The following is a 72,089-nucleotide window of genomic DNA, read 5'->3' on the forward strand; positions in this document are numbered from 1 at the left end:
GAAGGCAACATGCTTTATTGGATGGTACATCACAGGGGACAGCAACGCGGGCCGGGACCCGCTTTATATACACTTTATCCTGGAACAGCCCACTAACTGGCCAGTCCAATCCTGGCCAGTCAAACTTCCCGCCACAGATTGTGATTGGCAGGGTCCTTTCGCACACTGCGCTGGGCGATCTGGGACTTCCCCTGGTCGCCTCTGCTGCATGGCCACGCAGTGCTTTATTTCAGCACAAGACGCTACACCTGTTTTAGCCTATCTTTTCTTTTCATCCTTTTCAAGTTGTGAGCACCCTTTAACTATGGCATCCAAAAATAACAAATGAAGTCTTATCTGTGCCAAGTAATAGGGTTGCCAAGTCCAAGAAATTTCTGGGGATTTTGGGGTGGAGCCAGGACCAAAGGCATGACAAGCACAACTGAACTCCAAAGGGAGTTCTGACCATCACATTTAAAGGAACCATTGCCTCTTCCTATATGCCTGGTCCCAAAATGATTTGGCTGTCCTTGACCAGGGCCAGGACCTTTCTGGCCCTGGCCCCAGCCTGATAGAACTCTCTTCCCAAGGAGATCTTGGCCCTGCAGTACTTAGCTCAGTTTCGCAGGGCCTATAAGACTGAGATGTTCCACCAGACATATAGTTGCGGACAGCAATGGTTAGAGAGATCAATGGCCTCTTGGATTTCTCTCCCCGCCCCCCCCCCCCCCCGAATTCTCCACTCTCTCCTGGTTCTGATCTTCCCTGTGGGTGGGACATAAATTGTATGTCAATCACCTCAGCTATCTCTGGGATGGATGTGTGACAACATCCAACAGTAGATCTGAGAGCCAGTTTGGTGTAGTGGTTAAGAGTGACAGACTCTAATCTGGAGAACCAGGTTGATTCTTCACATGCAGCCAGTTGGGTGACCTTGGGTCAGTCTTTTTTTAAAAAAATAATTTTATTGTTATATATTCCAACACCACTCCACCTCTGTGAGAGTCCCAGGCCATAGATACATTATAATAATCCATATATTTATAACTATTAACATTTCATCCAAATACAACTCCATCACTCTATTTAAACTTCTTATCCATTCATTTTCTTATTAACCAACCAAGTGCTCTTGGAGCTGTTCTCTCAAGATTAGCTGTCTCAGAGCTCTCTCAGCCCCACCTACCTCACAGGCAATGTTCCCTCTAAGCTACAGAGTCTTGTGAGCAAAAATTCTACTTTGTGAGCTACTGACATTAAAGCTGAGAGCTACTGCATAAATTATTGTGCTCTAGAGTCAATTTTCCTGAGCTAAAACAAAAATGTGTGAGCTGGAGGCTAAAAATCTGTAGCTAGTTCATGCTAACTCAGCTTAGAGGGAACACTGCTCACAGGGTGTCTGTTGTGGGGAGAGGAAGGGAAAGAGATTGTAAACTGTTCTGAGACTCTGAGTGGAGTATAAATCCAAACCTTCTTCCTTCTTAGATCAAATTGCTGAATAGTACTGGAGCTTAATTGTATTGTATGTATTTTGTTATGTACTGTTATATGTTTTTATGTATTGATGTATGTGCATGCTGTATGCCACCCTGAGTCCTGCTTATGGGAAATGTAGTGAGATATAAATTAAATAAATAATAATAAAAGGACAGTCATTCTATGCTATGTTTTTCAGTGTTACTGATTCAAGTTAAGCTTCTATCTACTGTAAGTCCTAAATCTTTTTTTTTACATGCTGCTGCCAAAACACCAAATCATTTCATATTCCCATATGTTTGTGCATTTGATTACTGCCTGTAATTGTCTTGGAGAAGTTCACCTCTTCTGTTATCATTCCAGCTGTCCAGTATAGACTTGCATTTGAAGTTGTTCCTGCATATGCTTCATAAGTATCAAAGATCTAAACTAAAATAAAAAAGGGATTTCAGCTTCTTTTAGCCATAAAAGAATAAAACTCTTATGCCAAATATGGTTCAGGAGTTTACATTCCTAGCCAATGCTGAGGTGAGATTTAGTCTGGTAAAACATATTCTTATGCATGCCTCACTTCTTTAAGCAGTGAAAGTCTGGAGTCTACTTGGGTTAGTTCCCACTGGAGAGAGCGCACTGGAGACTTAAGCTGTCTTTAAAATGTTGGTTTTATTTACAAATTCAAAAGAAGAGCACAGGTGGGAGAACAAAGGATTTCCTCCAGGGCAAAAAATTCTCCACATCAGAACCCCCCCCCCCCGCCCACAAAAAAATGCTTCAGTCAACTACAGTAGTGGCTGTCTGCTTCTCTTTCTGTCTGTTCCAGCATCTAAACCCATGTTTTATGTTCAAATACACACCTGCCCACTCCCTGCAGCCCAGAAGGGAGTCATCACCAGTTCCTGATAGTTCCTTGATCAGAGGCATTGTGGTCCACTAAAGGGGATTTCTACAATCAGTAAGAAATATTACTGTTTCTTTTGGTCTGAGCCACAGTGATCTGAATCCAAACTCATTATAGTATACTGAAATCATGCCAAACAACAGAAAAATTCTGAGATCATGACCTTCCTTCCTTCCTTCCTTCCTTCCTTCCTTCCTTCCTTCCTTCCTTCCTTCCTTCCTTCCTTCCTTCCTTCCTTCCTTCCTTCCTTCCTTCCTTCCTTCCTTCCTTCCTCAGGAGAAGCACTGACCACATGAGCCTCTGTATACAAAGCCTGCTTTATGCATGTCTAGGTCAGACCTTTGTAGTCACATGTCTACTGGTCCCAATTTCCACTTCCTATAGAATTACAGTGTTGGAATCAAGCACAGGTAATCTGTTCTTTGCTGCCCAAAGACATATCTATTGATCAGGGTTGCCAAATCCAATTCAAGAAATATCTAGGGACTTTGGGGGTGGAGCCAGGATACATCGGGGCTGGGGCCAGGAGACATCAGGGGTGAAGCCAGGAGCAAGGTTGTGACAAGTATAATTGGACTACAAAGGGAGTTCTGGCCATCATATTTAAAGGGACAACACACCTTTTAAATGCCTTTCCACAACTGGAAATAATGAAGAAGAGGGGCACATTCTTTTGGGACTCATAGAATTGGTCCCCCTGGTCCAATTATTTTGAATCTTGGAGGGTGTTTTGAGGAGAGGCACCAGATGCTATGCTGAAAATTTGGCGCCTCTACCTAAAAAATTTGGCGCCTCTACCCCAAGCCCGATACCCATGGATCAAATCTCCATTATTCCCCATGGGAATCGTTTTCCATAGGGAATAATGGAGTGCCTGGCAGATATCCCCCCCCACTTTATGATGACCCTGAACCGGGGGGGGAGGGTCTACAAACCAGGGGATCTCCTGCCCCCACCTGGGGATTGGCAACCCTACTATTGATATGTCTCCCTAGCCCTCCATTCTTCATGCAGTTTAGCTGGAATACAGAGTGCCACTGCACATAGTTAAAGTACTATTTGTCTAATATTTAAGTTCTGTGCAATCTATTTACATTTTTATACTAATTATAAATATCACACTGCAGTGGCATGAGAAGCTGAGAAGCATTGACCTCATATCAATTTGAGTAAAGGTAGTTTATTTTTCATTATAGGTTATCATCTGATCATTTTTATTAAAATGAAGCAAGTCAGAGAGACTACTGTTTGCCATTAATTCTCTCTCCAGAGAACTATTCTTTCCAGCTCTACTGAGTTGGACTTAAAAGGCAAATGGTATGATAAGTGTTAATTTGAAAGTGAATTATTCAAGAAGTGCTCTGTGTCAGCAAGCTTCTTTTGTGGAACTGTATTTATGTCTTCCTTAAATACAGTTCCCCATTCCACAAGCTTTTTTATAGATCAGGAAGTACGTCTGCTATCTAGAAGTGCTTATCGTAAAGGAAGTTTTAGCAGTTAGATTCAATTAATGTGAAAGACAGAGGATGTAACTTATTAGGAGGAATAGCTTACTAACAATAATATATGAAAGTCTGGATTCCTCAAAGTGAAGTCCAATACATAAGGAGGTGTGAGTAGTACAAAGGTCAAATTAAGTTTCTCCCTTCCTTCACCGAAGAGCTGGCTATAATTTGTCTACCCTGTTAGTGGAAATGGAAGAAGAAAAGCCTTTCCTCTTGGCTTCCATTGAGCAACACCAGGTTTCTCTTGGTCCTGATACAAAGCTGAGAGTAAGGCAGCCATTGTGCAGAAGACCCTCTTCTACTACTGGTATCTGAGGAGCAAGTTTCTTGTTTCTACTTAGGAAATGACAGTTTGTATATAGACACTGTAAATGATAAAACCCACTCAATTCAATGGCCACTTTGAAATAAATTAATTATTTTTATTTATTTTATTTTTATTTTTGCAAATTGATAGTCTGCCCGTTTCCATAACGAGCTCAGGGCAGATTACAACACAATAAACCAATTAAAAATCCAACAATAAAACAATGAATCAATTAAAACAAGTTAAAACAATTAGATAGAACAGCATGGATGGTGTAAGCACATTTTACAAATTAAGACATAGATGTCATAGGTGTTCTAAATGTCAAAGATATCAAGAATATCAGTTCGATTTCCAGCAATCAAGATGGTAAGTCAGTGTAGGGAGGCCAGTGAGATGGTCAATAAAGTAAAGATGTCTGCCTGCCTCAGCTAAAGGCCTGGTGGAACAGCTCCATTTTACAGGCACTATGGAATGATAGTTAATCTGGTAGGACCTGAATCTCAATGGGGAGCTGATTCCACCAGGTTGGGACAGGGCTGAAAAGGCTCTGGCCCTAGTCGAGGCAAGCAGGATGTACTTTGGGCCAGAGATAGTCAGCAGATGTTGATTGGCCAATCGTAGAACTCTCCAGGGCTCATATGGGGAGAGACGGTCCTGCAGGTATGTTGGTCACAGGTCGCTTAAGGCTTTAAATGTCAGTACTAGAACCTTGAAGCAGCTTTGGCACTTGATTGGTAGCCAGGGCAAACTGCATAGCATCGGTCAACTGCCTGCCCATAAAGGCAGTTCAGTCAGCAATCGCACTGCAGCATTTTGCACCAGCTGGAGTTTCTGGATCAGCCTAAAGGGCAAGCCTGTGTACAGCGAGTTACAGTAGTCCAGCCTGGAAGTGACAGTTGCATGGATTGCTGTAGCTAAGTCCTGTGGAGCCAGATAGGGTGCTAGCTGTTTGACCTGCTGCGTTAGTATTTAGTATTAAAGGACTGTGTGTTTGTTTCTCCACTCAGAAGAAGCAGTGTCACTAGGGTTACCAGTTCCCAGGTGGGGGCAGGGGATATTCCCTCCCCCCACTTCAGGGTCATCAGAAAGTGTGTGGGGGGAGGAGGGAAATGTCTGCTGGGCACTCCATTATTCCCTATGGAGACCAATTCCCATAGGATATAAAGGTGAATTGATCTGTGGGTATCTGGGGCTCTGGGAGGGTTGTTTATTGAGGAAGGGACACTAAATTTTCAGCATAGTATCTGGTGCCTCTTTTCAAAACACTCTCCAAGTTTTAAAAAGTTTGGACCAGGGGGTCCAATTCTATGAGCCCCCAAAAAGATGTCCCTATCCTTCATTATTTCCAGTGGTGGGAAGGCTTTTAAAAAGCGTGCACTCCCTTTAAATGTGATGGCCAGAACTCCCTTTGGAGTTCAATTATGCTTGTCACAACCTTGCTCATAGTCTCCTGGCTACACTCCCAAAGTCCCCAGATATTTCTTGCATTGGACTTGGCAACCCTAAGTGTCACTATATCACTGTTTTTTCTGTATAAGCACTACTAAATAACCACTGAGACTTAAACAATTATCATTTAAACATTAAAAGTTCACAATCTATCTAGACCACTTATATATCCTTACATATCATCAGTAGATATAGTGTGAATTTCTGCATGGATATGTTTGACAGTTGACCTTACTGTCTTTGAGACTGTCAGTCAAACATGAGACATTTGTCCAGTTGGTTTGGTTTGTGGAACAGTGAGTGAAGCACTGACTGTACAGGTTTGCATTAGGTTTTCATGCAACTGCCCATGCTCTAAGACTGCTAATTCAAACCAATTGGCAGCCTCTACTATCACTAGGGACTACTTAGACAAATATTGAAGGTAGGATTTTATTAAAACACAAAATTTAGTTATGACTGATTGATGTGATTTGTGACTGATTTGTCTACTGAAACAATTGCCTGCTGAGTGGTGCAGTTATGCAGTGGGGCGGGGGGCACAGTAGATCTCAGACAGGTTGTATGAGAATATACATGTACGAAAAGCCAATTTTGCTGTAGTGTATGGTTAGGAAGGAGTACAGTGAAACAATGTGCCAAAGAGCCACAAATGGGCTGAACTGATAATCAGAAAACCAGTTCTTTCTTTGGGACAGGCAAACAGAACATGAAACAAATGAGTCTGCTACTGATTTTTGTAAAGAAAAATTTACATGTTAATATGTTCCTCCATTGTCATGTGCTTCATTGGAGACCTTACTGTTCTGCAGGTGAAGATGAGCCTGGAATACACAGGTTTCAACTTGTCAGTTTTCCAAGCCTTGGAAAACATTTATATGTTTACAGCAATATGTAACTGGTGAGCAAATCCTTATTGCGTAATCATTTAAACCCTATCCAAAGAGTGAATCTCCCTCTTCAAGGATGCCTGCATTCTGTCCTTCAGAGTAGGTAATAGCATGTAGAGTTCAGGGATCAGCAAAATTATGTGGGAGTGGAAAGGTTAAACACCTCTTTCCCCAAGTTGATTGTTGAAAACTCCATGGCCCGGATCAAAATGCTGATCCATGGTCCTGATCCTATGCTGCAGCAATTTCCCTTTAATAATAACTCTCACAGTTCTCCCAGCATCTAGTCATTTATCTAGCTGAGAACATTTTGATTGTTACTGGGGGGAGCCAATGACAACTTCTGATGGAGTTTTTAATAGATGGCACTGGGGAGAATCTGGCCTTTTTCTATTTTGGTACAGATGTATGAGTATGGAGTTCTTTCAAGGGAGCCTGGCATCCCTGAGCATAAGAAGTGAGTTAGTGCAGAAAAGTCAGACACCAACTCCTAAAAGCAATCTGTGTTTTAACAAGTAGTAAGCTAAATCCCAAAGCAGCATTTTCAGCTCTAAGTACCAAGAGCAGCATTGTACACTTCAAAGTCAACTTCTATCCAGAGGGCATGAAGATTTATAGAGAAGGATAAGCCTCCTTAGATTTCTCCTCTTCTGATAACACATTGGGCTCTGCTCAATAGAGAAATAAATGCTAGCTGTTTTTCAATGGGAAGTATGTGCTTTGGAGCTGTAGCGTTGCTGTGGTGTTCAGCAGATGACAAAGGAAGGTGGCACTAAATCATGGAGAAGTGAAAGTATAAATATCAATATAGCATGGACATCAAATTATGTTCATAGCTCTATGAGCATAATTCAGCAAACTCTATGAACATAAGCCAGCAAAAGCTGATCTTATCTATGACCTATCTAAACAAATGCAATAGAAATAGACTCAGGAGGGTAGCCCTGTTGGTCTGAAGCAGCTGAACAAAGTTCAAGTCCAGTGGTACCTTTAAGACCAATGCAGAATTCCCAGAATAAATCTTTGTTGGTCTTAAAGGTACCACTGGCCTCAAACTTTGTTCAAATGCAATGGAAATTAGTCATAACTATAACTGCAATCCATTGGTAGGGAACACCATTTAATGCCTCCTAACTTAATAGAACTCACTTCTGGGTAATCATGAACAGATTCAACTGTAAGTCTTGTTCCATTGGACTTATTTCCAAGGAAATATAGGTATACAATTGCAGCCTTAAATTTCCAGATATGAGTTCCATCTGTTTTATCTTGCTCATGTTAAGTTGTGTTTTTTGTATGCAGATAATACAGCTCTTCCCTCAAGATCATGGTTGGTTTATATAAATGTATAGTCTCCTTTTCAGAGTATTGTTCCAAAGAGGGTCTATGTATTAATGTTTCTAAGTTGAAGGACCTTCTCTTTAGTTAAAAAAAAAGACAAGGAAATATAAATTGGCAGTAGCAGAAAATTATGGAGCAAGTAGAGCAATTTCAATATTTATAATTTACATAGGATTTACATTTCAAACAAAACTGTCTTTGAAGGTATATCTGATCTAGGGGTGTGCAAAAAAAAAATCAATTGAGCAGCAACAACAATAAAATCTGTATTTTCTGATATTCCAAAATCCCCATACTGGCATGGTATTTGGATTCAGGAATTTTTGGAAATCCCAGGGTATTTTTTTTTGGGGGGAGAGGGTTCCCTGATGCCCCATGGGGGCTATTATAGTCAGTGGTCCACAGAGGATATAATAGGGAATCAATCTGGGGGTGTCTGAGTGTCTAGGGGTCTGTTTTTTGAGGTAAAGGCACCAAAGTTTCAGCATAGCTGCTAGCACCTCTCCTCAAAAAACTTCCCAAGTTTAAAAAAGATTGGACCAGAGGCGCAAACTATTCAATTTTCCCAGGGGGGGCGGGGCCCTGCCAGAGACATTTGATCCAGTGACATCATAGGGAGGAACCAGTGACATCACAGGGAGGGGCCTCCATTATCACTATCTATGAATTTATGGAGAAGCTCCCTCCCCATAAATTTAGGGAGCACCCCCCCCCCCAACAATGCCCATGAACTGGGCCAAACCCAGGAAAAGGTGGGAGTTTGCCAGTGGTTATAGTGGTATCTCAGAGGTCTCTTGCTGTGTCCTGTTTTTGAAATTCACTTTTAGAATAGTCACTTTAAGATCTGCAAATATACATATCATGTGCATAGGACAAACTAATAGTCCCAAATTTGACAGTAAAGGGCAATACAGAAAAGCTTTAGGGGAACATTTTATAAGGTTCCCTGGACATTTACTTACAGCAGACATTTCCCTTCACCCCACTGTTTTCTGATGACCCTGAAGCATGGGGAGAGCCTCCAAACTGCGGGATCCCCTGCCCTCAACTGGGGATTGGCAACTCTATGCCTAGGTGGTGAACAATTGTCAATACACACCTACTTGACCAAGTCTTTAAGAGTGCAGTCATTTTGAAAAAAAAATAGGCTTGCTGGGGCCATTAATTTTCAAAAGGATCTGGTTCAGCATCCACTTAAATGAATGTAAACAATCACAGGCTTGAAGAAGACACAAAGTATCTATCTGTCAAAAGAACCCCCAAATACTATAGCAATATGTATGCAACATAGCAATACAGTGTTAGTCTTCTCCCAATTTCTTCTCCAATCATTAACTAGTTGAACAAAGTTTGAGTCCAGTAACACCTTTAAGACTTAATAAGTTTTTTTCTGGGTTAGGGTTAGGTATAAGCTATAAATTTTATTCTGGGTTAGGGTTAGGATCTGGTATAAGCTATCCTGTGCTAGCACACTTCGTCAGATACATTGAAAACAGTTTCTTCAACCCTTACTTACAGGGGTTGGGTGGTTGTCAGAAAAGCCAAGATGCATAAAATACTGGGTGATTATAGCTGATTACAGCTGAGACTGGATGTGAGAAAGATCTGTGAATTGCATAAAATTAGCATGCAAACACAAGAGTTAAACAAATATGGGAATAAGATTTGAGGTTTCAGTTTTTACCTACAAGTCAAACAACATTCCATTATGGGTACAACTGAGAAGCTTAATATGTCCACTCCTTAAGATTCGCTGAAACAGATTTCCTCAAGTATTACATATAGGTAAGAAAGGAGGGGTAAGTAACTGAACAATAAATCCAGCTAAGATTGGAATAACACATTGGGTAAGATGTGTAAATCACAGTAAATTGTTATACAGATAATAAGGTAAAGGTAGTCCCCTGTGCAAGCACTAGTCGTTTCCAAGTCTGGGGTGATGTTGCTTTTACGTTTTCACAGCAGACTTTTTATGGGGTGGTTTGCCATTGCCTTCCCCAGTTATCTACACGTTCCCCCCAGCAAGCTGGGTACTCATTTTACTGACCTCAGAAGGATGGAAGGCTGAGTCAACCTGGAGCTGGCTACCTGAACATAGCTTCCGCCGGGATCGAACTCAGGTCGTGAGCAGGGAGCTCTGGGTTTATAGCAGCTTTACCACTCTGCGCCATGGGGCTCTTACAGATAATAAAGCAGTCAACAAATGTGAGAACAGAGTTGGAACCCAGTGGCACCTTTAACACCAACAAAGTGGTGTCTACAGCCCCCTTCACAGTGCCTTCTTACTTTTTGATATTTTTTCAGACACTAGAATTTCTGGGGTTACACACACACAAATATTTATCTGACATGAGGCATGGGGGTTTTTTTGCTAGGGGGTAGGATGGGGTATAAATTGAGATGAGGAGGAAGAATGAGGAGGAGAAGTTGGATATTATTATTGGATTTATATCCCTCTCTATACTCTGAATCAGAATGGCTCACAATCTCCTTTACCTTCCCGCCCCCCCACAACAGACACCCTGTGAGGTAGGTTGGGCTAAGAGAGCTCTTACAGCAGCTGCCCTTTCAAGGACAACTCCTATAAAAGCGATGATTGACCCAAAGCCATTCCAGCAGCTGCAAGTGGAGGAGTGGGGAATCAAACCCAGTTCTCTCAGATAAAAGTCCACGCACTTAACTACAGCAGCAAACTGGCTGTCACCAACTACATGTTGGGTTCAGTATATGCTACAGTTTACAGCTGCTGTTGATACCTAAATCATTCCATTTTCACTTATACTCAGAAATCAAACTTTCATTTCATTTCATGTATTCAACATATCCTTTCCTACCCACAAAATGGGCTCAGGATGGCTCACATTATGAAACCAACAGCAGCATAATAATAAATACGATCAATTATTAATAGCAAAAAAAAAGGCTCATGTCAGATAAAATAAGTGTTTGCCCCCCAAGTCAGAATGAAGAGTCGGACACAATGCATTGGTATAAATAATGGGCCACTTTATTAATCATCATAATCAATGGCAAGGGCACCCAAACTGAAGCCTGGTCAGGGCTAGTGGTCTCAACAGACCGCTCCCCTGCCATTAATAGGTGAGAGACCCAGCCCCCAGCCGGAGCTGTGTGACACAGCTCCCACCAGGCTGGCCCAGCAGGGAGGCATGCCCCAGAGGGCCCAACCACCAGACGCACATCTCAATGGAAGGCACCCTCTAATCGAGCCTTCAGGATGGTCTGCATTCTCCCCACCCCAGGTCACCAAACCCCAAGGTTGATCATGTCAGACCCCTAATTTCCCAAAACGGGGATGCTTCATGGTCCTCCCCTAGCCACATAGTACCCTAAACCCAGAAAAACATGCCAACTAAAGTGACCACCTATTTAACAGCACCTCCCGATAGCCAAATCTACAATCCACTGCTCTGCTATGCAGGGTAGGCAAAAAACACACCCCAGCAACTACCAATCAGCTGGGGGGTAAAACATTCCTACCCAGCCCCTCAAAAATGAGATGACCAGCAACCGCTTACGTAACAAACAGGGTGGGCGGGATGGCCAATCTTGTCTGGGACTGAAACAGGGAGCGGAGGTCTGGCCGTTACAACAGCCTGGTCCCACCCCCTGAAATACGTGCCCAAATGGGCTGCCAATCCTCCCTTCCCTCCAGGGAGGCAAATCATGAAAATGTAGCCTAGCAGCGTTGCTGCAGGCTGCAAACATCCAATTGTTCCCCAAGTTGGAATGAAGAGTCGGACACAATGCATTGGTATAAATAATGGACCACTTTATTAATCATCATAATCAATGGCAAGGACACCCAAACTGTGGCCTGGTCAGGGCTAGTGGCCTCAACAGACCACTTCCCTGCCATTCGCGGGCGAGAGACCCAGTCCTCAGCCAGAGCCCTCATCCTAAACTCCTCGTCATACTGCATCCAGGCAGGCCCGCTAAACGCTGTGTACCCCTTGTATATTATATCCATGTATTGGATAGTGGTCCCAGGCCATCTCTCCCTAATGTACTGAAAATCCTCACGGGCCTGCCAGACTAGCGCCTTGCCTTTTACTAGCCCGAGATCATTCCCTCCCTGTAGAATAATTAAAACCTGAGGAGGAAGGACCATACTCCGGTGGAATAACAAAGGTAGCAGGCCCAACCACTGAAGTCCCCGGCGCCCCTGCCACTCGATACAAACATATTGGCTGAGTCCCAGCTGAGAGCTGACCAAAGTGCTCCACACCTGAAGAGCAGCCCAAAACATGTCTATGGCCACAGACAAGAACTCAGCTCCTCTGGCCAGGAGCAACAGCATCTAAAAAGAAAAAAACAGTCAAACGTGAACATAACCAGTAACATATTAGCCAAACAGGCCAAACTAGGGGCTGAGCAACGGTCAAACATAAGATTTGTAAGCAGATGAGCGCCAACGGCCCAAGCGCTGAATGGAGGAAGAAGGATACCCCACGGCAGCAGCTGTCGAAGCTGCCACAATTCTAAAGGAATGGGTCCCAAACCACATTCCAGACAATCCCAGCTCACCTAAAGCCCGTGACATCACAGCCCAAAACTGATGTTTCATCAGTGGGTTTCCATTAACGTGACAGAATAAAAAACCCTCCTTGTGCCCCCGAACTACCAAATAAGCAGCCAACGCAGAAACTGGGCATAGCTCAAGCTCTGAACAAATGCCAAGCTCAAGCATGGTACCCTTTTGATACTGATCCATCTTAGAGCAACAGACAGTAATCACAGCCTTACCCTCAGATAACCTCAAATCCCTTAGCAACAAAGCATTACCAGAAACATCGTTTCTGGACCGTGCCACTAGCTCACTGACTCTAAAAGCCCCCCAAAAAGCTACTAAGGATGCAGCATGAAACAAAGCTGCCTCAAAATATGAAGCACAAACCGTGCCCCAAACCCCCTTCAGGCCCATGAGAATCAGGGGGGACATAGGTTTCCGAGTATCCAGCCTAAGTTCAGCCTCTCTGGCCCATCCCTCCAGCATTTTCTGAAGACGAAAATCAGCTGTTTCCTCCTTATAACCCAGCGCCTTACTAGCAAAAGCCAGTGCAGACAGGCACCTCCTAATGGATCGCACGGCCAATCCCTTACCTCGAAGTGAAACACAGTAGTGGAGCAACTTCTCCACCGGGAGGAGCCAAATGCTGCAATACCCTCCTCAGACCTAAAGTCCTCAAACTGCCGCACAGCCCATTCGTAAGACTTCCTAGTGCTAGGTGCAATGGCTAGGCCTATTGCTCTGAAGGCCTCAGCTCTCCAATCAGCCATAGCTCCTGAGGCATTGGCACCGCCTCTTGGTTGGCATCTTGGGCCAGCTGATGAAACCTCTCCGTCTGTTTACAAGAGAGAGCATCAGCCACTCCGTTACTCACCACAGGGACATGCTTGGCTAAAAACAATATGTTAAGCTGCAGACAATGCAGAGTAAAGGCCCTCACCTACCTCATAACCCACCGTGATTTGGATGAAAGGGAATTAATGACATGGACTACCACCATATTATCGTACCAAAAATGAACCATGCGATTGACCATATCCTTCCCCCACAGCCAAACCACGACTAGAATGGGAAAGAACTCGAGAAACATTAGATCTCAATTCACTCCTACCAGACATGACCTGGAGCTCAACTTCAAGCCTCATATCCTCTCTCCAAAAGGAGACCCCATTAAAGGATTCCAAAAATTCTTGCCAAACCCTCAAATCTTCCCTCATGCTGCTGGTAACCCGCGTTCTATGCTGAGGCAAGCATAATTCTACCATAGCATCACAGAGCCTTCGAAGAAAGGCTCGCCCCGGGGCAAGCACTTTGCAAGCAAAGTTAAGATGCTGCAACTCAATCAAGGTGACCTTCCGTTTAAGAAGAAAGGAATGAATCCTGCTCCTTAACTCTACTATTTTTTGGAAAGGTATCCTGGACAACTGTGCTACAGTATCAATTTCAATCCTCAAAAAGGTCAGCTTTTGGGCCAGACCCTCTGTTTTCTCCAGAGCCAAGGGAACCCTGAGTTCTGCGGCCAGCTCTATAAAGCCAGACAGCAGCTGCGAACAATGGCCAGTTCCTTTGGGACCCCCCAAAAGGTAGTCATCCAAATAATGAATGACGTCCTGTAAGCCCACTTTCTCTCGAGCAGTCCATTCCAAGAATGTGCTGAAACACTCAAAAGCTGAGCATTACAGAGCAGCCCATTGGCAATGCCCTATCCATGTAAAATTGACCCTCGAAAGAAAATCCCAAGAGCTCGAAATCAGACGGATGCACTGGTAGAAGGCGAAATGCAGATTTAATATCACATTTCGCCAATTCTGCACCCTCCCTGCAGTGTCTCACCACGGCTATGGCCTGATCGAAGCTGGTATACCTAACAGAGCATAAATACTTGGGAATCCCATCATTAACAGACTTCCCTCTGGGGAAGGAAAGATGGTGAATCAAACGAAATTCCCCAGGCGCCTTCTTAGGCACCACGCCCAATGGGGAAACTCTAAGGATGGGGAAAAGGGCCCAAAATCCTGCCCTCAGCCAACTGCTTGGCCATCTTATCTTTGACAACCTGCTCCAAACCTGCTCTAAATCCTTAACAGAACTCAGATTCCCAGACATAAATGGGACCCGGGGCCCCTGAAAAGCAATCCTAAAACTGAATTTAAAACCCTCTAGGAAATAAACTCTGTCTGCCCTAGACAGCTATCGCTCAAGAGGACCTGCCTTTATTGGACTGGGCCCCTTTTCCAGCCTGATAAGAACCTCCTCCCCCTCCAGGCTTCTTTTGATTCTTGCAAAAACGGGCTTTTGGGCAGTTATTGAAAGAGTGAGACCCACTACACATGGGACATTCATGCTTGAACTGGCAAGCCTTCCTGCTACACACTCCCTAGGAACCGAATTTCCAACAAAGCAGGCGGGGTTGAACCGCCTGCCCCACAAAACTGCGGGAAGAACCTGATGCCGCTGAGGAGGTTGAGGCTGACCTGGTCACCAAATGACCACTATCAGAGCTGTCGCTTAAATTTGGCCGCGCCGAAGACATGACCTGCAGCCACAGCTGCTGATGAATGTGGTCCCACTGAAGGGAAGGATACAAGGCTACCCTCATCCTAAACTCCTCGTCATACTGCATCCAGGTGGGCCCGCTAAATGCCGTGTACCCCTTGTATATTATGTCCATGTATTGGATAAGGGCCACCACCCTCCAAGGCTGTGCCTGTGCAATCACCCCAGCGTAAATAAAAAACCCAGGAAGCCAATTAGCCCAGGTCTGCTCCACTTTACGCTTCTTCAGCTTTTCTTTTTCTTTTTCATCTAACTCCACTTTATCTTTTTTTTCCAACTCCCGAAAAAGGAGGGGAAAAAATATCCACGTACTCACCCTTTAAGATTTTCTCCTTAGTTGCGGGTAGCAAATGGTCCCCCAAAGGCAAGGCTACATCCCCAAAGGGCAATGCAGTAAAAGGAACCATCCCATAAGGAGAAAGGGCGCCCCAATTTCCCATAAAAAAGCCTGCAATACCCTGCTGCCCGATATCCGGCCAAGCTCCACAAGGGCCGCATTGCCCAATTAGCCAATCCCAATTTGAGAACGAGCCCGTTACTGAGGGGGAAGCAAACCCTGTGCTCACAGCAGGAATGTCCTGCCCAAGGTCCCCACAGCCAAGCCTGCCCAGCATATGCCTGCAAATTGTCCCTAGCCTTACCCACAGATCCAGCAGGAGCCAGCGTTGACCTAACTCCAGCAGTTCCTGAAGATGGTGCCGCTCCCACATCTGGACCACCGAGACCCATGGCACTGCCAGCAATGAATGCACCAGATCTGCCCTCGAGGATAGACAACCTGGTTAACACATTAGCTTGGAGCCCCATTTTAGAAGTCCTTCCCCCCTCCACACTTTCTGAAGGAGGAATACTCGTTGCCTGTTCCAGAGCCTGCAGCCTTTGCATAATATTAGCATTAACAGCCACATCACTCTCTTCAGACGACGATAACTGGGGTGGAAGCCTCTTGGCAGGAGCCTTAGTGACATTAGGCATTGGCTTTTTTTTTTAGACCTTCCAGACCCCTTTCCACCAGACATCTTTATAAGCTAAGCGCACCTCAAAATGGCTTCCAACAAGAGCCTTGTAAAATGGCCACCCTCCCTCAAAGAAGAAAGGGGACCCAATATGGCCAACACCCCACCCAATTACAGGGAAGCGAAAAAAGGCTGACCCAGTTAAGGTGACAATTACCCTAACTCCCCCAGGGAGTCGCAACCCCCAACAAAAATCCCTTCCTTGCCAAAAATGAGGACGAGGGCAGGCCACCCCAAGCAAAGAGAAGAGTAAATAACAAAACCACAGCCTTAAGAAAGCTCCTTCCAGCAACCACAATGACCCTAGGAGCTCGCTCAGCTGGACCACAGACGAGCCAGGGAGACCCTGGCTCCCATGCACGAACACCCCCAGCCGCTGAACTGTCCACTGCCGCACCCGAGGACATGCTGATGCAGACAGAAGGAAACAGAGCCTCCTCTCTGGCGTGAAAGAACGCGCCACTCAAATCACGCTTCTCGCCCAGGCTGATCTTGTCCAAGACTGAAACAGGGAGCAGAGGTCTGGCTGTTACAACGGCCTGGCCCCACCACCTGAAATATGCGCCCAAACGGGCTGCCAATCCTCCCTTCCCTCCCAGGGAGGCAAATCATGCAAATGCAGCCTAGCGGCGTTGCTGCAGGCTGCAAGCCTCCAAGTGTGCAATCTAAATGAAACAGTGTACATGCACACAAAAGCTGATGCCCAGAATAAAACTTGGCTGGTTCTTAAAGGTGCCACTGGCCTCAAATTTTGTTCTGCTGTTTCAGACTAATATAGCAACTCCACCTGAATCTATTAGGAAATTTTTAAAGGCCTCTGATCTTCATGTCCACCCACACTCAATCTCACTTCCCCCCAAAATGTAAATTGGAAACAAGCAAGTATGTTGAATCCACCAAAGAGAGCCTGCAGTCTGTCTGTTGGTATATTGAAAGTGGGTGTAGCCAGCCAGGCTTTATTTTCCAACAGACACCAAACTTATAAGAATTGATATGTGCTGGATATCAATACTTTAGTCATTAATCTAGAGAATCCAAAGATACAACTGAAAACTTTTGTAGATCTCAATTACCTTACAATATCAAAGGTCCTTCAACAATCTAGATTGGATGAATGGATGAAAAATATAGCCACCTTTCCAAGATTTCAGAGAGATCTGTATCTCCTGTGTGCTGCAAAAGCTATTGCCTGGAAAGATCTCCCCACCCGTGTATTGATTTACCCAATTGGAGCTTACAAACACTGGTTAATATGCATATTGACACCTAGCCTCTGGCGGGAGACGCTCAATTAGCGTTTCTAAGAAGGTTGTAAAGTCATTACATCACTTTGCAGCCCAGAGGGAAAATCACACATAGACTCTACCATCCCATTCATGCCTTTGAAGAAAAATTGGAAGCCCCCAAGTCCTGTGTTGGTTTCCCGGAGGGGGCTCAGCCCCCGTTGGGAAAATCCAGGGGGGACTTGAGCCCCGGAGCCCCCACATAGTTTACGCCTATGGATTGGACCAGGAGATCCAATTCTATGGGCCCCCAAAGAAGGTGCCCCTGTCCTCCATTGGTTTCAATGGAAGGGGGAAGCTTGCAAGCTGTTGCAAGCTGTGTAATGCAACTGTGTGATTGCAGTCCTTTTAAACACCGTTTAACTTCAACTATCTGGCTATCCTGAAAAATCCCAAATATTTTTGAGATATCTGGGACTCATCTATTTTGGATAGCTCAAAAAAAATATACTGAAATCTGTATCTGGCTGATCAATATTTGACTTAATTTTTTTTTTTGCTTGGATATACGAAATGCATACCCCTAATCTGAACTCTGTTATAAGAACAAGTACTTGGAAGGCTATTTTGAGATTTTATTATTACTCTGGTGGCCTATATGTTCTTGCAACAGTTAAAACGTCTAATGCTAGAGTTTCTGGGTATTGTATGTTGCAGTGGATTGGATTAGTGTGGTAAAAGATAATATTGATGGATCATTACTAAGATTTTTTCATAACACTGGGAACTCTGAGATGTGTGGCAGGTATAGCTTTGAAAGTCAAGATTGGGGAGATGTCTTTTGAAGCAATGGTATGATGGAGAACATTTAATCTGAACATTAAGGTATTGAAATTAAATCTAGAATCAGATTTAAATCTAGAACAATTTAAAACATTTGAGGAATATTGATTATAAAAGTATGCTGGTCAGAGCATGCAGAATATGTTCATCCTTTCAGTTGCATCCTTCCCCCAGTAAAAATGCCAAATGACATGTTTGAATTATCTTTTCTAAAGTACAGGGCAAACCAGATTTGGAACACGGTAGATTTGTAGGGATAGGAATCAACATACTTGGAGTTAAGACTTTAGTCCTGAGACTGTATGCACCAAATGAAGACAAAGGAACTATTTACAAACATCTTATGGAGAGATCACCTGGTTCAAAATGTTGCAGCCAAGCCTTTGCCAGGAGCTAGATTATAATGACCTGAAGATCTTTCTGTTTTTAACTTCTGGAATAATGCTATTTTCATGCTCAACAATTATCAACGATTTTATGCCTTGTGTTTCTGATTTCATGTTTTATGCATGTATTGTTGGTTTCCACTTTGTTAGGGCTCCCTAGACGGGAGCACATTCAGCCGGGGCTTCGGGAACTGCACTGGCTGCTGATAACATACCGAGTTCGGTACAAGGTGCTGGTTATGACCTTTAAAGCCCTTTATGGTCTGGGACCTGCCTACCTTAGGGACCGTCTCTCCCCACATGTTCCCCAGAGAGTGCTGAGGTCGGGGTCTCAGAACCTCCTTGTAATCCCTGGGCCAAAGGAGGCCCGTCTGAAAGCGACCAGGGACAGGGCCTTCTCGATTGCAGCTCCCTGTTGGTGGAATCAGCTCCCGGAGGAGGTGAGGGCCCTGCGGAACCTGGAACAGTTTCACGGGGCCTGTAAAACAACCCTCTTCCGGTTGGCATATAATTAATTGTGATCAGAATGCCGAATATTAAATCTCAAACATCAGATTACTGAATATTGGAAATTGAAGGACTGATTTAAGGAAAATGTAGCATAGTGTATATCGATGTGAGTTTTAGGTATTTTTAGGTTTTTATGTATTTTATTGTATAATTTTAATCATATTTAAACCGATCTCTGTTAGCTTTTACTGTTGTAAGCCGCCCTGAGCCCACCTTGGTGGGGTAGGGCGGGATATAAATCGAATAAAATAAAATAAAAAATAAATAAATTAGCAGCAGGGGTCATTTTGTAGAAAAATAGGTGGTGGAGCTCATCCAGGGATTGTTATGCAGCTGCACATACTATTCAATGGACAAGGAGGTGGAACTCTCAGAAAGGTTCGGGAGCTGTGCTCCTGTGAGCTCCCACTGAATCTGAGGCCTTGTTAGCAGCATCAAGTAGGTCCCTGGAGAGATAGACTATGAATCTCCACAATTAAATAATGTTTTTATTTCTCATATTTTTATGCTGTTCTCCCATCAAGGAGTTCATATTCCTCTTCCTATTGTTGGTGGAACATCTGTGCTGCACAGAGAAAGTCCTTGGTATCCTAGCACCTCGGGTCAAAAGGATTAGATTGTCGGTGATATGAAAGAACTCTGCCTGAGACCCTGGAGAGCATCAGCCTCTCAAAGTAGAAAATACCAGTTTTCAAATTAAAAAAAAATCTTTTAATGCATAGAAAAGCAGATGTTTACAAGCACCAAAGATTTTCACAATGAAGAGAGATAATTTGACTACAAAAAAACAAGTTTTCACCTTAGATCAAATGGCTCATACTCAGGGCTTTTCTTTCTTTCTTTCTTTCTTTTTTTGAGCAGGAACGCACAGGAATGCAGTTCTGGCTGGCTTGGTATTAGGGGTGTAGCCTAATATGCAAATAAGTTCCTGCTGGGCTTTTTCTACAAAAAAGCCCTGCTCATACTAAATGGAAACTATTTTTAAAAGAATATTGACAACTGTTAACTAAGTACAAATCAATCCAAACTCTCACTCATACTTGAACTGTTATAACTCAGAGTTCCTTATACAAATATATCTTAAAATTGACTCTTCCCTGCTCATTAGATTTATTTCTGTTCAAATATAGAACAAAGCTACCGGGTCTCAATTTATTTCTTCTGAGCTACATTCTCACATTTTATTATACAGAGAGTTCAGGACAATATACCATATTAAGCAAGACTGTGACATCTGCCCATCAGAGCAGACAATACTGACCATGATGGATCAGTTATCTTATCCTGTAAAAAGCAATTTCATGTGTTCCTGTGCTCTCCCAACAACGCTATAAGTAAGTACACTGACTAACTGGCCTAAGTTCCATGGCAGAGTGGGGATCTGAACCCAAGCTTCCAAGATCTAGCCCAATATTCTGATTCACTAATACTAAAAAGAAAACAGAAGTGAAGCAGTTTAAGGAAACAAGCATTCTGACTAATTTTGCTTTATATGTGCTTTGCATATTAATTAAAGAAAGAGCTGATTTAATACATGTACATTCAGATTGTGGTAGAGTACCCTTCAGCCAGACCAACAGTTTGATACTCTAGACTGGTCTGGGATACCTGTGCAGCTCCTGAAACATTCATGTTGATACATCATGGCAGTTTTGTAATGAGAAGTATGCTGCTTTCCATGTTCATTTTCCTACTGCATTAAAAAAATCAGAATGTGTAATTCTTCCTTCACAGTAAATTAAGAACATGCCTGGCATTATCAATCAGTGTCAGGGGTTGTAATCAGTAACTCAGTTGGATTAGAACTGGCTAAAAGCAACACACAGAAGAAAAAACACGTGTTGTCATCTTTTTTCTGCCATGTGATCTTCCCCTCAGTCCAATAAAGCATATCAACTGCCATGTGGTGTTTTCTCCAGATGGTTCTGATAGCTGTGGAGAAGATCCTACACAAAACAAGGTCTGGGCTTGGGCTTGTTAGGTAGCCATGTGGGTTCACCAACTGTTGCCCTGAGAATGCTAAAGCTGGCAAGAATGCAAGTGCTTGCCAAAACAGCCGGAACACTTCTGTCAGAACCATTTTTGAAACTTTCAGTAATCCACTAGCACTCTCCTCATTTACCAGGTATGTTTAAAGGCACTTGCTGCAAGTGCACCTGTCCGCAACTTTGCTTCCAGTAGCTTTTAAAACCTGGGATGACTTTCAGCATCAGAAAACAGTCTCACATGTCAAAACTGTCTGTCATCTGTTGTTTACTAGGTTCAAGTTTCACACCCCCAGATAATCTTCAAAGCAAGATAAAACCCTTTTTCTTTCCCTCCATAATAATGTCTGATGAACTGGACATTCTTGTTCTTTGATTCATGCTTGCCCAACTGCATTGCAATTAATGCTTTGAAGTGGCATTAAGCATAGATTGCACAGTATATATTTATGACTGTTTCACACTGGGGAATGGATGGAGAAGGTAATACCCTATCATACCTAACTCACGAGATTTCCATCTCAAATGATCTTAGTTGATACTTCCTGAGCATATAACTTCTAAGGGTATTCAGGGAAACATATTTAAAATTTATTCCAGATTCAACCCAAATCCATTCAGCAAAGTTCATTTAAAAAGAATAATTACCATCTAAAGTTTCATTGACCGAAAAATGTTATTGGTTTCTTTAAATGACTCTGTATTTACCACATAATTTGCAGTTACTGGATTTTAGTATCACGTTCATATTAAATTAAAAAACAAAGATGCAGGGTTTCAGAGTTCTTAATGGATAGAAAGGCAACCCAAAGTCTGCAAATGTGTGTTGTCATTGGACTAGTCCAAAAAATTATTGTGCTGTTCAGTATTATGAGTAAGGTTTTTTTCCTGACATAATTTGATCCCTAATGATGTCTAGCTCAGAAGGAACTGTGCACAAAATAACATTGAATAAGTTAAAAGTTAGAGGTGAACTGAAAATGTTTCAGCACCTAAAATTACCAATAGGTGGCAGAAAGTCAATTTTTTTTTTTGAAAGCTTCAGGTTTTAATAACAGTCAAATGCACAGGAACCCCTTCAATATCCCTTCCACATCTGCATGATATTAGAACTAAGGAGAAAAATATTTGTGAAACAGAAGTATTACTTACTAGGATTTAACCATAGTTTGGGAACAGACGTAATAATAAAAGAAGGTGGCAGAGATATGGAGAAGCTCGGCCTCCTTTTAGTCTGTGTCCCATCCCAATAGTAATGGGTAGAGGGGCCAGGCTGAATTACTCACCTCTGTCATTGGTGTTATGTAATGCCAGGTCCATAAACAATAAAACCTCAGTCCTTCATGACTTCCTGCTTGAGCAGGATATGGACCTGGCTTGCGTGATTGAGACCTGGGTGCGTGATGGGGAGACAGTAACTTTCTCCCAGGTCACCCCCCCAGGATACTCAGTCTTTCACCAATCACGGGCTAAAGGGCGGGGGGAGGGGTGGCTCTATTCATACGGGAGGTTTACTCCTTTTGGCAACTTCCAATGCCAAAGATTGATGGCATTGAATGTGTCGGCTTGGCGTGGAATGTTGGGGAGGGATTGGCGGTTTGGCTGGTGTACCATCCACCTAATGCACAAGTCACCTTCTTACCATCCCTGATGGAGGCCTTAACAGGCTGGACATTGGAACACTCAAGGCTTTTGATCCTGGGTGATTTCAGTGTTCATGCCAATGACCCAACCTCTGTTCAGGCGGAAGACCAAGTGTCGTCCATGGTGACACTGGGACTCTCCCAAGTTGTTACAACACTCACTCACCAGGCAGGGCACATGCTGGACTTGATCTTTGCAATGGAGGTTGTAGTGGATTGGGTTGCTGTGGATACAGTGTCATGGTCGGACCACTATGCCCTAAAGGCCCATGTGGATGTCCTACCTCAAGTCCATTTAGGCGGCGAGCATATTTTGGCTTGCCTGCAGAGCCTGATGGATCCTGTGCGGTTCCAAATAGTTCTTCAGGGCTTCTGGCCCCCTGGCAATTCTCTAGATGACTTAGTAGAGTCGTGGCATGATTGGCTTTCCAGGACCATTGATGAGATTGCACCACGGCGCCCTCTGCACCCCCATTCTAATCTTGCACCATGGTATACCCCAGAGTTACGACTGATGAAACAGGGGCTCAGATGGCCAGAGGGGCAGTGGTGGTGGACTCGAGATGAAGCAACCAGAACATCTTATAGAGCGTATATGAGATTCTATGAGATGGCAGTCAAAGCCACAAAGAAAGCTTTTCTTTGCAGCTAGGATTGCATCTGAGACATCATGCCCAGCACAATTGTTTAGTGTAATTCGGTCGCTTTCAGTACTGCCACAAGACAGGCCAAATTGTAGAGAATTAGATATTGGCTGTGAGGCTTTTGCAAATTTTTTCACAGACAAGATCTTGTCACTCCATCATGACCTTCCCACTACAGTTGAAACAGTATGTGAACTCAAGGCTCCATGCCTGCCTTCTGGATCAGTTTTGGATTGTTTTAAAATGCTCAGTTTGGAGGAAGTTGACAGAGTACTCTCCACTGTACACTCAACAACATGTGATCTGGACCCATGCCCATCCTGGCTGATTAAGGCATGCCTGGGAGAACTCCAATATCCTATACGAGATATCATAAATAGATCTCTCTAGGAAGGGCTTTTTCTAACATCTCTTAAAGAGGCAGTGTTCTGCCCTCTCCTGAAAAAGTCCACTCTAGACCTGGCCAAATTGACACACTATCGACCAGTCTCAAATTTACTCTTTTTGGGAAAAATATTGAGAGGGCATGTAGTGTATCAGTAACAACATGTGCCCCGCGCAGAGGCAACTGGGCTGTCCCAGAAGCCTCCAGCGCAGGGCGCGGAATCACCCGCCAATCAACAGTCACGGCGGGTAGTTCAACAGGTCAGGATTGGCCTGACCGACCCAGTAGGCTGTACCGGGAATTGTATATAAGCGGGGCCCGGCCCGCGTGCTCTCTCTCTCTTGCAACGTGCTCCTAATAAACTATGTTGCCCTACTCTCGTCTCCGCTTCGAGTACGTTACACTGGCGACGAAGGTGGGATCTTAGCCTCAGCGGCTACCACGGAGATCTAGGGCAACCACGAGTCCTGACCGCCGCCGCCATGGCCACACAGAACGGAACCACCGGCTACATCGAGACATTCGACCCCGCCAATCCCGAGGGCTGGGAGTCCTACGCGGAGCGGGTCGAGTTCTACCTCAGGGCCAACAAGGTCACCGACGCCGGCACGAAGAGGGACGCTCTCCTGAGCGTCTGCGGGCCAGCCACGTTCGAGATCGCCAAGGGTCTCTCGGCTCCCGTCCGCCTCACGGAGAAGTCCTACGAGGAGATCATCAGACTCCTCACCGGCCATTTCTCGCCACAGCCTTCGCGGGTGGCCCGTCGGTTCCTGTTCCACAGAAGGGACCAGGCAGTGGGGGAATCGGCCGCCGACTAGCTGGCGGCCCTCCGCATGATCGCCGGGAACTGCAACTTCCCCCAGCTGGAAGACACCCTGGCCGACCGATTTACGTGGGGCCTCCGCGACGAGAGGCTCCAGCAGGAGCTCTTCGCCAAAGAAGAGCTCACCCTCCAGAGCGCCTTCAGCGAGGCGGTGGCGTTCGAGAGGACCTCCAGGACCTTCCCCAAGGCCCGGACAGAAGCCGCCCACCACGAGGAGCTGGACCACGACTGCCCAGAGGAGGAAGAAGCCCACCAGCTGCGCTGCCCAGCCGGGCCACCCAGCAGAGCCGCCCAACGCCCCCGAGCGGCCGAACGACCCCCAGCGACGGAGAGGGTTCCGGCCACCAAGTGCGCCAGCTGCGGCGACCTCCACGACAGGCGGGACTGCCGGTACCGGACCTGGGACTGCTGGAGCTGTGGAAAAACGGGCCACATTGCGAGGGCTTGCCGAGCCAAGCCCAACCGCCGGAGGCCAACCACGCATCACGAGTCGGCGGAGTTCCACTCCACGGACTCCACGTCCCTGCAGGTACTGAACTTGCCCCTCTCCACCCCCGATAAAATCAAAATGGCGGTCCTCATCGAAGGGAACCCCTGCCAAATGGAAGTGGACTCTGGTTCCTCCATCTCCATTATAGCGGAGGAAACCCTGAGGAAGCTGTGTCCCCCCCAGCGGCTGCAACTAAGGCCGGCGAACTTCATACTCCGGGACTTTCAGAAGAATCCGGTGCAAATCGCGGGGTGGGCGCAGGTGCAAGTCGAGCGGGGGTCCTTCTACGGCCCGCTGGACATCCTGGTGGTAAAGCGCCAGCTTACCACCCTGCTAGGACTGGCGTGGTTCAAACCCTTGGGGATCCGGTTGGAAGGGATGGGGCAAACCCTAACACCCAGGGGGTTCGGGGAGATATGCCAAGAGTTCCCGGACGTGTTCGATGGTTCTCTAGGGAGCTACAAAGGGCCGGCCATCTCCCTACCGCTAGACCCCACGGTCAGGCCGATTCGGCTCAAGGCGAGGAGGGTCCCGTTCGCTTTAAAGCCAAAAATAGAGGCCGAACTAGACCGCCTCACAGCCCAGGGAGTCCTGGAGCCCGTGGACTACGCCACCTGGGAGACCCCCATCGTAACCCCTATCAAGCCAAACGGGGAGGTGCGGATCTGTGCAGACTATAAATGCACGATAAACAAGGCACTGCAGGATAACCCCTACCCAGTGCCGGTGGTGAGCCACGTTCTGGCTGCCCTAGCGGGGTCCAAGATCTTCGGGAAGCTGGACCTGGCACAGGCCTACCAACAGCTCCCGGTAGATGCTAAGACGGCGGAAGCCCAAACTATAGTGACACACAGGGGGGCCTTCCGGGTGAAGAGGCTTCAATTCGGGGTTAGCGTCGCTCCCGGGATCTTCCAGAGTATAATGGATGCTCTCCTGAAAGGGATCCCCGGAGTCCAGCCGTTTTTTGATGACATGCTAGTCGCCGCCCCGGACCCCGAAGAATTCGGCAACTGCCTAAGAGAGGTACTCCGCCGGTTCCAGGCAGCGGGGCTCAAAGTCAAGAGGGAGAAATGCCTGCTGGGGGTCCCACGGGTGGAGTTCCTGGGGTTCGCCGTAGACGCAGCGGGTATCCACCCAACGGAAGAAAAGACCCGAGCCATTGTGAAAGCGCCAGCCCCCACCTGCAAAGCGGAGCTACAAAGCTTCTTGGGGGTGCTTAACTTTTACCATTCATTTCTCCCCCACAAGGCGGCCCTAGCAGAGCCCCTGCACCGCCTGCTGGACAAAAAAGCCCCTTGGGTTTGGGGCAAACGCCAAGCAGCCGCGTTTCAGGCAGTCAAGGATGTTTTGGTGTCTAATGCGGTGCTCCACCATTTTGACGAGGGCCTTCCCGTCATCCTGGCTTGCGATGCATTGCCATACGGGGTGGGAGCAGTCCTGGGGCACCAACTCCCCGACGGGAGGGAGGTACCGGTCGCATACTACTCCCGCACACTGACACCAGCCGAGCGCAACTACGCGCAAATAGACAAGGAGGCTCTGGCAATCGTGGCGGGGGTCCGCAAGTTCCATGAATACCTGTATGGGCGGAGGTTCACCATAGCTACGGACCACAAGCCCCTCTTAGGTCTGCTGGCCCCCGACCGTCAAACCCCCCAAATACTGTCGCAGCGCGTGTTGAGGTGGAACCAATTCCTCAACTCCTACACTTACACACTGGTACACAGGGCCGGCAAGGCTATGGGTCACGCGGACGCACTCAGCCGCTTGCCGCTTCCGGAAACGGGTCCAGACCCCGCCCCCGCACACCAGGTCATGCTAATGGAGAGCCTCCCGGAGCCGCCCCTACACGCAGCGGAGGTCGCCAAAGCCACCCAGAAACACAAGACACTAGCACGGGTGCTCGACTGGGTGGTGAGGGGCTGGCCGGAGGGGAACATGGGGGAAGAATTCAAGCCATATAAGACCAGGAGGGAGGAACTAGCAGCCCACAAGGGGTGCCTGTTATGGGGAAGTAGGGTGGTGATTCCGCCCCCGCTGCAAAAGCGTGTCCTAGAATCCTTACATGAGACCCATCCCGGCATAGTCCGAATGAAGGCCTTGGCCAGAAGCTACGTCTGGTGGCCGGGGATGGATGGGGAGATAGAGAGCTGGGTCCGACGGTGCCAAACGTGTCAAGAGTTGTGGCCCGAGCCTTCCAGCGCCCCCGCCACTAGGTGGGAGTCAACCCGGAAACCATGGTCGAGACTCCACATCGATTTAGCGGGGCCATTCCAGGGGCAGATCTTCATGATAATAGTGGACGCCTACACCAAGTGGTTGGAGGTCATCCCCGTAGGGTCCACCTCATCCGCCGCCGCAATCCGAGCGCTGCGCAGGGTCTTATGCACACACGGTATCCCGGACACCATAGTCTCAGACAACGGGACCGCGTTCACGTCTGCAGACTTCCAGGCGTTCCTCCACAGATACCTGATTAGGCACATAAGATCTGCCCCCTTCCACCCAGCCACCAACGGCCAGGCAGAGCGGATGGTCCGCACCACGAAAGAAGCCCTGGGCCGAATTGTGCAGGGTGACTGGGACCACCGATTAGCGGCATTCCTTTTCGACAATAGGGTCACCCCCAACCCGGTCACAGGGGTGAGCCCGGCAGAGCTCCTAATGGGACGGAAGCTGACAACCCGACTGGACAGACTACACCCCGACCGGGCATCAGACACCCGCGAGAGCCCCGAGGTTCGGGACGCAGTCAGGGGGTTCTTTGCGGGCGACCCAGTTTACTCCCGGAACTATGCAAGGGGGCCTGATTGGGTGGCGGGCCGAGTGCTACGAGTGACGGGGTCCCGCCACTATGATATATCAACCGAGGGGGGCCGGGTATTACGGCGGCACATAGACCAGTTGCGCCGCCGCACGCTACCGGAGGAGCCGGCAGACACAGAAGAGGCGTGGTCCGGGGAGGGGCCAACCGAGAGCCGACCTGAGGACGAGGCCCCAACGCCCATCACGCCGACGCAGGGAACACCAGAACAGTCCGAGTCCGAAAGACCCGCTGAGCCAGCCCCGCCGCCTCCGGCCACACCACGGGCCGCCGAAGCACCAACCGCGGAAGCAGCGCCTCCCCCACCGGACCTCCCTAGACGGTCCACCCGGGAGCGCCGACCTCCTGCGTATCTCAAGGACTATGTTCCTTAACTAGGGGGGGAGGGGTGTAGTGTATCAGTAACAACATGCGCCCCGCGCAGAGGCAACTGGGCTGTCCCAGAAGCCTCCAGCGCAGGGCGCGGAATCACCCGCCAATCAACAGTCGCGGCGGGTAGTTCAACAGGTCAGGATTGGCCTGACCGACCCAGTAGGCTGTACCGGGAATTGTATATAAGCGGGGCCCGGCCCGCGTGCTCTCTCTCTTGCAACGTGCTCCTAATAAACTATGTTGCCCTACTCTCGTCTCCGCTTCGAGTACGTTACAGGGCAGTAGCGTTACAGTTACAGAGTTTTCTGGAGGACGCTTCCGTCCTAGACTCCCACCAGTCCAGCTTCTGGCCTGATCATGGGATAGAGACAGTTCTGGTCACCCTAATGGATGACCTCCAGCGGCATCTGGATCAAGGCGATTTGCGGTACTGATGTTGTTAGACCTATTGGCTGCATTCGATACGGTCGACCATCAGTTGCTAGCCCACTTTCTCACTGACACAGGGATTCAGGGTCTAGCCCTACAGTGGCTTTCCTCTTTCCTATACGGTCAGGGACAAAGGGTGTCAATTGGGGGAGAGTCATCCCAGAAACATCCGCTTACTTGTGGTGTGCCTCGGGGTGGTTCTATCCTCAATGCTGTTTAACATTCACATGTGACCCCTTGCCCAGATTGCCCAGAGGTATGGGCTGGGTTGCCATCAGTACTCTGATGACACCCAGCTCTATCTACTGATGGACGGCCAACCTGGCGCTGTCCCAGAAAACCTGGATCAGGTGTTGAGAGTTGTGGCTGGTTGGCTTAAGCTGAGCCTGAGTCGCAGTGGCCTGGGCAGTGAAATCCTGCTACCAGCTTTTGACAGGGCACCACTGTCAATGGTGCCCAAGGTCAGAAGCTTGAGAGTGCTGCTGGAAGCCACCCTGATGATGGAGGCCCAGATAGCAGCAACTGCAAAATCTGCCTTTTTCATCTGAGGTGGGCAAAACAGTTGGTTCCCTTCCTCGACCGTTGTGACCTGGCAACTGTGATCCATGCAACGGTCACCTCGAGATTGGACTACTGTAATGCCCTCTACTTGGGGCTGCCTTTGTCGTGAACCTGGAAACTTCAGCTAGTGCAGAATGCGACTGCTAGACTGCTATTGGGGCTGCTCAAGTGGGAGCACATGCAGCCAGTGCTGCAGGAACTTCACTGGCTACCAATAGTGTACCGGATTCGTTACAAGGTGCTAGTTAATACTATTAAAGCCCTGTATGGCCGAGGACCCATTTACCTGAGGGACCATCTGTCCCCACACGTTCCCCAGAAGGTACTAAGATCTGGATCCTAACATCTCCTAGTGATCCCCGGCCTGAAGGAGGTGAGATTAGTATCCACCAGGGATCAGGCCTTTTCAGTGGCAGTGCCTTGTGGGACCTCGCTCAGTTCCACAAGGCCTGTAAAACCGTTCTCTTCCGGCGAGCCTTCAACCAATCATAGGAGAATACTGGAATAACCATCATCTTGAGACTATGAGTAACATCTAATTGTTAGCACCAACTGTATATTGTTTTAACTTATATGTTTAAATGGTTTTATTGATTTTATGACTGTGATCATAGCATACTATGATTCTGATGTAAGCCACCTGAGCCCACCTTGGTGGGGAGGGCGGGGTATAAATCGAATTAAACATAAACATATTTAAAAATAATTTCCCTAGAGCATGTGAAAAACTCTGTTGTGCAAATGAACTAAGCCCCCATCATACACACACACACGTATTTATTTTATTTATTTATTATTTATTTCTGTCAATTTGTAGTCCGTCCTTTCCCATGGTGGGCTCAGAGCAGATTCCAACATGGTAAACCATTAAAACTAACAGTAGGCAATCTAACAGATAAATAGTAAAACAATCAAACAGTTAAAACAGCTTAAAAGATTAAAAGTAAAACAGTTAAGCCGCAGCTCATAATTAGTTTAAGGCAGCATGGATGGCGATTCAGTCATGGAAGGTGTGGACACATCAATTGAGGCATACTTGTCCCAGCCTAGGTGTCCAAAAATGTCAACTGTATTGACTTGATTTTGAGCAATCAGTGCAGGGAGGCCAATTTAGGTGGTATTATAGGATAAGGACGTCCACTTGCCTCAGCCATAGGCCTGGCAGAACAGCTTTGTTTTACAGGCCCTCCGGAATGGCAACAAATCTGGTAGGACCCGCACCTCCACAGGGAGATGATTCTCTCAGGTCAGGGTCAGGGCTGAAAAAGCCCTGGCCCTGTTTGAGGCAAGCTGGACATCCCTTGGGCCAGGGATGGTCAGGAGATGTTGACTGGTCGATTGTAATTACCTCCGGGGCTCATATGCTATGCAAAGATGACATGATTTCCCATAGATTTAGTTGCTTTTATCATTCATCTTATCAGCAATCAAGAACAATTAGCTTTTACTTCATAATGGGATGACCAGATAGCCAAGAAGTATTTGCCCAAGGCAGAAAATGCCATCTGTTAGAAACCCTTACAGTTTGAAATTATTTAACTGCATCATTGCAAAGCACAAATTCTACAACTGGAGAGTGACCACAGTTAGCAGAGTCTGCCAGTTCACATGTAAAGAAAGCAGGAGATGGGGAGGGGTCATAGGGGTGTGCATTCGGTTCGGCCAAACCGTATATACAGCCGAATCAACACTGAATTGGCCGTAGCCGATTCCCATTGCCGCCTATTATGCGGCAGCCGAATACGGCTCGCCGTATACTGCCGAATAGCTATTCGGAAGTATACGGCTGTCAATGGAAAAGGTGGGAAAGTAGCTTCTGCAGCCTCAGTGGAGCTGCTTGCCTACTTTCCCGCCTTTAGTGGCCTCTTCCCGCCTCTCCCATAGCCTCCCTGGGATCAGGGAGGGGGGGAGGGGGAAGAGGAGTCCCAGCAGCCAATCCAAAGCATGCATTTGCAAAATGCTTTGCAAATGCATGCTTTGCAGGGCTGTTGTGTAGCTGATGGCCCAGCCATCAGCTACATTGTTATTTTGATCTTTTGCTTACTTGGGTATCCAAGTAAGCACTGTTGTATGGCCAATCAGAGAGCAGTGCTATTTTTTGAAACTGCTCTCTCTCTAGGGCCAGAGAACCTTTTTAAGGAGTCTTCCTGGCTGGACTCCTCCATTGCTGCTGTGTTGCTGTGTGTTGGTTGGTGTGAGAGATTGTGCTGCTGCTGGCTGGCCCTTGGCTTCAGCTGCTGCCTGCTGCTCTCTCACTCAGCCTTACCAGACTTCCCTGGAGTAGAGAAGACAAGGTAAGACAGTCTTGGGGTTCTTGTTTTTATTTTAGTTGGTAAAAGGACTTTTTAAGACTCAGAGTCCCTTTACTTGTCCAGATTTGGGTGGTGGTGGGGTAGCTTATTTGGGGTTAGGGGGTTAGGGGTTTCTGCTTGGGGAGGGGGTCTGGGGTGGTCGTGGGGTTTTGCCAATTTGCCCATATCTTAATTTAGTGAGAGGACTTTTAAAAGTGCAGTGTCCTTTTACTTCTGATTTGGATGGCTTGGATTTCTTGGGGTTAGGGTGAAGGGTTTTTTTTTGGGGGGGGGGAGTTCCTGTATTGTTAAAAGTTGAGTTTTTTACTGTTCCAGTGTTTGATTTGTTGCTGCTGTGTTATGTTGCTGCTGTGTTACTTTTCTCTTCAGGTTATTGGGGGGGGGTGCTGTTTGGCCTAATTTTCATTGTTTAAAAGGCCAGTTTGGCCTCCTTTTCCTGGTTCTGGTTTTAGGGGTGGGGGTGTTGTTGTTGACTGATTTGGCCTGAGTTTTCTTATTGGTGAAAGGCCACTTTTTAAAATCTTGAGTTGCTTGGCCTTTTTTCCTGTTGTCACTTTTCCTGGTTTGGGGGTGGGGGACTGGGTGTGGGGGTGTTGTTGACTGATTTGGCCTGAGTTTTCTTATTGGTGAAAGGCCACTTTTTAAAAACTTGCTTGGCCTTTTTTTCCTGTTGTCACTTTTCCTGGTTTGGGGGTGGGGGACTGGGGGTGGGGGTGTTGTTGACTGATTTGGCCTGAGTTTTCTTATTGGTGAAAGGCCACTTTTTAAACACTTGAGTTGCTTGGCCTTTTGTGATTCTGCTGGTTTTGTTTTGGTTTTTTTTAATTACCTCTGGTTGGTGTGGGGGTTGGCGAGGGTGTGTGTGGGCTGGGTCACTTTCTTATTGTTATAGAGTGATTTTTGGAATCTGAGTGTGCTCTCGGTTTGGCTAGGGCCACTAAATAGGCTGCCCCACTAATAAGGGTGTTTTTAGGGATTGTGTTTTTTTGAAATTTAAAACAAAATTAATCCAGTTTAGGGCTTTATCTCCTTTCACAATTCAAGTAGGCCAGATAGGGGTGCTTTAAAAAGATTTTAGGTTTCTCATAAAAGGCAGCGTGACTACTAGGCCACATCAGGCTCCCTTTTAAAGAGACTAGGGTTGCAGCAGCGGTGCATCTGGCTTTCAGCCACTGAAAGCCAGTGCATCCTTAGATTTCCATAGGGTAAACCACAGCTTCTCTCATGTTATAGGGGACACCTGATTTCTAGTTTGCAAGGAAATCAGGTTTGTCCCAGGATCTAGTTAGGAGAAGTTTAACTAGGAGGATATAACAAGGATTGCCTTCATCTCAAGGTAGCCTTTTAAAAACTGCAGCCAGGTAGAGGCAGGATCACCTAGTCTCCTAAACTTTACCAGACTACTACCCCAACCCAAAGAAGGACAGGTTAGGGACCAAAAAAACAAATAAACAAGCTTTGGTGGGAGGTTTTTTAAAAAGAAGTCAGGGCACCTGTTGGTTCAGGGTACAGTGCAGTGAGTTAGGTTTGTAAAAAAACCCACTCTCAGTTCAGGTTCTGTGAGACTGGCCAAGGGTGACATGAGTGACAGGCAGCAGAAGAGGGGCCCTGGGGGCGAGGCCAAGGAGAAGACTAGAGGGGTGGAGGAGAGGGGGAGGACCCAGGTCTCCCCCCCACCTGTGCGTGGGGCCAATCCGCAGCCACTTTCCAGCACTCCGACCTCTGGCCGGAGTGTGATGAAGAAGAAGGCCCGCCTTGGGCCCTTCATCAAGGCTGCTGCTGGGGCGCTCCCAGCAAAGGTGCCATTAGGTGCTGGCACTGCGCAGGGGTCTGCTGCTCGGGCAGTCTCTCCTCCAGCTGATGTCGCTAGGCCTCAGCAGCTGGAGGAGGGGCAGCAAGAGCAGCCCTCCTTGGAGATGAGCTTTGGGGACAGTTTTCTGTCCAAAACGATCACCCCAAGGAGGGTGCAGAGTGTCGCGCAAGAGCTGGAGGAGAAGCTGGTTGAGGAGGACCAGCCCCCTTCTTCAGTTCCTTCAGGCACCAGCAGTCCTTTAGGGGATGGCCAGAAGTGGAGGCCGCATGGGGTGGAGGGGGAAGAGATGGAGACACATGAGGTGCCTCCATCTCCTCTCACTTCCCCCCAGCGGCCAGCCCCTCCTGCCAACCCGAGGCATGATGTGTCTCCCCCGAGCACCTCAAAGGAGGTGGCTCCGGACACCCAACCTGCCAGTCAGTTTGGGCATCCGTTCACCTCTGAAGTATGGAAGCATTTCCAACTTATGGAGGATCCACGTTATGTGCAGTGCAAGCTGTGCAGGGCCCGGATCAGTCGTGGGCGGGACCCTGCCCACCTGACTCCGGGGGGGGGATGCAGAAGCACCTGCGGAAGCACCACCCGGGGGTGCTTCTTAAGGGGGAGAAGCAGGCTGGTGCTGTGTTGTCCAAGCGGACAATAACACCACCCAGCCAGGAGGTCCGTCCCATCGCGACTACCTCCGCTCTCCAGGAGCGTTCCGTGGGAGAACAGGGACGCCAGGCATCTCTGCCTGAGATGTTTGGTAGGGGCACCTCTGTGCCAAGAGGGGGAATCAGGCACGACAGGAGGGTGATCGCCTGGAACCTTGCCAGGTCGGTCGCCCATGGGCTTCCATTTTCAGTGGTCGAGAATCCTGGGGTGCGGGGGTTGCTGGAGTACCTGGCGCCCTGGTACAAAATTCCTGCTAGAACCACCCTTAGCAGGATCATTGTGCCAGCTGTTTTCAGGGCGACCAGATCTGTGGTGAAGGAGCATTTTTCCGGTGCTGCCGGGGGGACTGTTCATTTCACCTCAGATATCTGGACCGCCAAACATGTATTCGAGGGGTATCTCTCCCTGACTGCGCATGGGTGGCAACCCAGAGAGGTGGTTGGGGGTGGCAGTAGTGACAGGCAGGGTCGGGGCCGCCGGGTCGGCTATCGCTGGGCACACGGCGGACACTCTCAGAGCCATCCTCTCACAGCAGTTAGAGGGCTGGGTAGGCAGCGGGGATGTCGCCATGGGCTTCGTGGTGACTGATGGTGGCTCCAACATCAAGGCGGCTGTCCAACGTCAGGGCCTAAAACGCCTTCCTTGCGTGGCCCATCTTCTCCACCTCGTGGTTAAGGACGCATTGGGACAGACGAAAAGCCAGGATCGTCTGTATCTAGCCACGACCCATGAGTACCGACTTCTGCTCCAGAAGTGTCAGTACATCACGGGTCACTTCTCACGCAGCAATACGGACTCGTATCGGCTACGTGAGAAACAGACATTGACAGGCGTGCCAGGGCACTGCCTGATCGGTGACGTCAGCACACGCTGGAACTCCACCTGCGCCATGCTGGAGTGCATGGTGGAGCAGAGAGCAGCCCTGGATGCCTTTGTCTCTGAGACGAGGGTCTTTCGGGATGAGAACCGTCTCACCCAAGAGGATTGGGTGGTCATTTTTCAGACTGTGGAGGTTATTGGGCCCTTCAAGACCTACACAGAAATGCTCTCGTCTGACACGGCGAGCATCGCACTGGTTGTCCCCATAGTCCAGATGGCCCGTGAGGACCTGGCCTCATTTCTAGTGCCAGCTCAAGGCCATGCAGACGTTCTTCCAGTGGTATGCACCCTGGTTGTTAGGCTGCAGGAAGGGCTTGAGGCCCGCTTTCAAACTTTCACCCAGGATAAGGTCTACAAGATGGCGACCATGTTAGACCCGCGCCTTACGGGCACAGTCGCCAAGCGGGCCAACAAGCTCGATCGCTGGCGAGACGAGCTCTCCCAGAAGGTCGAGCGTACCAGAGTCAGGGGGGGGGCCAGTGCCGGTAGTTGAGGAGGAGGGGGTGGAAGCAGCTCATCTGCGACTTCCGCTGCTGTTGTTCATCTCCAGCCTCCCCAGCTACGCAGTGTTTCCCACCAGACTCACGCCATGAGGAGTGCTGAGGTGACATTCATCGGGCGGGTCATTGGCCCCTCTAGGAGTGGTAGGGCACTGAGAGCGGAGACGGGTGCTGCGATGGTGAGGGACTATCTTTTTGAGCCCCTCGAGCCACAGGAAGTGTCTCCTTTGGACTACTGGGTCACAAAGGAGGGGGTCTGGCCGGCCCTCTCCTCCGTGGCCAAAGCGTTCCTCTCCTGCCCACCGACGAGCGTGCAGAGCGGGTGCGTCTTTTCACATATGGGCGACATTGTCTGCCCACATCGCAATCACCTGCAACCCTGGACAATTGAGCAGTTGGTCTTCCTGAAGGTTAACTTGCCAATGTTCGGCTCCCCGGACATGGACTTTGAGAGTGAATGAAGTGAGCACCTACTTGTGCCTGCATCCTCTCTTGGCCCGTGCTTGGAAGGTGGTTGTAAAACGCTCCTCCAATAAAAATTGTCTAGAGTCCAAAGACAGCCCAAAAACTCACTCACAAATTGATTGGCAGTGCATCCCCCCCCCCATCCCTCCCCAAACCAAAAGTGAATGCTGGTTTAAAAAATGCAAAGCGATCCAAATTTCTCCAGTCCTCCATCCACACATGCCTAATAATACTGAAAGGGCCATTGCAGTCCCCAACTGTAACCGACAGCACCCACAGGCCCAGCCAGGATAACCCACCCAGTTTTTTTTCAGGGGCAGGAGGAAGAAAGAGGGAGGTGCCAGTGATGATGACAGGCAGCCAGCAGCCATACCAATGCTGAGGTCCCTCTAATGAGACAGTGATGCTGGTGTGTTTCTGCTGAGCTGAGAGAGAAGGAATGGTTGCCTTCCTCTCACATAATCTGAGGCCCTCCCAGTGACCTTCCTCATTTGGGGGGCAATTCTGGCTCGCCTCCTCATGGTGCACCCTGGGTAACGCGAAAGAGCCGGGACCAGCCAACCATCCATCACTCAAAATGCTTCTTGCTTTGTGTTACAGAATGATGTGGAGCTAGGTGTGGTGGTCCACCACTTCTCTTGTTTGAGACTAGAGTTGTGTTGTTTGGGGCAGGGAAGCTGGCACCTGGGTGAGAGACCTAGAGCCAGCAGGCTTGTTGTGGTTGGCCAGCTCTCCCTGTGTTGTTTGGGGCAGGGCTGGAGAGCTGGCATCTGTAGATTGTGTGTTCTGTGGCAGGGAAGCTGGCACCTGGGTGAGAGACCCAGAACCAGCAGGCTTGTTGTGGTTGGCCAGCTCTCCTCGTATTATTTGGGGCAGGGCTGGAGAGCTGGCATCTGTAGATTGTGTGTTCTATGGCAGGGAAGCTGGCACCTGGGTGAGAGACCCAGAACCAGCAGGCTTGTTGTGGTTGGCCAGCTCTCCCCGTGTTGTTTGGGGCAGGGCTGGAGAGCTGGCATCTGTAGATCGTGTGTTCTGTGGCAGGGAAGCTGGCACCTGGGTGAGAGACCCAGAACCAGCAGGCTTGTTGTGGTTGGCCAGCTCTCCCCATGTTGTTTGGGGCAGGGCTGGAGAGCTGGCATCTGGGTTTGCTGTAGCCAGGTCTGCCTCAAACCCCCTGCCCCCACCCCCCAGTAGCCTCTAATTATGCCCTATGTTGCCATTGATGTCAATGGCCCATAGGGTATAATGATGGAATAGGGGCACCCTCTTTGGGTGCCCCTAGAATGGGATCCCCTGGCCCAATCTTTTGGGGACTTGGGGGGGGGGGTTGGAGGAGAGAGTCCCCTGCAGGTCCCCTGCAAATTTGGGGGCTCTCCCTCAAACCCCCTCCCCTCCAGGCGGCTTCAAATATACCCTATTTGCCATTGATTTCAATGGCCCATAGGGTATAATAGGGCCATATATTCTGAAATAGCCGCGCATCTACCGTATATGCGGCTATTCTGAATGCAGTATTCGGCAGTATACGGGGATTCCGAATTTTTTTTCCCCGTATGCTTCCGAATCCGTGTAATGCCGAATTATTTTTTTGTTACACACCCCTAGGAGGGGAGTCCATTTTTAAATAAATATGGAGTGTATACATTAGGGGAGATTTGCAGCTTGGTGGAAAGGGCATTGGAAAGGGTTTCTGGGTTGGAGTGGCCCCTGCAGGGGAAACAGCCTCGACAAGCCATTGGCCCACTGGAGTTTCTCCAGGTAGCGTATAACCTGTCCATGATCTCCAGCCATGCTACTGCTGCTGTTTCCTCACACCTTGCCAGGGCAGCATGGGAGCATGCCTGCTTTGGGTGGCTGAATGAGTCAACCCTGTACATGGGGCAGTCATGCTCTACATTCTGTCTGCATAAACTGCTTAATGAACTACTGTGATGAGTGGCACCATTTCAACTGTGCCCCCAGCATTACCAAACAACCTCCCAGACTGCATAAATGCTTCCCTTGAATTTTTAAAAAAGCACAAGAATTTTATGTTTAATGGGGCATTTAGTTTAGAAGCAGTCTGTTGCTACACCCATGGCTTTAACCTTCTGCAAGCAAGTATAGTGTAAGCATGTTTGAATCTCTTTGTTCTGCCTTGAAAACTTGCTGGGTAACCTTAGCTTAGTTGAACATCCTCAACCTAACCTACCTCAAAGGGTTATTGTAAGGGTAAAATGGAGCAGGGGCTAACAATGTAAGTCATTTTAGGTCCTCACTGCATAAAAAGGTGGGGTATAAATTAAGGGAAAGTGGTGAGCCCACCTCAAAATGACTGCCATAGGAGGTGGAGTCAAATTCCTTCATTACCACATCACAGGCATGAAAAACTCTTTCATTTGAATGAAGGAAGCCAACCACTAGGCCTGCCTTCTAATGGATTTGTCTATTTTCATAGAATCATAGAGTTGGAAGGGGCCTCCAGGGTCATCTAGTCCAACCCCCTGCACAATGCAAGAAATTCACAAATACCTTCCCCTAAATTCACAGGATCCACATTGCTGTCAGATGACCGTCTAGCCTCTGTTTAAAAAGTTCCATGGAAGGAGAGCCCATCACCTCCTGAGGAAGCCTGTTCCACTGAGGAACCGCTGTCAGGAAGTTCTTCCTAATGTTGAGCCACAAGCTCTTTTGATTTAATTTCAACCCATTGGTACTGGTCCAGACTGGGGCCACAGAAAACAGTTATGCACCATTATGGCAGCCTTTCAAGTACTTGAAGTACATATCACCTCTCAGCCACCTCATCTCTTTCTGAAAAGCTTATTGGGTTTTAACGAAAGTATACGAGCGCCATAAGAAACCTGGCATAGAGAGACAAGTGCATAAACAATAATTTATATACATAGCACATGATAATATGAGGAAAAGAGGGATGAAAATTTTATCTCATATCAAGTACAAAGTTTTGGACACTTAAAACTAACATTGTAGAGGTGTCCCTGCACACTATGGTTTTTCGGAACCCTATTTGGGTGAAAAGGTATCATAGAAATAAAACATAGAATTTTAATTTTAAATTTGGAAGACTCTATAAGTATTTGAAAATGGTTCCAGGGTAGAAAATAAACATTTTTTATTGGTTTCTAATTTTGCAGCCTGACTTGAATCTAACTGAAAAAGGTGGACTATAAGATCCCCACCCCCACCCTGAGTCATTTTTTAATAAAAAATTAATTAATGTATACATTGCCTTTCTCCCCAATGGGGACCCAGAGTTGCTTACACCACTATCCTCTTCTCCATTTTATCCTCACAGCAACCCTGTAAGATAGAGGTTAGGCTGAGAGAGTGTGATTGGCCCAAGGTCACCCAATGAGCTTCCATGGGTCAAGGGAGGGATTCAAACCCAGGTCTCCCAAATACTAGTCTGACATTCTTAACCACTATATCACAGTGGCTCTCCAATAGTATCTATGAAAAAATGCTGATGCAGGCAACATTTTTTTCCAGAATCTGAACATGTTATGGTAGTTAAGTTGTTGCCTGAGGTACACACTGTTATTTATAATTACATACCACCATCTGTGATCAAACAGATTTTAAGGTTTTGTTACTACAAACCCCTCTTATATCTGTGAACAATAACAATACTGTACACACTACATGAAGTGGTACCACTTTCATTCTGCCCTTCATTTTCTGAATAAGTGATCATGTGTCCCCAGTAATAATTACTAACTTTGGTGTGATATAATCGAGGGGGTTATTTGGAAAACTAACTCTAGATAACCCGCATCCCATCCTGGCATAATATAGTCTCCTTTCTACTGTGTATCTTAGATGTGCATTACCATGTCATCAGGCATCCCCCACCTTAGTCTGCTCTGCCTTTCTTGTCCTCTTCTTCTTTCAGTTGGTGCTCTTCCTTGAATTTACAATACTGAAACTCCTTTCTTCACTGCTTCTTCCACCTGACAAAATCCCCCTACTTTCTCTCATGGACTCCAGGTATCCAGCAACTTGCTGCTTTATCCCTGTAAGCCTGACATCCAGCACAATTGTTTAACGATTGAGCTGTCCACAAATATACAATAAAAAGTCTATGCAGATATGGCTTTAAAAAAAGGTTCAAAATATTCTTGTTGTTCTATTGTTACATCCAGTCCTAATTTCAGATCTTGTTTAGCTTAATATTTTCAAAAGCTCATCTCTTTCCTATCATGTATTACCAAGGTTATAGAAAGAGAAAAATGATACTTCACAGGTGCCAGAAGGGATCTAGCTAAGATTATCTTGTATGCAACTTCAGGAATGTCATTTTATCAAAGGAAAGGAATAACCCTCTAGAATCATAAAGTTGGAAGGTACCTCTAAGGTCATCTAGTCCAACCCCCTGCACAATGCAGGAAACTCACAAACACTTTCCCCTAAATTCACAGGATCTTCATTGCTGTCAGATGGCCATCTAGCCTCTGTTTAAAAACCTCCAAGGAAGGAGAGCCCACCACCTCCCGAGGAAGCCTGTTCCACTGAGGAATCGCTCTAACGGTCAGGAAGTTCTTCCTGAAGTTGAGCCGGAAACTCTTTTGATTTAATTTCAACCCATTGGTTCTGGTCCTACCTTCCAGGGCCACAGAAAACAATTCCACACCATCCTCTATATGACAGCCCTTCAAGTACTTGAAGGTGGTGATCATATCAACTCTCAGCTGCCTCCTCTCCAGGCTAAACATCCCCAGCTCCTTCAACCTTTCCTCATAGTACTTGGTCTCCAGACCTCTCACGATCTTCGTCGCCCTCCTCTGGACCCATTCCAGTTTGTCTATATCCTTCTTAAAATGTGATGCCCAAAACTGAACACAATATTCCAGGTGAGGTCTTACCAGAGCAGAGTAAAGCAATACCATCACAGCACGTGATCTGGACACTATACTTCTGTTGATACAGCCCAAAATTGCATTTGCCTTTTTAGCCACCGCATCACACTGTTGACTCATGTTTAGTGTATGATCCACTAAGACCCCTAGATCCTTTTCATACCCACTACTGCTAAGACAAGTCTCCTCCATCCTATAACCATGCATTGGATTTTTCCTACCTAAATGCAGAACTTTACATTTATCCCTGTTAAAATTCATGTTATTGATTTTAGCCCAGTTTTCCAGCCTATCAAGGTCATCCTGTATCCTGTTTCTGTCTTCTTCTGTGTTTGCAACCCCTCCCAATTTAGTATCATCTGCAAATTTAGTAAGCATTCCCTCTATTCCTTTATCCAAATAATTGATAAAGATGTTGAACAAAACAGGTCCCATAAAATAGTGCCTATTTTAGTTTAGGTGCTTCAAAATAAATCCTCCTGACAGAAGGGTGATTGCAAATGTCCAGTTTTCACTGAATGCAAAAATTCTCTCTAGGTATCACCTCCCACTGTGAAAGAGACAAAAGTGTTACCTGTCATTTATTCATAGTGACAGTGAGAAATTTTGTGCCCTCCAGCAGAATTTGTAGCCTTCACAATTAAATCCCAAGTTGATTTTTCTACTTTCTTAGATATAAATGCAGGGAATTCCCTCTTTGCCTCTGCAAGGACAATTTTTTTAAAAGCAATAAAGTGGAAGGAAAGCCAGAAAAAGAAAAAAAATGTCATTGTCTTAAAGCAAATAAAAATGAATAAAACAGCATGAATCGAAAGTTCTGCTACTAAGAAATCCATCAGAAAACAGATCCTTAAAAGGTCTCTTCTAAAACTCATGTTCTTCATTATGTTGCTATCAAATACATAAATGCAAATCATTCGGAGAGAAAGGAGATGACCCTTTTAAGTCTCTTTATCTCAGAGGGGAAGATTGACTTCACTGGACATAGAACTTATACTGGACTCTGCTTAGGATGGCACCATTAGGTACATATTTAACTTCTTTTTTTAAAAAAAGTGCTAAATGTTGTCTGACTAAGATGGGCAGATGTTCAGTCCAATGTACGCTAACTTAGGGGTAGGCCCCAGTGTTAACCTACTTCTGAGATCAAGATGAATGCTTTAAATATATCCGTCCCTCCAAAGAAATACAGAATCAGATCCTACAAAACATGTGATATTTATGAAGCTAATCTTTATCTGTGTTTCCCCTCTCTACACAGCCTATAAAAAGCTAATAGCAGAAAAGAGAAATCCCTATGGACAAAAACTGATGCAGGACAAAGCAATGCAGGGCAAGTGGCTGTAGTGAGCAGGAAGAATCAAGTGAAATTGCCTCTTCACCTCTTCTACCAGTGGTACAGGACCAATCCACCTACTTCCCCCTTTTCAGCATAGCTGCCTCTGTTGCACAACTTTTTCTCCACATGTTCCCCTCAAATGCCTGGCATCAACTTTTGTGGATCAAAATGGGCTACTGGGAGAGAAGGTACACAGTGGAGATCTATGTTTGCAATTAATTTCTTCTCACACTCTATAAGATCAACCTGTTCTTATGTTGCATCCACTGAAATTTCTTTTCTCCTGCAAAGGTATATTCTCCCTTATTGTGAGGTAAAAACCCATTGAGCTGGCATATAGTGTGGAACATGTGCTTAGGCTGTTCATATATGTATACTAGGAACTCAGGTGCATAGCCAGAAATTTGTGGGTGGTGAAGCAGGGGCCAGGGCACTGGGGCAGGGGAATGGTGGCAGCAGATGGCCACCTTGAACTCTCACCACCAACTGAGGCTGTGGAGCATCTTCCCAGACCCTGTCAAGTGTGCCTCACCAGGCAGTCACCAGAGTCATGGGCACAGAAGCATCTTTCCTAGCTTTAAATATGGGACAAGGGCACAAACCAGGAGGATGAGAACCACTGGCAAACAGGGCCGGGGCAGAGCTGGCTGGAGCATCCATTGACTGAGGCATTATTTAAAAGAGCAGCAGGCAAGGAAATTATTATGTGATCCATGGTGGCAGGGTCACATGATCAAGTCACATGACTTCTCCCTGCTCCTCACCCACCTGCTCAGCTTGCTCATCTGCTGCGCTGGCAGGAGCCTGGCCTGGGAGAAGGAGAGCCAGCTAGAATGTGCTCTGTACTGCAGAGTAGAGAGTGCATTGGTCCGCTTTCCTTCTCCTGTAGCAATGCATGAGTTGGCTTGGCCTGGCAGGTGAATAAATGAACCTTTGGGGGCAGGGTGGTGGGGCATGGCTAATGAGTGGTCCTGAAATGCTCCAATGTAGCTACACACAGGGGTAGAATTTTAGCAGGAGTTCCTTTGCATATTAGGCCACACACCCCTGATGTAGCCAATCCTCCAAGAGCTTATAAGGCTCTTTTTTGCAAGCTTATAAGCTTATAAGAGCCTTATAAGCTCTTGGAGGATTGGCTATATCAGGGGTGTGTGGCCTAATATGCAAAGGAGCTCCTGCTAGAATTCCACCCCTGGCTACACACCTGTACAAACTGGGTCATTCTCTCTCCTCATTCATCACTTGGTGATAGCAGCCAGAGTGCATGAAGACTCATGTTATGATCAGACCTGCATTATATATATGTTCAATTGATGTATACGGTAAGTAGTTAATTTATCAGAGTCAGGGCTGGTGCGTGTGAGTAGGTGGGGTAGGCCTAGAGCACTACCCTGCCTTGGGTGCGCCATCGTCTTGAAGGCAAGCTCGAAGAAGTACTACACAGTGTACTATGCTCTTCGGAGGCTTCCTTGGAAGCCTCTGAAGAGCACACTGTTTTAGTGGTGCCTGGCCACTTTCGGGTTGAAAGCAGCCGACTGGTGCCTTCCCATTGCATGGTATGAAAGTGGCCAGGCACCGCTAAAACAGTGCGCTCTTTGGAGGCTTCCAAAGAAATTAGCGTTTCTTTTTGGCTACTGCTTGCCTTCTCCAAACTGCACTGTTGCCACCACAGCATAACTTGGTAAGTGAACTCAGAAGACATTTAAAGAGATTGCAGTCTCTTTACATGCCTTTCCCCTTTCATTGAAAGCACTGGAGGATGGAGGCTCCTTCTTTGGGGGCCAAAAGAATTGGATCCTTTGGTCCACTCTTTTTAAAACTTGGGGGGGGGGTGAGGAGAGGCACTAGCAGCTATGCTGCAAATTTGATGCAAATTTACCTCAAATCTACTTCAAAAATCAGCTCCCCCAGAACCCTGAATTCATTCTCCATTATAACGTATAATGGAACTGATAGAATAAATATAAGATTCATTAATTCAATGAAGAAGGAGATATAAAAGTCAGAAGGCCCCCACCCTTCCCCAGTTTTTTTTAGCAGTTGAAGCTCTGTGTGTTTTTTCTTTGCTACTGGCTTCCTGCCTCCCTCGATGTGGCTTGGTGGTTAGGCCATTTCCTATTGCAGTTTCTCAGAAGTTTAGAGTTAGAACCCTCCCTTGTTTCCTGCTCTTCATATCTCTCTAGCCAGCATAAGTTACCTATTTCTGGGGAAATGTTTTTCATGAACTAAACAAGCCAAACTGTTATAAATCTATGATATTCAGCATAAATAGTGAGTAGAGTGCACAACAAAGAATTAATCAACCACTAGGGCAAGATGGTTAGTGTTTGTTTGAAATGCAGAATCACAGGGTTAATGAAGTTCACAAATATGGAGTCAGTTGTGCTAACTGAATACCATTTTAGCTAAGCATATAGATAAAGTTACAAGTTCTGACAAAAGGAAGTGTTGCTGGGCGGAGATATTTGTAACTTTTTACCTTATATGGCCAAACCTCTGAGCCAACGGCCGGTCAAGGTAGATTGTGAGCTCCAATGGCAAACAGCCACAGAGCTAGATAGGATGTGACGTTGGGGATGTCTTATAAGGCAAAGGGCTTGGCCAAATTGGCAGAGAGGCGGTCTCATGGCTGGCCTCTCTCCACTCTCTGCAGAAGTGAAAATAAAGCAGTTTTCTCTGAACAACAAAGCCTCCCGCCTGGTGATTGTTTCTTGGGTGGGGCACTGCCCCAAATCCGGTTAACAGAACCGAACCATTTTGGGTTTCCTGAATATTTTCTGAATCTGAATGCCATACTAGTGTTGGGATTCAGGAATATTTGGAAATACCATTTTGGGGGGGTTCAATATACTCAGCCTGAAAAATACGTTTTTTTTGTTTTGTACACCTTGACTAGCAGCCTCTCCTTGGGAAAGCCTGGCCAAGTTACACAGTGTAATATAAAGAGATATGGCTATATAAAGTGAACTTGGGAAATAAAACATCCAAAAATGTTCATTAAATATTACTGAAGTTAAATAGTAAACAAAATATTTACACCAAACAAAGCCAATCAAAAGAGGGTGAAAATTAGGGTTAAAGAAAACCAGTTAAAAAAAACAACCTAGAAACAATATATGCACCTCTTTAGCACAAAGGCTGTACAAAACAGAATCCATTGCTATAGTGATGAACACAGGGACCTATTTGGGCATCCTTATGTCAGTGTCCTATACAGGAGTCATTTTATAGAAAAACAGGTGCTGTAGCTTATTAGCATAATATTAGCATATGCCCCCAAAGCCCCGTGGCACAGTGATAAAGCTGCAGTACTGCACTCAGAGCCCTCTGCTCATGACCTGAGTTTGATCCCAGCGGATGCTGGTTCAGGTAGCCAGCTCCAGGTTGACTTAGCCTTCCACCCTTCTGAGGTCAGTAAAATGAGTACCCAGCTTGCTGAGGGGAAAGTGTAGATGACTGGGGAAGACAATGGCAAACCACCCCATAAAAAGTGAAAACGTGACAGCAATGTCACCCCAGAGTTGAAAACGACTGGTGCTTGCACAGGGGACTACCTTTAGCTTTTTTTAGCATATGCTCCACCACCAGCCAAAAGCAACCTGAGTCAAGAAAGGAGAGCCCTGGGCAAGTGAGGCCTACTTGGGCTGGCTAGAGATTATTATTGTTGTTGTTATTTGTTTATATTCCGCCCATTCCCCCATAGGGACTCAGAGCAGAGTACATCATAAATAATAAAATTACTATAAAACCACAACTGCATAACAATAAAATCAATTACAGAATCAAGTACATCAGGATGGTCCAGCAGAGCGATATAATAAGATGGCATAGCAGGACAGTGCAGCACAGTAGAATAGTACAGTAGGGGAGGCCAACCGATCTAATGGATAGATGCCTGCTGCCTCACCCAAAAACCTTGCGGAACAGCTCCATTTTACAGGCCCTATGAAAGGCTAGCAAACCAGGTAGGGCCTGGATCTCCATAGGGAGCTGATTCCACAAAGATGGGGCCAGAACCAAAAAGGACCTGGCCCTGGTAGAGGCAAGATGGGCATCTCTTGGGCTGGGGACGGTCAGCCTGTCTTGGGAGGTCGAACGAAGCAACCTCTGGGACATATATGGGAAGAGACGGTTCCGCAGGTATGTTGGTCCCAGGCCATGTAAGGCTTTAAAAGTCAAAACTAACACCTTGAAACGGATTCAGTACTCTATATAGGCAGCCAGTGCAGGCCGTGGAGCACCAGCCAAATGCTCACCCGTACAGGTGATGCAGTCAGTAGACGAGTTGCTGCATCCTGCACCCGCTGCAGTTTCTGGATCAGCTTCAAGAGCAAGCCGGCATAGAGTGAGTTACAGTAATCTAGCCTGAAAGTGACCCATTGCATGAGTCGCTGTGGCCAGGTCTCGGAGGGATATATTTGGTGCTAGCTGCCTGATCTGCCATAGACGGTAGAAGGCAGACCCAGCAGCTGCCATGATCTGGGCCTTAAAAGAAAGTGAGGCATCCAGGATCACTCCCAAACTCTTCACCTGTTGGGTCGGCACTAAAACAGCACAGCCCAAGGTTGGGATTTGGGAGCATGAACCCTCCCCCCTCGATTCAGGCATGGGACCTGTATCTTAGGTGGATTGAACTTCAATCAGCTCTGCTGTAGCTATCATAAGAACATAACAGAAGCCATGTTGGATCAGGCCAATGGCCCATCCAGTCCAACACTCTGTGTCACAGAGTGGCCAAAAAAATTATATATATACACACACACACACACACACACATATATATATACACACTGTGACTAATAGCCACTGATGGACCGCTGCTCCATACTTTTATCTAACCCCCTCTTGAAGCTGGATATGCTTGTAGCCGCCACCACCTTCGGTGGCAGTGAATTCCGCATGTTAATCACCCTTTGGGTGAAGAAGTACTTCCTTTTATCTGTTTTAACCCGACTGCTCAGCAATTTTATTGAATGTCCATGAGTTCTTGTATTGTGAGAAAGGGAGAAAAGTACTTCTTTCTCTACTTTCTCCATCCCATGGGTAATCTTGGAAACCTCTATCATGTCACCCCGCAGTCGACGTTTCTCCAAGCTAAAGAGCCCCAAGCGTTTCAACCTTTCTTCATAGGGACAGTGTTCCAACCCTTTAATCATTCTAGTTGCCCTTTTCTTCACTTTTTCCAGTGCTAGAATATCCTTTTTGAGGTGCGGTGACCAGAATTGTACACAGTATTCCAAATGAGACCGCACCATCGATTTATACAGGGGCATTATGATACTGGCTGATTTGTTTTCAATTCCCTTCCTAATAATTCGTAGCATAGCGTTGGCCTTTTTTCATTGCAATCACACACTTTGACATTTTCAGTGAGTTATCTATCACGACCCCAAGATCTCTCTCTTGGTCAGTCTCTGCCAGGTCACACCCCATCAACTTGTATTTGTAGCTGGGATTTTTGGCCCCAATGTGCATTAGTTTGCATTTGACCACATTGAACCTCATCTGCCACATTGACGCCCACTCACACAGCCTCAACAGATCCTTTTGGAGTGCCTCACAATCCTCTCTGGTTCTCACCACCCTGAACAATTTAGTGTCATATGCAAACTTGGCCACTTCACTGCTTACTCCCAACTCCAAATCATTAATGAACAAGTTAAAGAGCATGGGACCCAGTACCGAGCCCTGTGGCACCCCACTGCTTACCTGTCCTTTTACGCCATGACTCTCGAGCTTACTAAGTAGCCTTTGATGAAGAACTTTATCAAAAGCTTTCTGGAAGTCAAGGTAAACAACATCTATTGGGTCTCCTTTGTCCACATGTTTGTTCACCCCCTCAAAGAAATGTAACAGGTTAGTGAGGCAAGATCTTCCCTTACAAAACCCATGCTGAGTCTTCCTCAATAACTCATGTTCATCAATGTGCCTACTCATTTTGTCCTTGATAATGGTTTCTACCAACTTTCCCAGTATTGAAGTCAGACTGACTGGCCTGTAATTTCCCGGATCTTCTCTGGAACCCTTTTTAAAGATGGGGGTGACATTTGCTACCTTCCAGTCCTCAGGAACGGAGGCAGATTTCAATGAAAGATTACAGATTTTTGTCAGGAGATCCACAAGTTCAGCTTTGAGTTTTTTCAGAACTCTTGGATGTATGCCATCCAGACCTGGTGACTTATTAGTTTTTAATTTTTCTATCAGTTGTGGAACCTTCCCTCTTGTCACCTCAATTTGACTCAGGTCTTTCAACACCCCTTCCAAAATTAGTGGTTTTTAGGCAAACACTTCTCATCTTCCACAGTGAAGACAGATGCAAAAAATGCATTCATCTTCTCAACTGTTTCCCTATCCTCCTTCAGTAATCCTTTTAATAATAATAATAATAATAATAATAATAATAACAACAACTTTTATTTCTATCCCGCCCTCCCCGCCTAGGCGGCTCAGGGCGGCTAACAACAACTTACACGTTAACATAAATAATAAAACTTTGAATTTAACAATTAAAATTAAACATATAAAAACCAGTCAGTTAAGTTAAAATACATAATTTACGTTACACTATATATATATAAATATATCTGGCAGCAATAAAACTGTTATGGCGCTGGTTCTGCCAGTTTAGATAATCTTATAGATGGCGGTTCTTTGTACCAGGCAACTCAGCAGTCAGTGTCATTATAGGCTTGTCTAAAAAGGGCGGTCTTGCAGGCCCTGCGGAACTGGTCGAGGTTCCGCAGGGCCAGCACTTCCTCCGGAAGCTGGTTCCACAGTGCAGGTGCCGCAACTGAAAAGGCCCGTACTCTGGTGTTTTGGAGTTTGACCTCTCTCGGCCCAGGGATGGTCATTTTGTTTTTACCCACTGACCTCAGTGCCCTCTGGGGTTCATATGGGGAGAGACGGTCCCTTAGGTAGGCTGGTCCTCGGCCATATAGGGCTTTAAAGGTGATAACCAACACTTTGTACTGGACTCGGTAGATAATTGGTAGCCAGTGCAGTCCGCACAGCCCCGGCCGTATGTGCTCCCATTTCGAGAGCCCCAATAGTAGCCTGGCCGACGCGTTCTGCACCAGCTGTAACTTCCGGGTCCGGCACAGAGGTAGCCCCAAGTAGAGGGCATTACAGTAGTCCAATCTTGAGGTGACCGTTGCATGGATCACTGTTGCGAGGTCGCGGCGTTCCAGGAAGGGGGCCAACTGCCTTGCCCGCTTCAGATGGAAGAATGCTGACTTGGCAGTGGCTGCTATCTGGGCCTCCATTGATAATGAAGGCTCCAGTAAAACACCCAGACTTTTTACCTGGTGCGCTGGTTCCAGTGGTGCGCCGTCAAAAGTTGGGAGAGCTATTTCCCCTCCCAGAGCGCTGCGACCCACACAAAGGACCTCTGTCTTCGCTGGATTCAACTTCAACCCACTCAATCTGAGCCACGTCGCCACAGGTTCCCTGGGGCGGAGCCAGGCCGGCCATCCATTAGTAGATAGAGCTGGGTGTCATCTGCATATTGATGGCAACCCAGCCCGAACCTCCGGACAATCTGGGCAAGGGGGCGCATATAAATGTTGAACAACATTGGGGAGAGAACTGCTCCCTGAGGCAACCCACAATCAAGTGTGCGCCTCTGGGATCGCTCACCCCCAATGGCCACCCTTTGTCCCCGATCAGAGAGGAAGGAGGAAAGCCATTGTAGGGCCAACCCCCCAACCCCTATGTCGGCGAGGCGGCGCTTTAGCAACTGGTGGTCGACTGTGTCAAATGCCGCCGACAGGTCTAATAACATCAGTACCGCAGCGCCGCCCCGATCCAGATGCCGCTGGAGGTCATCCACCAAGGCGACCAGCACTGTCTCCGTCCCATGGCCCGGTCGGAACCCAGACTGGCACGGGTCAAGAACGGAAGCGTCATCTAGGAACCTCTGTAGCTGCAGCGCCACTGCCCTCTCAATGATTTTACCTAAAAATGGTAAATTAGACACCGAACGGTAATTCGCCAATTCGGCCGGGTCTGCTGTACATTGCCTCTTTGGCTGGTTTCCTGCTTCTAATATATTTAAAGAAATTTTTATTGTTGGTCTTTATGTTTTTTGCAATATGCTCCTCATAGTACCTTTTTGCCTGCCTGATCACAGTCTTGCATTTGATTTGCCACAGCCAGTGTTCCCTTTTATTAATCTCACTTGAACTAGCTTTCCACCGCTTAAAGGAGTCCTTCTTACCTTTTACAGCTTCCATTACTTTGTTTGTTAACCATGCAGGCCTTTTCTAATACTTGTTTGTGCCTTTCCTAACTTGTGGTATATATTTTATCTGAGCTTCTAGGATTGTAGTTTTATATAGCCTCCAAGCTTCCCCAAGGGTTTTGACTGTATTTACCTTTCCTTTCAGTTTCCTCTTCACATGCCTCCTCATCTCAGAGAATTTACCCCTTTTAAAGTTAAACATAGTTGTGCTGGTCTTTTGGGGCAACTCTCTATTTATACAAATGGTGAAATCAATAACGTTATGGTCACTGCTCCCAAGCAGTGTGATCACTTTTACATCTCTCACCAAGTCTTGGGCATTACTTAGGACTAAATTCAGGATCGCCCCACCCCTCGTAGGTTCTGTTACCATCTGCTCCATAGCACAGTCATTGAGAGCATCTAGAAACTCAATCTCTTTCTCTCAACCTGAATACATATTGACCCAATCAATCTGCGAGTAGTTAGAATCACCTATTACGACACAGTTTTTACGTTTAGCCGCTATCTTTAATCCTTCCATCATATTATAATCGTCCACTATCTTTTGATTTGGTGGGCAATAACAAACTCCCATAGTTAAATTTCCTTTTGGGCCCTCTATTTCGACCCAAAGCATTTCTAGAAGGAAATCTAATTCTTTGACCTCAGTCTTACCGGACTGTATACCCTCTCCGACATACAGAGCCACCCCACCTCCAACCCTTCCCTCCCTATCCTTTCGATATAAGTTATATCCAGGAATCATCATGTCCCACTGATTCTCCTCATTCCACTAAGTTTCTGAAATTCCCACAATGTCTGTTTCCCCCCAACACTAAACATTCCAACTCACCAATTTTACTTCGAACACTTCTAGTATTTGTATACAAACATCTATAATTTCCCAGGCAAGTTAGGCCTGCAACCTTCCTCCTGCCGCCTTGAGACTTTGGCAGACACTCCATACTGTTTGTCACCATCTCAGTGGACAACTGTGATCCATTACCCGGTAGAAAAGTAACAGCTAACCCTTCATCTCTTTGAGATGAGTCCTCCCGAACCAGAGACATTTCATCTCTTGTCGGCTTTCCCCCAAGATTTAGTTTAAAAACTGCTCTGCCACCTTTTTGATTTTAAGCGCCAGCAGCCTGGTTCCATCTGGGGACAAGTGAAGACCATCTCATTTGTACAGCTCTTGTTTGTTCCAGAAAGCATCCCAGTGCCTAACAAACTTAAACCCTTCTTCCTTACACCATCGTCTCATCCACACATTGAGACTTCTAATTTGTGCTAGTCCTGCACGTGGAACATGTAGCACTTCTGAGAAGGCTACCTTGGAGGTCCTGGCCTTAAGTCTCCTGCCTAGCAGCCTAAATTTTTCCTCCAGGACCTCACGACTGCATTTTCCCACATCGTTGGTGCCAACATGCACCATGACCACTGGCTCCTCCCCAGCACTGTCTATCAGCCTATCTACTACACGCATACCTGCTACCTTTGCACCAGACAGGCAAGTCACCATACGGTCAGTACGCGGTTTTGCCACCCAGCTGTCTACTTGTCTAAGGATTGAATCATCAACTACCAAGACACCCCCCCCCCTCTATCCCTGCCCAGGGATGGTTCCTTGGCACAAAAGGATACCTGCTCACTAACTGAAGAAGAGGTCCCTTCTCAGGGCACATTCCCCTTATCCTCAGCACGGTGCCGTGTTCCCTCTCGACCCTCATGCTCCCTGGCAGCAGCAGGGCTGCCACGTTCGGAGTGGAGCAGATAGTCATACAGGTGACACTCAATGCAAAACACTGGAAAGCCCCCACCCCCCTGCTGGAATTCTACCTTTATGATAGCTTTTTAAAAATATATATATACAGTCCCCTTTAAATCATGTTTGTTTATGTGCCTCCCCTTTTAGAGGGTCAACTTACCTTATTGGGTGCACAAGGAAATTAGGGATCTGGGTTCCTGATCCTTACAGAGCCCCCCAGGCCAAAAGCCCTTTAGCTCTTGCCCTTTGGCTCGCGCCAAAGGCTCGCACCTCTGGCAAGGCTCAGCTTAATAATGCAAAGAGGGTGGGGAACATAGCCACTCCTAATCAATCAGCAACAATCACCTTCAATCACCTTCACCTTCAGCCCACTCAAACCAAACAGACAGCAGTTCCCCAGCAACCACAAACTCAGAAATTCTCAGCAACTTCCCCAGCTTATATTCTCTGCTCTCTCTCTCAGAGCTTCTCTGCTCTCTCCCAGAACTCTCTGAAATGTGCTCAGCCTCTGGGCAGCTTGTATTGCTGAGACAACTTAGAATGAGAGACTTCTGCCTGCAGAGAGCCAAAATAAAAATAAAAAGATGTGGGGAGGAAAACTAAAAACAGCAGGTACGGGAAGGGGTTAATGGAGCTCCTAACCATGGCTCGTAACACCTCTGCCAGATGATCATAGGAGGAAGACAGTCTGTCATCCATCAATAGAGCTGGGTGTCATAAGCATATTGGTGACAACCCAGTACAAAACCTCGGTCAATCTGGGCAAGGGGGCGCATAGATAATATGGGCAAGAGGTTAGCTCCCTGCGGCACTCCACATATAAGCCCAGATCACCCTTTGTCCCCACCCTCGGAGGAAGGAGAAGAACCATTGCAAGGCTACTCCCTGTATTTTGGCGACGGCGGTGGGTCAGTAGGTCATAGTCGATCATGTCAAACGCTGCTGACAGGTCGAGAAGAATCAGCAGCGCCGACCCCCTTTTGTCCAGATGTCTTCTTAGTTCATCTGTGAGGGCGACTAATACGGTCTCTGTCCAGTGGCTTGGGAGGAAACCAGATTGGAATGGGTCTAGGGTGGATGCTTCATCCAGGAAGCTTTGCCACTGCTTTCTCGTTTACCTTTCCCAGAAACGATAAATTTGAAACTGGGCGGTAGTTAGCTAGAAACGTAGGGTCCAGCGATGGTTTCTTCATATTACTGCCTCCCTTAATTTCTCTGAGAATGTCCTGCTTGACAGGGACAGGTTAACAATATCACCCAGAGAATCCCTGGCAATCTTTTACAAGCTCGGATGGGCAGGGGTTCAGGGGGCAGGTAGTTGGCTTCACTGCAACCAGGATCTGGTCTACATCCTCCAATGTGAGTCGACTGAAGCAGTCCAGGATTGGACCATGTGATGGCCAAGGGGCTTCCAGGTCACCTACTGTATCAACCGTGGCTGGGAAATCCTGGTGGAGAGTCAAGATTTTATCTGCGAAATATGTCGTAAAAGCCTCAGGACCATTATCCAATTCCCTATCTTTTTGGTTGCTCAATGGCAAGGTTGTCAGAGACAGAATCACTCTAAATAATTGGGCTGGGTGCAACTTCATAGTCTCTATGGAGGCTGTGTAGAAATTTTTCTTAGTAGGCTTCACAGTCTTCTCATAGACTTTCATAAGCTTTCTTTAAGAAAATTAATGGACCTGGCATTAATCATCACCAGTGAAGGAGATGGGTAATTTGTCCTAGCCCCACAATCAACATACCTCAGGATGGGACTTAGGTTGGAGGGAGTCCGAGCATTTCCATATCTTTGGTTCCCTCCTTGGCTTCGTAACCTATACCCACCGTCTTACCTTCCCTGCCCTATTTTGACCAAGATCCCTAACCCTAGCATGGCCTCCCCCATGCAGCTCTATTTGACCAAAAAGTATCCAGCCAGCCCAGCAGGCCTCACTCACCTGGGGCTCTTCTTGCCCACCCACCCCCCCAGTCAAAGGCCAGCAAGCCACCTGCCACCCAAAATCACATAAGAAGTGGAGAAGGGTGATGTGGGTTTCTCCAGGCGTTAATTAGGGCTGCTGGGGAGGTGGCAAAGCTCCTGGTGGCTGGCTGGCTGCCCACTCTCCTAATCCAGAGATTGTTATACAGCTGCACCTACTATTCAATGGACAAGTTAGGTGGGGAGAAGGAGGGGGAACCATCATAAAGGTTCAGGAGTTGTGCTCCTGTGAGCTCCTGCTGAATTCAAGGCCTGGTCCTATATGAACCTCCTATATTTTTTCCAGCTTCAGTTATAAAATCTAAACATGCACATCTATCAATGACTACCAGTTGTGTAGCTGAAGGGCTTCAAGGAATGTAGAATGGAGGTGGAAGACTGCTAAAGAAGCGTGTCTCTTACAGGCCAGAGAGCTCACGGTGGTGGGAAAATGCTCAGATTTACATACTGCTGGTTTGAAATAACCAGTTAAATCTTTGGTTGCAAGTCTCAAATTACAACATATTAGGCACTGTTATATTCATATATTCCCTAAACTTTTAAATTGTTTTTGTTTTGCTTCCTTTCATTTTTTTATTGCATATTTTATTTTCCTTCTACCATACCATGTCTTTCCAGACTACCGTAATGGTATATCTGAGGATAGTGCTGTAGCCAGTGCATAGCACCGACATATGTGACTAAATTGCATGCAGTATCCTGGGAGTACTTGCACATTATGATGAATGCTATAAATTGTGTTTTTGTACAGTCCTTGTACTTCATCTTACTGTCAGTGCAGTAGGTCTTGGAATCTAGCTGTCAGCAGTGAGAAGTAATAAAGCTTTCATGGTGAAACAAACTGCACATAGATCCACAGAAGACAAGAGTCTCAAGATAAGAATTCACAGGGCTTTTTTTTTTTTTTTTTGTAGCAGGAACTCCTTTACATATTAGGCCACACACCCCCTGATGTAGCCAATCCTCCAAGAATTTATAGGACTCTTCCTACAGGGCCTACTTTAAGCTTTTGGAGATTGGCTATATCAGGGGGTGTGGCCTAATATGCAAAGGAGTTTCTGCTACAAAAAACCCTGAGAATTCAAATGTTGTACTTCTCCAAACAGATTTATTTATTTCATTTCCATAGACCTTTCGTACATCTTCTTTGCCATTTGTGTTGGCAATCATGAAGACTATACAGCTAACCAGCTTAGGGCACAACTAGATGTGATGGTGTGTGTCTAGGGATGCGAATCCCCAGGTGGGTCAGGAGATCCCCCAGTTTGGAGGTCCACCCCCTGCTTCAGGGTCATCAGAAAGTGGGGGTGGTGGGGAAAATTTGCTGAACCCTCCATTATTCCCTATGGAGACCTATTTCCATAAGGTATAATGGAAAATTGATCAATCACTATCCAGGGCTCTGGAGGGGCTGTTTTTGAGGTAGAAGCACCACATTTGCACCATAGCATCTGATGACTCTCCTCGAAACACCCTCTAAGTTTCAAAAAGATTGGATCAGGAGGCCCAATTCTATGAGCCCCCCCAAAAGGTCCCCCTATCCATTATTTCCAATGGAGGGAAGGCATTTAAAAGGTGTGTGGTCCCTTTAAATGGGATGGCCAGAACTCTCTTTGGAGTTCAATTGTGCTTGTCACAACCTTGCTCCTGGCTCCACCCCCAATGTCTCCTGACTCCACCCACAAAGTCTCCTGGTTCCACCCCCAAAATCCCCAGATATTTCTTGAATTGGACTTGACAATCCTATGTGTGTCCCTGGGGATACTGCTGCTATTTTTATGCCAAACAGGGGAGATTTTGAAACGCTGCAAGAACCCAATCCTAATCAGGCCTGCAGCATGGCAGGACCAGGCACTCTTGTTCCCCCTGCAATTTTTCCAGTGCCAAAACATCTATGGGGGAGGTGCAGTTATGCACTTAGACTGACTGTGCACCATCAAGAAGAAGGTCTGTGGCCTGGATCCACACTAAAATTTTCATGTTCATAAACTCTTAAACCCATGGAACTAGCTTTTCACCCTTCCCATGGCCAAAAATGCCCTCCCCCCATCTGTTCCTAGAGCAAGAGGGGACTGCCCAGAAACAGGGTTTTCAGGAGGCGATTTTGGGCTGCCATCTGAAGATAAACAGGAAAATCTTGTTGCATGGGTGCAAGAACCTGCACTATTAGTGTTGTGTATGTGGACTCAATAGAGGACTGAATTAGGTGTTCCTGCCTGGCTCATTGGAGGCATACGAATGGAGCTTGGGGACTTGGGAACAATGAGCAGCAGGATCCAAATCCCTGCTGCCCTACACCAATCACAAGCCCCCGCCATTTTGAATGACTCAATAACGTGCTTGCACGGGAGCCCTGAGTTGTATATAGCTGGCCCATTGGTCCAGTGCTTCAGTCTTTACAGTGCAGCTAGCTACAATGCTGTACCTAATAAAGAGCTGTTATTCACTACCACCTCACCTCTTCAATGCATAGAACCCACTATATTATAGTGGTGATGAAGGTGAACCCAGCAACTGGCACCACACTGTCCATCGCTACAGCTGCCCAGCTCCGTGCATCGCATTGCCATTGCTAAGAATGGTCGTCAAGCCAGGACCTGAGAATGAGCACTTCAGTGTCCAGCACCACCGCTCCCCTAACACCAGACCCCAACATGGGCATATCGCTCAGGCCACACGGGTACATTTCAGAGTTCAACCCCGCTCACCTGGAGCATTGGGAGACCTGGGAGAAGAAGCTGAACTACTTCATCCTCTACCACAAGATTACTGATGAAGAGCAGGAGAAGCATCTCTTGCTCAACATCTGCGGTGAGGACACCCTGGAACTGGCAGGGAGCCTTCTCTTACCCACAACACTGAACGAGGCCACCTACAAGACCATCATGGAGAAGCTGACCAACCACTTCTCACCCTTGCCAACCTGCACAACCCGGCACATCAAGTTCCACAAGCAGAACCAGAGTCCCGGGGAGACCGTCACTACCTTCCTGGAAGAGCTGTGCCGCCAGACTAGTGTGTGCGCCTTCGCCAACCTTGAAGAGGCCCTGCTTGACCACTTCATGACCGGCCTCCGGGATAAGAAAATGCAGGCAAAGCTGGCAGTCCACAAAACTCTGACCCTGGCAAATGCTTTGACTGAGGCTGCCATGAACAAGAAATCACACATGGAGCAGCACACAACCGGGGCACACCAAGCGCACCAGTGGATCCAACCCAGAAGACTCTGAGGACAATGACGCACTCAAAATGCACCAGGCTGCCCTGAAGCACCCACCGGCACGTGCAACCAAGACCTTATTGATTTGAGAATGCGCCAGCTGCTGGGAAGTCCATGAGCGATGCTCCTGCAAGTACTGGGGTGCAGTCTGTCACACATGTGGAAGGACCGGGCATCCGGTGCGTGTTTGCCATTCAAAGTTGCAGTGCCAGGCCCAGGGGCACATCACGGTAGAAAAATGGCCACCGACCCGAGGTCGCATTCATAGAGGACACCCAAGCGCTCACCACAGTAGGAGATCAGGTATGCCAACTCCCAATGCCATCCCCTGATAATTTTAAAGTGACTGTGCTGATAGAGGGCAAGCCCTGCAGAATGGAGGTAGACTCTGGGGTGGGCCAGATGGTAATCTTGGCCCGCACATTTAGGCAGCTGTGCCCGGGGAGGGAGTCCAAGCTACATCCGTCCTGTTCATAGACCGCGACTTCCAGAAAAGGGAGGTCACTGTCCTGAGGGTTGGGGCCATCCATGTGAAATATGGGCAGTTCTCAGGTAAACTTCCCTTATAGTAGTGGAAGGGGACCTGTGTAGTTTACTAGGACAGTCGTGGTTTGAGGCCCTGGGGATCCAAGTAATGGGAATCCATCAAGCCCCCGTACGGAGAGACTTTCAGAATGTGTGCAAAGAATTTCCCACCATCTTTGACGACACCTTGGGAACATACACCAGACCCCCTGTGACATTACAACTGAACCCGAATGTGCAGCCCATAAGGCTGAAGGCCCAGCGCATGCCACTAGCTCTGAGACCTAAAATAGAGGAGGAGCTAGACTGCCTCATGGCCCAAGGGGTATTAGAGCCAGTCACCAATGTGAAGTGGGAGACCCCTATCGTAATCCCAGTAAAGCCTAATGGCAGTGTCCACATTTGTGCAGACTACAAATGCACAATTAAAAAGGCACTGCAAGGCCATGCATATCCGATCCCCGTGGTCAGTCATGTGCTGGCTTCCCTTGTGGGAGCAAAAATTTTCGGAAAGCTAGACTTGGCCCAGGTGTATCAGCAGCTCCCAGTGGACGTCGCCACAGCGGAGGCCCAAACCATTGTAACACACCGGGGGGCCTTCCAGGTCAAGTGCCTGCAGTTCGGTGTCAGTTTGGCCCCGGGGATCTTTCAGAACTTAATGGACTCTCTCCTTAAAGGTATCCCCTGGGTCCAGCCGTTCTTTGACAATGTGCTGATTGCTGAGGCCACCGAAGAATAATTTGTCTCCCATCTCCGGGCCATGTTGCAGTGTTTTGATGGGGTGGGTCTGAAGGTGAAAAGAGAAGTGTGTGCTGGGGGTTTCCACTATTGACTTCCTGGGCTACACAGTAGATGCGAGAGGAATCCACCTGGCACAGGACAAAATTAAGGCTATTTGTGACGCACCTGCCCTCATGAACAAGGTGGAGCTACAAGAATTTCTCAGTTTCCTAAACTTCTACCATGCCTTCTTGCCCCACAAGGCAATAGTAGTGGAGCCTCTACACAGGCTTCTGGACAAAAGGGCTCCATCAGTTTGGGGTCGCTGGCAAGCCACTGCTTTTCAGGCGGTAAAAGACATTTTGACTTCCAATAGCTTGCTGAAGCACTTCAACAACTGGCTGTCCATCATTTTGACCTGCAACGCTTCCCCTTATGGGGTGGACATCGTCTTGGCCCACGTGTTACCGGACAGCCGCAAGGTCCCGGTGGCATAATATTCTCAGACGCTACAGAAGTCTGAAAGCAAATATGTGTGGATCGATAAGGAGGGACAGGCCATAGTGGTGGGGGTAAAAAAAATTCATACTTGCTGTATGGTCGGCTCTTCACCATCCTGTCTGACCACTAGCCCTTACTGGGTCTGTTCACCCCCAACCGCCAAACACTGCAAATGCTCTCACCACAGGTTTTAAGGTGGTCCATATTCCTTGCGGGGTACCAGTACAACCTTCAGTACTGCCCGGGGAAGGCAATGGGCCATGCCCTGAGTTGCCTGCTGCTGCCTTTGATGGACCCAGATCTGACCCCTGCGCACTATATCATGTCATTGGAATCCCTTCTGGACTGCCCGGTGCATGCCAAGGACATTGTTCGTTGTTCCGCGAAGGACAGGATCTTCTCCCATGTTTTGGACTGGGTGTGGAGGGGATGGCCCATGGGCCGGGTGGTTTCAGAATTTTCGATTTTTGCATCCTGCCAGGATGAATTGTCTGTACATAAAGGATGCTTGTTGTGGCAGAGCAGGATGGTGGTACCCCCAGTGCTGTGGCAGTGAATCCTCACTGCGCTGCACGAAACCCATCCGGGGATTTTGCGCACAAAGGCACTGGCCCTCAGCTACGTATGGTGGCTGGGGATTGACGATGCCATTGAGTCCTGGGTAGCCAGATGCCAACTATGCCAGGAGACCCATCTCGTCCCACCCTGCCTAGAGCCCCAGCCCAACAGTGGGAATCCACATGAAACCCATGGTCATGCCTGCACCTTGACTTTGCAGGCCCCTTCCTGGGGCAAATATTTTTCATTATTGTGGACTCCTACTCAAAGTGGCTCAAGGCAGTTCCTGTAGCATCTACCTCATCCCAGGCTGTACTAGGGGCTCTCCACAAGGTTTTCGCTACCCATGGCCTGCCTGGCACACTCATCTCAGACAACGAGACAGCCTTCATGTTGGGTGGGTTCCAGGACTTTTGTGGCCGAAACTTAATAAAACACATTAGGTCAACCTAACGGCCAAACGGAAAGGATAGTGTGAGCAACTAAGGAATCGCTCCACCACATTATCCAGGGGGACTGGGAAGCCCACCTTGTGGAGTGCCTACTGGCACAACATTCCATTCCCAGCACTGCCACTGGTCGTAGCCCAGCCGAGCTCCTAATGGGTCGGTGGCTGGCAACCCTTCTGGACTGCATGCACCTGGACTGCACCCCTGACCTACAAGAGGTGTCTGAGGTGGTCCAGGCTCCCTGAGGGTTCAATACCGGAGACTTGGTGTTTGCTAAGAACTTCGGGGTGCAGCCTGGATACCAGCCTGAGTTTCCAAGGTGCTAGGGCCACTCTTCCAAGGTCACTCCTCCACTTGCACCTGCTGGCATGGCCTTGAGTCAGCCATAGTTCTGGCAGAGGTTGTCCTTGAAAGGGCAGCTGCTGTGAGAGTCCTCTCAGCCCCACCCACCTCACAGGGTGTCTGTTGTGGGGGAGGGAGATAAAGGAGATTGTGAGCCGCTCTGAGACTCTTGAGTGGAGGTTGGAATATAAATCCAATATCATCTTCTTCTAGGGCCAGTCATGTACGTGGTCACCTCAGAGGACGGGTTCACAATGAGGCGTCACATAGACTAATTGCGGTCACATGAGGTGCCTGGAGATGGGATCAAGGAGGAGAGCATAGACGACCCGCTGGCCACATCAAACCCAACAGCCTCCGAACCAGCCAAAGCAGAGGCATTGCGTGTCCACACCCCCAGCAGCGCCAGAAGCCTCTGGAGAACAGGAGCCACAGTATACGCCCAAGACCTCTGAGGACTCAGAACCGCCGGCTGAAGTTCCAGCATCACCAGTCCCGCAGCTTGCCGCGCCAGAAGCCACGGCTACCCCACCATCCACTCCAGTGCTCAGGCGATTGACACAAGAGCACCACAAGCCGGCATATTTAAAGGACTATGTCAGTTAGGGCTTGCGAACTAAGAGGGGAGGGATGTTGTGTATGTGGACTGAATAGAGGACTGAATTGGGTGTTCCTGCCTGGCTCATTGGAGCCATATGAACGGAGCTTGGGGACTTGGGAACAATGGGCAGCAGGATCCAAATCCCTGCTGCGCTACACCAATCACAAGCCCCTGCCAGTTTGAATGACTCAATAACGTGCTTGCACAGGAACCTTGCCTTTTCAATGCATAGAACCCACTATATTATAATCAGAAATTCTAATTTCAGACTGAGAAAACAATGCTTATGGAGGGAATGACCACAATGGTCCCAGTTTGAAACTGGCATCTTCATGGCCACCATTTATAAAGAAAAGAGTTTGGGTTTGCAGTATCTTGTCTAGTTTGACCCTGAGACTCAATTCAGATGATATTTCAACTGCCTTTCTCTTGCAAGGCAGGCTGAAATATTGTCTGAAGAAATTTGTTAAGAAACAGGTTAGGAATTCTCAGTTTCCAATATCATATTACAATATCTCAAGGATAAAATGATTACACCCCTAACATTGCAATGCTAAAACACTTTCCTGGGAATGAGCCCCTCTGAGTAGATCTTAGTAGACTCTTTAGGATTACACTCTGAACAACCATACCGTGGTGCCACAGAACTTAAAACAGATCTCACACTGGAACAATATGAGCATTCCAAAACTCTCTGTCTCTGTGTGTGTGTGTGTTTAGGCAAAGATGGTGACCAGATGGTTTAGGCAAAGATGGTGACCACAAATGGCAATGACCTGATGCCTTGAAATGTCAGGAAAATTTTAATTCTTTACAAAAAACAAACCAACCATTTTTTTAAAAAAGAACCAAGAGCTGAGAGCTATTCTGTAGGCTGGAACTAAATATTCCTGGACAGCCTTTGTTTCCAAATGACTCAAGTTATGTTAGGAAGTAGTGATTTGTGAGGCAGGGGAGTAGTAGGTAAAAGGACTGGTGCTTAATCCTGCCCATCATTTTCCCATGACAATTTTCATCCAGTTTTCCCAGAACCAGATTTCTAAGCCCAGGTTTGGAGCTGGGTCAACATGAATTTCCTTCATTTCAAGAGTTCCATTCACATCGCATCAGGCTGCAGAGACAGGTCAATATATTCATTATAGATATGTCAGCATTTTCTAAGATGGATTATGAACTACCAGCAAACATTCACTGAATTTATGTGGCATACCAAACTAGGCTTCCCAAACCCCCCGCCCTGGCAGGGGACCCCTGGATTTGCCGCTTCCTCCCCCATTCTCAAAAAATCCGATAGCGGGAGGGCGGAAACGGCGCCAATTTTGCTGCCCCGCCACCGCAGCAACACCAGCGCCGCCAGCACAGGCGCAGCTGCCGGCCGCCACAGCAACACCAGCGCCACCGCCCCAGGCACAGGCGCAGCTGCCGCCCGCCGCCGGCCCAGGCACAGGCGCAGCTGCCGCCCGCCGCCGCAGCAACACCAGCTGGGCTTCTTTTCACCACTACTTGTGGGTAGGAATGGTTGAGAGGGGTGGAGGTAAGAGGGGGAGATGGCAAAGGAGGAGGAGACGCAAATACGGAGGAGGATCCCTGGCTCGTTCCTTCCCAGGGGCCATACAGCGAGAGCACTAAGAAGGAAACCGAGCCCAGCCCCCTGAATTTTGGAGCCGCTATAGTCAGAAAGGAAGGCAGGAAGAGAAATGCAGTTTTTAAGGTTGCCAGCCACTGCTGCTGTTTGCCCCTTTTGCTTCTGGGACCGGTCGCGGGGGTTGGGAGAGAGTCTTTTTCTTGCACACATCCCCACCTCTCTCTCTCTCAATGCCAGAGCCCTTGGGTACAAGTTGAAGTTGCAGTTGTTGCACCTTCATCCACTGTGAAAAGCCCTGTGTGTGTATATATATGCATGACAGAGGGAGAAAGGGAAAGGCCAAGATGAATCCCTCCCAGTCTTGCAACAGCAGATTTGAGGGCAAAAGGGACCTGGGCTCAGGGCTGTCATTGGTTTCATATGGTGGAGCCGGTGTCTGTGTGTGTGCGAGTGCGGATGCACCAAGATAATTCCCGGGCCTTTCTGCAAAACCGCATTGGGTGAGATTCTCCACCTGCCCTCTTTCTCTCTCTTTCTGTCAGCTCCCTTTTCTCTCCCTTCCCCCCCCCCTACATTTTGTGAACTAAAGATGAAAGACAGGAGGGGAGAACGTTCAAGGAATTGCCCACATGAGCTGCATCAGTCCGAGGCTTTGGGAAAGGAATTCCAACAGTCTCCCTAGAATTCAGTCCTAGCACACATTTCCCTTTCCAAAGAACTGTTGGGTGGAGGTTTTCCCTAAGAAGGAAGGAAATGCTCCCTCTTCCCCCCTGCCTTGCAGACACACTTCTCAGTGCCGCTTCCCTTTGGGAGGAAGAAGAGAAGGGCTGATCTGGCAAAGCAATTCAAAATTGGGTCAGTTTGTTTGCACCAGTCAGAGATGCATGGCGAGAGGAGGCAGGTCAGTAGGGCTGTGCTGGTGTCTGTGCTAGGATTGCCAATCCCCAGGTGGGGGCAGGGGATCCACCGGTTTGGAGGCCCTCCTCCCATTTCAGGGTTGTCAGAAAGCGGAGGGGAGGGAAATGTCTGCTGGGAACTCTGTTATTTCCTATGAAGATTTATTCCCACAGAAAATTATGGAGAAGATCTGCAGATATCTGGGACTCTGGGGGGGGCTGTTTTTTGAGGTAGAGGCACCAAATTTTCAATATAGCATCTAGTGCCTCTCCCCAAAATACCCCCCAAGTTTCAAAAAGATTGGACCAGGGGGTCCAATTCTATGAGCCCCAAAAGAAGGTGCCCCTATCCTTCATTATTTCCTATGGAAGGAAGGAATTGAAAAGGTGTGCTGTCCCTTTAAATGTGATGGCCCGAACTCCCTTTGGAGTTCAATTATCTTTGTCACAGCCTTGATCTTGGCTCCACCCCTAATGTCTCCTGGCTCCACCCCCAAAGTCTCCTGGCTCCACCCCCAAAGTCCCCAGATATTTCTTGAATTGGACTTGGCAACCCTATACCAAACACATACATATTACAGTAAATATCAGAAACATTGTCAAAGTCAACATTTACAGATCATTCATATTTTAGAATGCCAGTGAAAAAGTTAGAGTTCTGATGTGTGTCTGTGTGTATTTATTGAGCGATTCAAGCTACATATGCCACAAACTGTTATCTGACAAAAGTTTTTATACATGGTTTCTAAAAACACACAGCCAATTGTACCACCTCTCTGTTTTAATCTTGAGTCTGTAGCTCTTGTGTATTCAAATATGCATTAATAAATATCTATCATAATTTGAAGAGAACTGTAATGGCAGTACAAAGACAAATGAGCATGTATATGGCTATTGTGTGCATTGGGGGTTACATTTTACAGGAATTTCCTGCAACTCTTTCATGTACAGAATTTATTGTAAGGTAGAGAGTATGTTAATTATTATGTAGCGGATAATTAATCATCAAAATCTATAACATACTAGAGCCATTTATTTCCAGATAGTGCTAAAGACTGGAAGCATTAGAAGCCAGTTGGAGTTTGAGAAAAGCACAGCTAATACATTCTGCTTTTCTCTTGTGGCTTTTTCCTCCAGGCTTGGACTTGGGCTGAACTTTGAATTCAATTCATTTGCTGGATTCAGGACTTTGAATTGACACCATATTCCACATATCAAATTTATCTCTAAGCTCATGCGTCACTATATGGACAATATAAAAGGATTGTTCTGAAGAACATTAAAATCTTGAACAAAGCTATTTATACAAACATACACACATATAAGAATACTGACAGTGCTATCTATCTATCTATCTATCTATCTATCTATCTATCTATCTATCTATCTATCTATCTATCTATCTATCTGTCCATCAATCACTGAATCAATCATCTATCTAAGTGATGTCCATTTAGGGCAAATGGAATTGTCCTACCTGTTATTCTGCAGGTCAACTCCATTTTATCCTGTCCAAGATACATTTTTTTCCGTGCTCTGCTTCCAGCAAGTTAATGCAAATGTACATGGATTTTCCTTCCTACTTTTTATTTCACCACAAGTTGGTGAGGCAGGTTTGGCTGAGTGAAAGTGACTAGCCCAAGGTCACTCAGGTAGTTTTATAGTAGATGGAATTTGAATCCAGGTCTTTCCAGTTTTGGTCTGAAACCTAGTTTATGTGTGCTACACTACCCTGGCTCTTGATACTTTATACAAAGCTAGTGACAGGTTATACATTAGTGTAAGTTGACCATAGAGATAAGGAAGCAATGACAAAAACAATAATTTCTGATATTTGACAAGTTTTAACTCATCTTCCTTCCCCCTTAATTTGAGTACATGATTCTCAGCCCAGAACCCAAGCCCATGGACCAAACAAGACCAGGAAAAAAGGAACATGGTCTGCCAAGCAGCCTAGATTGGCGGGAAGACTTGTTTTCCAGAAACAATTCTAGAGACTTGGGCAAAATTACTTCTCATAGGCTTACTGGACATTGGATAGACCAATGTGCAGTGGAGAGTGACATCCCATTTATGACTGAGTACATTGACCCCACAATGAATTCCAAACAAAGGGATAGCACCCTATGCAAATACAGAATATATGTGCAGAGATACTATTCCCATGATGCGGAATGCTGCTTTTCTGGTCATGGGGATGATGCCTACAAGTGCCTGTTTATATGAGCCTACTTTCAGGTAAATGTTTGTGGGAAGGGCAAGGTCAGTGCATTTGTCCCACTTGGTCTTTACATGTGTATCCCTGTACACTGATATGCATGCACATTGGGCTCCTGATGGTGGCGGACCCTGAGCAACTGACAGGCCCATAGCCAGAAAATATTCCAGGGGGAAAGTGGTGGGACCCCCAAAACCCCCAGACATGCACTGAAAGCACAAAAATCATACTTGCAGAGGTGGGGCACCTTGAAGAGTGTAAGCTCTGGTGTCCAGGACAGGAGGCGTGCAAGCCATGGGAGCCCCCTTCCATTCCACCTCAGAAGCTCCTCCCTCTTCACCTTTATGAACACTCCCATGCATATTCCCCTTCTCCTTCTTGACCACAGAGTGCCACACTTACTCAGAGTCAACCCTGCTGGCTGGCTGTTCCATGGCAGGACTTCTTGCCAAGCAGCCAGAGGCAGGACAGACAAGCAGATCAAGCCACTGAACACAATGCTTGGGCAGAAACTCCCAGCCTTGCTTGGAGAGTGGCAATTCAAGCATTGCTGAGTTGCACCAGGAGAGGTATGCCCACTTGGCCAGACTTTTTGGGTGGGAGGAGGAAGGTGCAGCTCCAAGAGTACTGCCGGGAAAGGGCTCGAAAGGGTTCCCTGCTTACCTTCTCCTTCCCTGCTTAACTGCAGCTGCTCTGCTGGACCTGAGTCGCTCTACTGGGCCTGACCCATCTTCCAGAACACCACCACCACCTCCCTCCAGAGGATCTAGCCCCTACACCACTGCCCATAACCTGGAAATTCCATGCAAGGAAAGTCCAGCCAGCTGCTTGCCTCCATGCTGGAGCACAGCTAGATGGTGGCAGCAGCGGGTAGTGAGCCATGGTGAAAAATAAAATAAAAAATGGGAAGTCAGGGGGCCTCAGCTGTGGGGAAGTCAGGGGCCTTGGCAGGACATCAGAATTAGGATGATGGGGATATCCTGCCCCTTCAGCTGCCGTGTGGCAGTGATCTGACATAGCATTGTGCTGATGGAAGAAAATTTCTTTCAGTGTGGCCTAGCAAAGTAGGAACCCTCACAGCTCTGTCCTGTCACCTCCCATGTGAAGGTTATTACCTAACAAAGAGGCTTGTTACTGCCAAGGGATTCACATTTCTTCCGCACAGTGCTCTGTTGTCAAATCTTCTTATCTTGAGGCACAATACTTCATGTCCAAAGGAGGCCCATTTGAAGTCAACTAGGGACAGGGCTTTTTCGATCACAGCCCCTTGCTGGTAGAACCAGCTGCTGGGAGAGGTGAGGGCCCTGCGGAAGCTTGGGCAGTTCTGCAGGGCCTGTAAGACGGTCCTCTTCCGGTTGGCATACAACTGACCGGCATCTGAATATTTTAAGAAAGACTGTGGGATAGCACACTGATGAATTGCGTTTATTTTATTGTGTAAATTATTAATGTATTTTAATTCTTAATTTTATTGTTAGAATTTTTATGTTGTGAGCCGCCCTGAGCCCGCATTGGTGGGGTAGGGCAGGATATAAATAGAAATAAATGAATGAATGAATGAATATTAAATTATTCTGCTAATATGGACTGAGATGAAAAGAATGAAAATGTAGCATCCATATTCATATAACAGGTTTCAGTTTTCACAAGGGTGAGCTCATTCACAGAGATGTGAATTAAGCTTGAAAATACTTTAGAACTCATATCAATCATTTTTCTTATCCCCAAAAAACTTTTAGTTTCCAGAATTTTTGAAATTTTGGTAACATGACAATATATATAAAAACCAAATGTGTGAGCTTTGCTTTATGCTTCTTTAAATTTTAAACAGTCACATATGCATGTTTATCACTTGTCAGCTGCATGTATGAATGGAGCATAATACATCACAGGCAGAATGTTTGTATCTCTCAGTGAGAGCTTAACAATATGTTTCAATAGAGACTGATTATACATTCAGTTTGAACCACGCTTACTTTTACATTTTTCTGAGTTATGTTTTTATTTGTGTCATACTAGATCTAACCAATCATGTATTAATTATAAGAATAAAGACAATGCCTCTTCAATTTCCTAAAATAGGGATGGCCAAGTGGTATCCTGCTTCCTATATTCTGGTTCATAGTTTTCCTATTGAGTTTTAACTAATGTGCATTAAGAATTTTGCTTACAGTTTTTCACTTCGTGCGCATTCAATAATGCTATTATTTTGGTACTTCTGACTTTTCCAGAAAGGCCAACAAATCCCTACCAAATACTTTCTGGATCTTCAAGTCCCCCTAATTGATGAGTTTGTATCACTGGAGAATATGTGCCCTATTCCTGAGAAGCCCTTCTTATCAAATTATGATGCCAACCTTATTAAAGGAGTCAGATTGTTGCAAACCTTAACCTAGAGCCTGGAGAGTAGAGGGGTCCCCAAGGATACAGAAAAGTGATAATCTCTGACAACCATAAACTACTGGATTGTGGGGATGAATGGGGAAAGAATATTCTGTTAATACCTGGTGCTGTTAGACACATTCTCATTGTTCTAAAAAGGCAATTCTCTGCCCTTTGACAAAAATTGGGTATTTGATGATGTGTATGAAACAACAATGAAGCGCTAAAAGTTTCCTCATTCACTCCTAGCTATACTTATGCATCTGCGGTCCTTCCTCCGTCTCCTGTTTTTCTTTTTGTCTTCCCTCTTCTACTCACCAAGATTTAATAAAGAACTGACTAACTAACTCACATAACATGAGGTATCTTGCTGGACTATAATTTACATTCACATATTTTAAAAAAAATTAATCTAGTTTCTGATCCTATAACAATGTATTTCTTGCTGTTCAAAAGCTACTATTTATCTCATTTGAGCAAGAATATATCCACTACCGGCAGATGCATTAGCAGTATTGTTACCATGGGAATCTTGATGACCTACACCACCATACATGATTCATACCTGAATGGAAATATTGATACTACCTCAGCCTCCTGTTGCCAACAATGCAGTTTCAGAGGCACAAGAAGTAAATACATAATGACAATCCTGTAATTTTTATGTTGCCAAAGACTATATGACCACTTCAGAAGTCATATTAACTTTTATTCATATGCTTATAATGTGGGGATAATCAGCAGGATATCTACCATAAAGAAATCTTTCCTATGACAGTCACTTTATTTTAACAGTGTTCTCTGACATTAGCTCATTGTACTGCACATTACATTAAAGCGCCTTATGAAGGAGCAATTACCCAGAGTAAATGGATTTCTAAGCCAACTCATATAGAAAGATAACAAGCAAGACAGTGGTACATTTGCAAAATAAACCTAAAATCAAATAAGGATCATGGCATGTCGAATGATATTCAAATAATGCAGTCATATAGCTGCTTAATTAAAAAATGGGTTTCAGACTCAAGAGACTGTGATGCATTACAGTTTAGCTGTTGCCAGTGCAGCACAGCATAGGATAACAGGGCTCAGGGTTCATTTATACAATTCTAGATCTGGTTAACTCAATTTGTGTGTGACACATGCTAAACTTTTTAGAATATAAATATGAATATAAGTGCTTAAACATTAAAACCCAGTGCTTAACCTGGTCTGAATTATTTAAGTCCTATGTATAAATTCATTTCATTTCAAAAGGTAGACAAAATAATCTTTTTAATTTGCTGCCCCAGAACACAAAGTAAGCGGCTTTCCAAATAACAGATCTGGAAGGCAAGTTTATATTTATGAAAACTGGTCGGGGTGGGAGGAAAAAAGCTTTTAAAGAATGAAATGAATATTTTAAACAGCTGCAAATAGTTCCTTCATATTAATGTCAATGACTGATTATTAATAGGGTTGCTGGCCCAAGACCCAGAAAGGACTTCTCTACCTTTAAGAATGGGCAATTACCATGTGATGCAATCTTCACTACTTCAGCATGAGGTTGGGGGAGGGGGCTGCACTACATGAAATTTTCTCTTCAACACAGCCATAAGATTAGGGTTGCCAGATCCCTGCTGGCCACCAATGGGAGATGGGGGGTACGGTTGCCAAATCCAGGCTGAGAAACTCCTGGAAATTTGGGAATGGACCTCAAGAAGGACAGGGACTTCAGTGGGATACAATGCCATACAGTCCACCCTCCAAAGCATCCATTTGCTCCAGGGGAACTGTTCCACATTGTCTGGAGAGGAGCTGAAATTCTAGGAGATCTCCAGGTCCCACCTGGGAATAGGCATCCCTAGGAGGCTTCTCACGGTTTGCATCTGGCATGTCTGGAATTTTAATACTGTGTGGTAGGTGCATCTCCAGCATGGCTGCCACAAAAGAGATTGAGGCAGCCACGGTTTGCCTTCAGTTGCACACTGAAGTGCTATAGTGGCAGCTACTGCCAAAGCAATTAAAAAAAATAAATCTGCATAGCCAATCAAATATCCCATGGTCTGTCAGAAATGTTGCTGGGCAAAAACCCCACCTGCCCCCCACTTTCTCAAAACACTTTGTGGGCGCTAGCAAATATATTTGTGGGCACTATGGCATCAGTGGGCACCTCTATCCTCCTCCTCATAATATTTCCTCTTTCCCTCCTCCTAGTACAACAAGAAGAGTTGATTTTATATCCCACCCTTCACTACTCAAAGGAATTTCAGAGCGGTTTACAATTACCTTCCTTTCCTGTCCCCACAACAGATGTCCTGTGAGGAAGGTAAGGCTGAGAAAGTTCTGAGAGAACTGTAACTGACCCAAGGTCACCCAGCTGGCTTTATGTATGGCATTGTACCCCACTGAAGTCCGTGTCCTCCTCAGGGACCATTCCCAAATTTCCAGGAGTTTCTCAACCTGGTTCTCCAGATTAGAGTCCGCTACTTTTAACCGCTTTTAACCACTACACCAAACTGGTACCCCCTGTAACAAACCTGCCCTTCCTCTGTGTGTTCTCACATGTGTGTTGCATGTTCCTCTTCAGTGCTACCACCCCAAAAAATAAAAGCCAACCTATCACGTAACCAATGCCTTAGCGAAACCCTGGTAAGGTTGCCACTAAGCAAGTACAAAGGGCAGAGCTTCCAGTTACTTTAACTCTTCTTGTGCCTGCATTCCTTAGTGTGTATGAGCAATCTTCAGAGTGTGAGTTAGATCTGAGTCACAGTCTGCTTTCTTAAACAGGAAAGAAGCTTTATTACTAAAGATTAAATTAGAGCATGTACGTGGAATATAACAGTTAAGCCTAGCAGATACAGATCTGAGGGGGGAGGGAAATGAAACATAATTCTAGCTAAATTACAGTAAAAGACAGTTACATTATTTATTTGTTTGTTTGTCTGTTTGACTTGATGATCCCCTCATCCTGGGTGGTGGTAGACTCTGGACAATATACAACAGTAGGAAAAAAATACAAATATTAATCAATAATTTTATTTTACCGGTCACACTAATGTGCTTGTGTCGACCCTTGGTTTGTGAGCCGCCCTGAGCCTGCCTTTGGTGGGAGGGCGGGATATACGGTAAATTGAATAAATAAATAATGATGATGCTAATAGAACCAGTTAAATAAAAACACATTATGAACCCTTAGTAATCTGGCATCTTAGTAAAGTGCTACTATTCCAGCTTTCTGGATACTGCATCAGGAGGCAGGGGACCCTCTCAAGGAGCAGTTGGAGCAAACACATCCCCAAATGTGGATGAGAGGAGATTGGTCCCAGCATAGATCACAGCATCCAAGCAAAGTATTTGAACAAAGAATAAAAGAATAGGTGAAATAGGTGAACATCTAAGGTCATTTGGTATGTAGCCTTCATCTCAATATTCATGTAAGCCAAATAGCATTTTCCAGCTGAAATCCAGTTTCTGTTTTTCTGATTCTCGCCAGCTTGCATTTAATTTCCATAGCAGAGTGGGAAATTTGAAGCTGGCTCTTTCAGATCCTAGTCTGAAACTGTAACCATTATACAACACTGGCTTTTGTGGGGTGACTACTGTTGTATAGTAGCAAGCAGCTAGTCAGTGAATATAATATAATGGATTCAACGCAATGAAGAGGCAAGGTGATAGTGATCATAGCTCTTTTTATTTAGCGCAGCATAGTATAGGGCTGCACTCTAAGACTGCCTCCTGGGCCAACTATATATACACTTAAGGTTCCCGCGCTAGCATGCTATTGGACCATTCAAACCAGCAGAGGGGCCATGATTGGAGCAAGACAGCAGGGATTTGGATCCTACTGTCCATTGTTCCCGAGTCCCCAAGCTCAGTCCTACAGGTCCCAATGAGCCAGGCAAGAACACCATCAAATATACACATTTCAGATTCCATATACAACAGTGAGTCATGGAAGTTGCCTAGTGGTTGCTTGCCAGGCTGGCCCTAATGAGTCCTTTCTCAAAGGCTAAAGTAGCCCTGCCCTCTCTCCCTGCCTTTTACTGTCAAAAAATAAGGCTTGAAGACTGGCAGTATTGTTGTGCTTTCTTAGCAACCTCTATATGGTAACAAAGATGGCAATGCTTCTGGGGGGTAGGGAGTTTACCCCCAATGCATTTTTATTTAAATTCCAGATTTTTCTGCAAAACCAGGTTTGTAGAAAGACTTGTCTTGTCTGTCCATGGTCTCAATCTCCAGATATAAGTATC

This window comes from Heteronotia binoei, chromosome 21 (genome assembly GCF_032191835.1).
Source record: "Heteronotia binoei isolate CCM8104 ecotype False Entrance Well chromosome 21, APGP_CSIRO_Hbin_v1, whole genome shotgun sequence".
NCBI lineage: Eukaryota > Metazoa > Chordata > Lepidosauria > Squamata > Gekkonidae > Heteronotia > Heteronotia binoei.